This window comes from Balaenoptera physalus (genome assembly GCF_965194825.1).
Source record: "Balaenoptera physalus genome assembly, chromosome: 2".
Taxonomy (NCBI): domain Eukaryota; kingdom Metazoa; phylum Chordata; class Mammalia; order Artiodactyla; family Balaenopteridae; genus Balaenoptera; species Balaenoptera physalus.
The window spans coordinates 17,348,734-17,420,822 of NC_138883.1; the positions used below are offsets into that span (position 1 = coordinate 17,348,734).

The 72,089-nt window shown below is 35.8% G+C and overlaps 1 long non-coding RNA gene across 1 annotated transcript; it reads right to left on the bottom strand.

The window, feature by feature from the left end:
* Positions 1-26,278: 26,278 nt before the first annotated feature.
* On the bottom strand, positions 26,279-56,583 carry LOC309655808. The gene is made up of 2 exons (XR_014261012.1): positions 52,750-56,583; positions 26,279-32,562 (listed from the first exon to the last, which is right to left on the bottom strand). It is a non-coding gene; the product is annotated as an uncharacterized lncRNA (long non-coding RNA).
* Positions 56,584-72,089: the final 15,506 nt, after the last annotated feature.

A 72,089-nucleotide genomic window follows, 5' to 3' on the forward strand; every position in this document is an offset into this window, starting at 1 on the left:
AGATTTTTGGTCAGCCATTTTAGATTTAGAACACCGAGGCTATAATTTATTCAATATTCTTTGGGTATAACTGGCTTACAAAGTACTTGGATCTTCTCAATCTTTCTGCAACAATATAACTCATATCTGTACCATTATCATTTGCAAGGACACTTCACTCACCATTACCAACTATTTTGAATAATTGTATGTGTGGACTCATTTTTGTAAGAAAGAAGTCTAATATAAAGTAAAATACTAGTAAAATCCTTCAAGTGCCTCAAGTTTGAACAAATATTTTATTTTTAATGCCTTACGACTAATTCTTAGAGATGTGCAGTAAATTTCTCACAAATCTCTTAGGAAAAACAAATTGAGTTCTGTTAGGTTGGTGCCCCTATTTTCTGGTACTCTGAATAGCAAAGTTTCACTCAACACTTAAGCGTCTACTGTATAATTTAACTGTTTCCATATTATTGTTGGGAAAGGAGACTGTAGTAGAATACAATTGAAACTCCAGTCAATGCAGTTATCTTGAAAAAATATAAACTAGTAAAGTTGCAAGACTGCCTTTGTAAGCTTAAAAATGGATCTGATAATGTGGATAGCTTTTCTGGAAGACAGGTTCTTATTTAGTCCAGTGAAAGATTTTGTCTACACTCAGTAGCAGCTCAATGACAGATCAAGAAACAGATGTCAGAGATTCTAACCTCCTGTCTCTTATAGGCTCTATTTGGTTCTGTATTTCCTGTTGTCATTAGTTTTGTATTCTGATATTCTCACATTTATCATGAGGAAGCAGAAATATTAGAAGAAAACATATAAATATCACCATGAAATTAGCAATACATAGATAGCAGATAATAGCTTTTGAGGTATGTAACAGAAAAGTCAAAAGCATAATAAAGCGACAGAGGGATTTATCCCACCAGTATAATCACCATCAAGATTACTGAGCCATAAAAATTGCTTGACTAAAAAAAAAATGATTTTTAGTTAGTAATTGTACAACACTCAAACAAAAAATGTCTTACCCCATTCCCAAAAGTCATCTAATTAAAGAAAATTGTATCATTATCATAAGAATAGTTATTGATTGCTTAATTTACTTTGCTTAGCACTTTCTCTATATTATCTCATTTAATTTTTATACCCAGCATATAAAAAAGGAAAAACATCCCTATTCAACAAATGCCAAAGTGTTGAATAGAGAGGTAAAACAACTTGCTTGAAACATCTTAGTAAATGGAAGAGCAAGAGTTAAAACCCAATTCTACCTGACTTCAAATTTCTTGTCCATAGCTATTAAGTGGTATAATTTTCCAGTAGTTTTAGGAGGGGGGCCTTATGACTAAAAATTAAATAAAACAAAACAAAAACAAACAAACAAAAAGTATAGCTTAGTTCTTCACTCCATTTTGCCAGCATATCTCTGGCATTAGAAATTTTGAAAACTTGATGATACTTTCTTACTTACAAAATATTCTGGGGAACAAATGACTGTCAGAACAAGCAGATAAACAGAACATTTAGACTGCACCTACATGGATAAAATAAAGAGCATTACCACTTTATTCGACAAACATAAGAGAACAAAAAGAAACTTGTAGGGTCTAATTTTATTTCATGACATTTTATTTAAACCAGCAGCAATGTGATTGCCTTTCACTTCCTGGTGTGTAGACAGAATATCAAATGCAATGAGCAAATTCTTATAAACTACATAACATATTTGTGGAAAGAATTTGGTAACATGGAAAATATCTAAAGTTATTTTGAGTCTACCCATTTCTAAAGAAAAATAGAGCACACAATCTATTGTTAGAGGTAAGAAGTTCTCTAAATTATAAGGTTTTTGTTCCTCTAGGCCCTTGATAAAACTAAACATATTTTCAACATATTTTTGTAAATAGCAAAAATTGACTTATGCTTGGTCTTGCCTCCTTGCCTAACTTTCCTTGCCGCACATGGACATTGATGTCCAAGGTTTGAGGTGCAGTTTGTGGCTCCACAGGAACCAAGACTACCATGCCCTGAACACCTGGCCTTTCCTGGTTGGCTCTGTAATCCCGTCAGTGAAGGAGGAACACCTAAGCATTTTCAATTTTCCATGTATCAAAAATTGAACTAAAACAATTTTTGGCTCAAGGAGTACAGAAAATTTAGTTTACAGGAACAGATATGCAACCCCACTGCAATGTGCATGTAAAATACCTGAAAGACAGTGAGAGAGAAAGAAAAGATGACCTATACTCCAGACTAGCTATGAATTTGCAATCTGTGAATCTGTGTCAACTCAGGCAAGTGGTTTTCCTTCTGCAGCTTCACTTTCCAATTCTCTAAATTGATAATCAATACCATGAAGGCATTTTACTGTGAAGATTATATACATTTTACACAGAGAGGAACTACCAACGTCTGACACATGGTTCATCTTCTTTTAGACACCAGGACAATAGACATACAAACGAATTACCACTTCCCAGAGATGCTTCTATAAGTACCAAACTTACCTTGAGAATGACTTTCACCTCATGCCCTGAAGGCTTATTGTCCTTGCTTCCTTCTTTCATTCTTTCCTTTCCTCCTTCCTTCCTTCCTTCCTTCTTCCCTTCCTCTCTCCCTCCCCTCCTTCCTTCCATTCTTTCTTTCTTATTTTATTTTATTATTTTTCTGGTATTTTGATGCAGTGTTATGCTGGGATTCATTGCTTCAAATTGTTTTTAGTGGAGGGCTAAAAATAAGGATCCTTATGATAACTCTGGATAATCTTATGAGGACTCCAGTTTTAATGAAATTTGCCCTAGTATTGGGTACTGATTTCAAATAAATAAGAAAGCCTTGCTAGATCAGTTGTATGATGTCTATAGCTAAATTATGCACTAGACCGTTTAAGGGATCAAGTGTTCCTTAATGTAAAATTAAAAAAAATAGTACCAGTAAGTGTGAAACAAGGGTTAATACAATCCCTAAATATCTGCTCAATATTTATATATTTATTACGAAAATAATGAACTGTCTATGAGAGAAGGGAAAAAAAAGAAAGAGAGAGAGAAAGAGCCAAATTCTTTCACAGGTCAGGGTACTAAACTGGCAATTGGCAAAAACATTCAGGATGAGTTGAGGGTTATACTGACAACTGAATGTATTCTGTGAGTTACTATCACGGACACAGTCACCGAACTGTCGTTGCTCCCATTCTTTTTCTGCTCCTGCAGGGAGACTGGTGGATGGGTAACAGCAACTGCTCCCTCAGCTTCTGTTTCAGCCAGCGACCAGCATTTGTTGCTAGTTGAAGCCTGGCAGGGATCTAACAGCTTGAGTGTGATGACCAGCTGGACTGCATGCAAAGCCACTGCCTGAGGGTAAAGGAGGGGAGGCAACGACCGCAATAACAACACAGTAGTGTCAGCTTGTTCATCACAAGCTGCATCACAACAGATGCAGTGGTGATTAAATTTGGGGTGGGGATGCTCAGATAGTCACTTTCAAATTGGCTGTCACATCCAAAAAGAACTGTGTCAAAAGAGCTTCTGCCTGGCAGTCTGTGCTTGGGAGAGGATTTTATTCATTAAGACCCAGAGGCTGAACTGCATGTAGTACCCAGCCCATGGACCCTGAGGATTCCTTGCTTAATCACTTGCCTGTTTTACTGCGGTGAGTACTGCAGGTGACGGTATCTAGAAATTGACAAAGCTTCTCATCCGCTGAGATTACTTCCTGATTTAAAATAAAAAGGCCATTTTTGAATGCGTGCTAACAGTAAATATATTTTTCCTTGCACAGCCCCAGACATTGTCATTGATTATTCTAGAAGGAGAGTGATATTGACAGGATCTATATTAGGACTGTGCCAGAATGCAGGAAAGGAGACAGATTCGGAGCAATGAGGTGACTTCACCACTGAGTAGAAGAAATACTCTTACTCCAGGGGTCTTTAAACTATACCACACTACTTCTTAAATTGGTTCCTTTTTTAGAAACTTACCACCAATGGATGTGGAGGATCCAAAGTAATACCCCAGAGCAATCATTTACAGGAGAAGCTCTAGGATAGCAATTCCTTTTACTCTCTGCTCAGTAAGCGTTGACGATAAGAATACAATAAATACTAAACACTCCCTTCATTATCACTCTCATTCCAATCAGCAGAAATCCAGCACTAGATGACGTTCCACTCCAATTCCTAACGTTTGTGTAGGCTAATATTTGTAATAAATCTGATAATCATCCTTGGTCTGATGATTAATTGCCTGAGAAATAAAGTTCCCCAAGATTCTGAAAGCCAGTAAATCCTAGGTGGAAAAATATCTCATTAATTCTGAACCTGAGTCTGCATTAGACAAAGTCTTGTAGGCTCTCCTTTATAATCCAGACATTTCTGGAACCTCCCCTGGATGTTGAACTGCCCTCCCCTTTCACCTCCTTCTCATCTTTCATGATCTGCACAAACACATACAAATGCACACAAACAACTGATATTAAAAAGTAAGGAAGGGCTCAAGCTGGACCACAAAGTTAACTACTAAGAAATTAAAAATGATGGAAAGCTCTATCCTATGTGAAACACGAAGCATTAATGCCATAGAAAAAATAAAATAATATATATGCATCCAGGGCCAATTATACTAATAGACTCAGTTCTGTGATTTGATGGTACTCAGGAGTAATTTCTGATCCACTTGGTGATTATTGGTACCTGACTCACTTAAAGAACTGGAGTTTTATGCAAAATAGCTTAGAGTTGCATTTACTGAGTTCGCTAGATATTTATTAAACACTTAAATGTGCAGAGTGTAGGATCCCATGAAGGATATGTATAAGATACAGCCCTTGATCAAGACCAGTTCACGATATTTTTGAAAAGAGAAGACTCACACCTAAAACAGTAAATAACAAGGTAAAGCAGAGCATGATCAAGGGTTAAAATGGAATACCATATAAATGAATAGGACATTGCTATTGTGATGAGTTATTTTTTAAAAAGTTTTGTAGAACCCCTTTCCAGGAAAGGAAGGTCAATAAATAGAATATGGCTGGTTTAAAGGTATCCATGAGGACAAAAGAACTGGGAAAACCAAAAGAGTCCAGAAAAATCCAGTCACTATATTTGTACAAAGGAAAAGCCCAGGGGAATGCCTGAGAAATGGTTAAATTTGATAAAGACAAGAGGTTAGACATAGCGTTGTTACAATTGCATTTGGGGTTTGTGGTCAGTGAGGAGAACCATGGGTAATTTCATAGGAGATGGCTAAGGTAGGTGTTTTAAGAAATAAGGCTGTAATCCCATAAACTGGGGGTCTTTTGATGACTGGGGGGACAGATATATTAATAGAATGAAGAATGAAGAGAAGAGGACTGTCCAGGTCACTGCTAGCAATCTTAAGTTGGAAATATCCTCTAAAAGAGGGGCGTCCTTTATCAATACTTCATGTCAAGTAAATTTTATCATTTATTCAATTCTTCAGAGCCGACCAATATTGGGCAAACTACATTTCTAGTGGATTTAGGGCCACAAGACAGGTATCCAGAGTACATGAAATTATAACTATGAATGAAAGGAGAATTCCAAGGCAAAAAGACCACTTCATGAAGAGACCAGCAAATCTTGAAGCACAATTTTATCCATTTCCCAGCAATAGTCAGCTTTGCACAAAATTTTGGATGTAGGTTCTTTCCTGTTAGAAGAGTTAGACATAGTTCAAGACAGAACTAGGTATATGTCTACCTACCCTATAAAAGACATACAAATAATTTCAGGGTGTAGGTAATGAAAATACTCCCACAGAAGCAATGTAGAAAGCAAACTACAGTTTCAATCACAGTGGAGAGAACATGCCTTTGAAATGTTAGATAATTAATTTTATGGGTCAGCTTTATTGAGTTCTCATAATGCTTTGAGTTCTTGCTAGTTTTCTCAGAACCTAAATTGAATGTGGCCTGAATGCAATGTTCATGCTTATAACTTTTTCAGCAATGAGCTGCATTATACACCAGGAGCATTCAGTGTAAACATCAATATATTTTATAAAATATATATCCCCCCATCTCTTTCATCTCAGGTCTAACTCTATACAGGTATTAAAATATTTTTTCTATGTAACCTATACTTTTAATCTACATATCTTTTAAAACAGCACGTTTTTAAAATGTGTCATGGATGAACATCATCAATATCACCTGGGTAACTGGGATTTTTGATTGTCGTTATGGGAAGAGGAGCTACTGGCAGCCGGTGAGTGGAGACCAGTGATGCTTCTGAAGACCCTACAACAAGACACCTTACAGCAGAACACCCTCTCTCCTCCACAAAGAATTATTCAACCCCAAATGTCAATAGTGGTGAAATTGAGAAACCTTGGTATAATCTACACCGCTTAGTACAGAACTAGACATATGTTTGTTGCTAAATATACTATCACCTTTAATTTAAAAGTTCTTATTATAAAAGTGTCCAGAATTCATCCTATACGTTTCTTTGGGTAAACACTGGATCTGCTAAAATTAACAAAAATAGCAAAAATACACAATATGGATTAGAGGCTGATTCTCAATATTACCAGCTTTTCATGCTTATGGCTAAATGTTCCCCAGAGAGAGGATGAGGAGACCTGAGACAGCAGGAAGGCTCATTTACAAGCACACTCACTTCTCCTCAAGGTTACAGTGAGGGGATTAAATGTGAAAGTACCATTTCAAAAGGGATGCCATAGTTCTCAAGAACAACGTCTACTTGCCTCCAGATTAATGAAAAGAACAATGCCTCAGGCTGGTTACTTCCAGGTTTCCTGCTACCTGCACCCCTGCATGAAAATCTGTGTCGTTTAGCACTAACTCTTTTCAATTCACCATGCCCAAAAAGGATACTTAATTCTACTTTGACATATTTTCAAATCTTAGCTTTAAGAAGAGTCCGTTTTCTTAACAAAGAATGAAAGAAGAACAAGGAAGAAGAAAAGAACTCTGAGAGAATGTCACTGTCATATTTCTCCTATGAAACTGCATGAGATATATCAGACAGAAGCACGTTTGAGATATATATATATATATATATATATATATATATATATATATATATATATATACACACACACACATAGATATAGATTAGATTTTGATAGGTATTGATATTTATATGTATCAATATCTATCGATATGAAAAAGAGACTATAACAAAGACAATTCTACTTTTTTAGATATTAAAATTCATAACCAACCTACTTAAAACCCCACTTTTATAAAACAGGCAAAAACATGTACTCATAATGAGTTGAAATGTCCCTATTTTTCTCTTTTGTAGGCAGATGTTTTTAATAAGTCAAGGACTTAGCTTCCCCACTTCTCATCACTTCCTCATTGTCTTAGGTGATCTGCTTTCGGAAAGGCATGTGTTGTGGTAATGTATCATTTTCTTCCACTAACCCCTATGCCAATGTGCCTATGTTTCCTTGTAGCAATTTATCCTTAAGCATCTCTATCAACCAACCTATACTAACTCCACTGGGGAAGGAGCTTTTCTACTGTTATTATGTAAAGTGTTTTATTTATTATGAATCATTTATACGGGGTTTATATTTTGATGTGGCAGAATCTCATTATGAAGCAAATGCATGTAGTGGAATAAGGGTAAACCACATCAGACTAAAAATCAAAATATGGCATGGAGTTGGGAGGAAGTCTGTCACAATTTTTAAAGTTAAGAAGAAACTGTTCAGGCAATTTTCAATTTGAACACCATTGCACAATTGCCACACAATGCAACTCTGCCAAGGTAATATCTTTAGCTTCTTTTGGACCTCTTCTATCCTACAGTCCATTACGAATGGACTGCCACGTCTAGGAGGGACATCCGGATGACCTCTGGACTGTAAGTTACTAAAATGCAGACACCATTTCTGCAAGTGACACATCATCCTAATGCAAATGCCATATTAGACTTTCAAATCTAATGATAACGTGACAAACAAAATCAGTCACAGTCCTGTGAAGTATGCCAAAGTCAATTCCTACCTCTTGTAACTGCTTTATACCTCAATTTGCTCATTGAGCACTTGTAGCATATTCCTTTTGAAAAGCCTTTAATAATGAGGAAACATGATCGTCCAGCCAAGAATGTGAGGCAGACAGGGCACTTTTTAGTGCTTCCACTCATTCTAAATGTCTTGATTGTTAGGGAGTTTGTTCACTCTAACTCAGAGTTTTTCAACTTCAATGCCATTGCCACTTAGTGTCGGATGACTTCTTGTCCCCTGGGTTGTCCTGGGCATTGTGGGGGATTTAGCAGCATCCCTGGCCTCTACCCACGACATACCAACATCAATTCCCCAGTTACAATGATCAAAATATCTGCAGACATTGCCAAATATCTCCTGGGGAATGAAGGCATCCCAGGCTGAGAAGCATTAAAAAAAAAAAAAAAAAAAAAAAAAAAAAAAAGGGTTTCCCTGGTGGCGCAGTGGTTGAGAATCTGCCTGCTAATGCAGGGGACACGGGTTCGAGCCCTGGTCTGGGAAGATCCCACATGCCGCAGAGCAACTGGGCCCGTGAGCCACAACTACTGAGCCTGCGCGTCTGGAGCCTGTGCTCCGCAACAAAAGAGGCCGCGATAATGAGAGGCCCGCGCACCGCGATGAAGAGTGGCCCCCGCTCGCCACAACTAGAGAGAGCCCTCGCACAGAAACGAAGACCCAACACAGCCAAAAATAAATAAATAAATAAATAAATAAGATTAAAAAAAAAAAAAGGGAAAAGAGCATACACACAATTTAGAAAGTCTTTACAAGTTACCTATTCTCTGCATCTCACCTTCCAACCCAAAGTCAGGAAAAAAATATTTCTTTGTTAAGAGTGGGAAAGAATGAGGGAGCAAGAGTGAGGGAGTTTATTACAGGAATTGGCTCATCGTTTCTTAAATAATTCTCTTTTTCCTGGGAAGCACCTTCTCTTTGTCTAGGTGGAAGTTGAGAAAAATAAAATATAGAATTATATCAACACAGGGCTTTAGCAGAATCATATATGCATCATGAAATTCCATCCTCTGTAGGAAGACACAAGTTCGTGTTGAGTTCCTCAGCCTGACTTTGCCACCATATTTACACTTAGAATAGGAAAGGTTTACTATTCGCATTCACCCCATGTCTACTGGTTTCCAAACTTCTGCCCCCTTTACTTTCCTACCCCTTAAAGATTGATAGGAGTCCCTTTGAGATAATAACTCTTCCAGATAGTTGGGAACACACTATTAGACGAGGCAGAAAGACTGGACTTTCCCCACTTAAAAAAAAAAAAAAAAAAACTGTTATTTTTTGTTTCATTTATTTATTCAACAAATATCAAATGCTACTCTATGACAGGCACTGGTTAGGAAATTTCAGAGAAAAGTTTTACTACAAAAAATAACTATAATTTTCATAATAATTTTAAATCATTTTTAATCTGTGATTTTACCTTCATCATATAGAGCAGAAATCATTTCATATCAATATCGATAGCTTATGATAATCACAGAGCATCTTGACTATTTCCTTGCACTAAAACTTTATACTACATTTTACTATAGATGATTCCAATGTGATACATTTGGTTTTACTAGTTTTAACATTCTAAAATATAATCACTTGTATGCTCTAAATTCCTTTTTTTTTTTTTTGAGAAAACTGGGGGAGGGATTGAAGGGGAAAACATGTGCCCAAGTGTATAGGCTGAGCATGTGTTTAAATTGTTTGCAGGAATTTTAATTAACTATACCTTCAATATAGCTGAGGAAGGTTGGCAGCTCTTGTACAGAGGAATATGACAGCATGAATATCTTAAGTCACTTGCCTACATTATCCAGAATTAAATAGCCATATAATCAATTGACTGATGGGAATTCTACTCTGAACACGAGGAGGTAAGTTGCTCCACAAGCTGTTTTTCTCCACCTTCCCTCACAGGCCACGGCCACACTTCACAAACCAGCATTTCAGCCTTCTCACTCTCTCTCAAATATTGTACTTTCCCATGTGTTTTGTTCTGTCACTCCAAAATACCCCTTCTCTGCCTATCCTAATCCTGTCCATCTTAATTTTAATGGCTGCCCTAAAAATGACTTCTTCTGCAAATTCCAGTACCGACCATGTGGAGATCACATTTATATATTCCCATACCAATGTCTTAGCACAAAGTGATACCTGGACTCCTGTCTTGGGCAGAGGCAAATGCTGAAAAGCTGATACAAATAACAATGCCAAGCAGTTCCTGATCCTGAGTATCTGCATCTAATTCCCTGCATACCTTCAGAGTCCATCTAGTATTTATTTTTTGTACATATGGCAGCTTCGTTTCAAACAGGTGTGATGAAGAGGACCATGAAGCTAGTAGATCATAAGAAAGAAACCTTCCTCAGAGAATGCTGATTTTTCTTGCCTCTGACGTCAAGTGACATTGGTTTCTTAACCTCAAGGGAGTGGTTGTTTCTCTGTCTTCACAACATATTTACAAGCTCAGCATACAACATTTAATCAATATGTTTGCCCATTTCATTCCTGTAAGTGTAGACAAATTTCTAATAAGATCCAAGGTAGATTCTGTGCCTCTAGTTTTTCTAAGAATAGCTTTGCTCTGGTAAAATTCTCTGGCATTTCTCCATTCCAGAATTGTCACCGTTAGATTGCTCTGTTCAGTCAAATTTTGTAACTACTTGCCAATTTCACAATTATTAAGTCCTATAATGCTTATGATTAACCAATATATTTGCTAAAATTAAATATGTCCAATCAATATAGGTGACATCTTTAGACATTTACCTTACTACATTAGCAGTGACTTAGCTTACTTAATTAAGTGAAAATTAACAATAGGAAAAAAAATTAATTCAACTTTGGCTTGTCCAGGATTGTAGCACTTGAGTTAAGTTACATAGCTATCAATGATCATCCATTTGAGCAATAGAACTATCAGAAATATTTTGCCCAAAACAACTACATCCTTAAAAGGGAGAAACATGAAATTTTAAGAGAGTTATGAAATTTCAGGAGAAACCTATTATTTTTTCTCAATATTCTTGCATCTTTCCTGGTCTTGAACACATTTATGTCTTAAGTGCTCCATATTGAATGCATATGGGAGTGCTGTAAGTTAATAGTTTTTAAAGTAGATTTTTATTATAATCAAAATCATCTACAGTGATATGTCCAGACCTATTACAGTGGTAAGAAAATTTCTGCCCATATATCTTGTTCTTTAGTTTTCTCCCTTCCTTCCTCCTTCCTTTCTTCCTTCCTTCCTCCCTCCCTCTCTCCCTCTGGTTCTTTCCCTCTCTTTCTTTCTTTCTTGTCTGCCTGCCTACCTTTATTCTATTTTTGTTTCTTTCTTTTTGAAAACATTTGAAACATTAATTTTATATGAATTTAGGTATAATTCTTATAACAGGCTGTGTTTTGTCTTTCAAAGATAGGATTTGGATTTATATTTTCCCAAATTAATACTCCTCCACATTGACACGGAAACCTTTTTAGCCCTCTTATAAAAAAAGATGTGTCATCTATATATTGTGCTAGCAGACATTTATTGAATGGTGATTATGTACCTCAAAATTTTCTTAGTATTTAACATGTATTTCATTCAACAAACTATGTAATATGTACTCTAATTATCCTTGAGAAAATTGGGGTACAGAAAAAAGGACATAACTTGCCCAGATATACATAGTTATCAAGTAGCAGACAGATCTGGAATTCTGGAATGATAGATACGTATGAATTTGAAGTCTTTTTTTTTTTTTTTTTTTTTTTAACTGCTAAGCTCTGAGGTCCAAAAAATTTATGCTTTGCAAGTTCATGCAGATTATGAGTGATTAAACCCCTGTTTAAATACAGATATTCAGATTGCAGAGCTTGTGTTTTGAGGCACCATAATACCCTGTCTCAGAGAAATAGTGTTTGCTAATATAGAATATTACATGTAGGATTTACTGGAAGCTATATCCAATGCCTATCACTTTGGTTATCACACCTGCATTTTTCAGTATAGAAACCAAAGACCCATTTATTTTGTGACCAAGCTTCACTTTGTATTTTGTAGCCAAGCTTAACATCTACTCTCATGTAAAATTATCCTTTGAATAAAATAACTTCCTTATTTTACCCAATATTGGGAGTGTAGGGGGAAAAATTAAGAGACTGAAGCATGATACCTGACATATTTTTCTATAAAAAATATGTGATTCCTTAACATATTTAAATTCCATAAAATATTACAGAAATCATTGTTTTATGCCTTCATGGTTCATGCTCTCTCTCTCTCGCTCATTTTTTTTTCTAGAAAAAATAGCTGTTCTCTTGAGAACAGATGCCAGGACTTTGATCAGTCAAAGCTACAGAAGCTCAGATCAGGCAGTGTCCTTAGTGCTGACTTAGTCCAATCCCACCTCACCTCCTGCCCCTGTGATACTCTCTCCAAGGAATCCCAGCCCAGTGAGACATGCAGAGCAGTGCAAGAAGCCCAGGCAGCCAGAAGGATCTGAAACAAAATCCAAAATCTGCTTCTTTCTAAGTTCGTTACCTTAAGTAAGCTTATTAACTTTTCTCAGGCTCCATTTCCTAATCTATAAAATGGGGATATTAATTCCTACCTACAGGGTTGTTTAGAAGAGCTGATGAGCACAGTATCTGGCAGATGGAGAAGTGCTCAGTTAACACTCTGTTCTCTTCTCCTCCCTTCCTTCCGCTTCATTTAGGTCCTCTATGGTGTGCTGTCTGTATCAGTGCTGCATACAGGGACATGTCCTTCTCCAGTCCTCAGGGAATGTGAATCAACCCCTCATCTGTGTCCTCCTAGCACTGTGTCCGTAACTCCATAATGACACCATATTCTCAGTCATTTGTAGGTTTGTATTTCTCTCTTTCTCCTTTTTTCTTTTTGCTGGACTACGAGCTTCACAAAAAGAAAGAAAGCTTAGTTATTTGTTAGTTGTATCCTGATCATTTACAACAGTTCTAGGCACATAGCAGCCAAAGTGTAAATAGTTGTTGAATGGGAGTGAAATTATTTACCTTTCTGAGTCTTCTGAGTCTTGATTTCCTCATCATTAAAATTATAATAATGGGTCTGGTCCTTTAACCTTACAGGATTGCAGTAAGAATCAAATGAGATATACAATATTACAGTTCATAACACCTATGTGGGCATTCTCATGAAATATCATCTTCTCAAGGAGACCATTCCTAATCGAACTGCTCAACATAGATCTCCCCTTACTGGTGAGACCCACTAGCTCACACTCTTTATATGTCTTCACACCATCTGTCACTCCCTGGAATTATTTCTTTCTTTTGTTTTTTGTTTGGTTACTCTCACAAGAATATAAAAGCTAGGAGGGCATCTGCAGGGTCTTCTTCATTCATCTCTGAATTAGCAGCAACTTGAATAGCACCTGGCACATATAGATGCCTAAAATATTTGTATTCAAAGTATTTAAAAACAATGAATAAATGGAAAATTAGATGAAAGTGTCTTTGAGAGAAAAATTGAGACAAGATAGCTTCTAGTACCTTCATTAAAAACTCATTCATAGCCATTTAAATAGGAATCCAAGATAGTTCTTCTCTTAAGAGTGGGGTTTGTACAAATCAACATGCTACTGCTTAAATCTTGTAAATCCCCTTTCACAAAAAAACTTTAAGAATGTTGGTGAATGCCTTAGCACTTCCACCTGACCAGTGTCACTTTTAAAAGGTTTAATAGCATAGTTTTGAAATCTTATGCTTTAAACTCTGTTTCTCCTTAGAAATGTATATTTTTACAAACATACAGAGCAATGTGCATAATTGGATACTTTGGCCTCTTTGTTTTTCTAAGTGCATTTTTGAAATAATTTAGGAAAGTATAAGAATTTAGCACTGTTTGAGTCTTAGTTCTCCTGATCCCAGAAGAACACCCAGATCAACCAGATGAGATGTATTATAGGTTATTCCATAAAAGACATATGCAAACACATACATACTTAACGACAACATGTATACAAATTAATCAGAAATAAAAAGGTAAAATGACTCAGTACTTATATTCTTAAATTAAATATTATTTTTAAAGTATGGAGTTTACTAATTTTAAGTCTTTCCAAATAATGAATTTTGGATTTACTTCCTTATTTTTTTTTTTTTTATTCAAGCCTACCACTTTCTTCCCAATGAAGAGCAGTTTAAACCACGTATCTCCAATTGAGCTCTCTTTTTACACGGTGGTCTAGCTAGACTTGTCTTCCTAGGACCTCAGTGCTCCTGGCCCTTTCCCTGGATCAGAGCCCCATCCAGATGGTTACTATTACCTGAGACTGTTTTTAAAAGGCATCAGTTACCATGTAAATGGGGATATTCCAGGGATGCTCTCAGAGAGCTGGGCAGATCACGTTCATTACAAAGGAATGCACACACCAAGCTTCTCTTTATTTGTCCCACAGTAGATTGTGGAAAGTTGCTTTAGTCACAGACTGTGGCCTACATGTCCACACTGTGTGAACTCTGACTCTGAACTATGTAGTCCTGCAGGGCCAGTTCCAGGTGTGGTAGTGAATAAGGATCACAGGTTGGTACACAGGGCTAACGGGAAAGGGGGCCTGTCAAGTCTCATGAGAGACATTAACTTTCATGGTAAGGAGGTCCCAGATGTTTCATTTATTTTATCCTCGTCCTTCTACTTCTTTTTGTACTACTACCATTGCTATCACTGCTATTAATACTAATACCATCACCACAATTTTGAGTATCCACATTGCGCAAGATACCGTTCCAGGAAACTTACATGTATTCAGTAGCACATTAATTTCTTTTAAAAACAATCAAGTTAGAGATGATGCAAAGCTGACGGGTAAGGAAACTGAAAGTCATTTACACAGCCAATGAAGCATAGATGTAGACCCAGGATTTAAATCTGGTGAGCTCACATTCAAAGACTGCTGTTATCCCACTTTATATACTTACATTCATATAGAAGGTCAGACAGATGCTGCACTGCTTTGCTTTCTGATTTTGTAATCTTCTGTGATGAATAAAAGATCAGTATTCCAAAATGGATATTTTAGTATCATATTTCCAGGAAATAATTTCCAAGATAATTCTTTAGCTTTCCCACATTTATCAATGTTCATGTTTTTCTTTTATAATGCACCAACTCTATACCTCTGACCCCTCAGGGCAAAAATAAAAATTGTAGAGGAATGAAGAATGAAGTTTATATTGCATTTTCTAGACACTAACTGAAGGGTCTAAAGAGGTTTTTCAGCTTCTTCATGAGCGGAAGGAGGGAAGGTTTCAAAGTCTCCTATTTACTCATGCAAGAAAAAATTAAACGGTGCTTGTCAGCTTTGATCCACCCAAGCCCTGGGAATCTGACCAAAAATCACATAGTCAAGTTCAAAGAGAGTCAGGGGAAAGGAAAGTTTAAGGAGGAAAAATAGTCACAAGTGGTACCTTTTGATAAATTGTTTTCAAATGATTACAGAGATATTGGTAATGCCAAAGGAAAGAAAGAAAGAAAGAAGAAAGAAAGAAAGAAAGAAAGAAAGAAAGAAAGAAAGAAAGAAAGAAAGAAAGAAAGAAAGAAAGAAAGAAAGAGAGAAAGAAAGAAAGAAAGAAAGAAAGAGAAAGAAGGAAAGAGAGGGAAGGAAGGAATGAAGGAAGAAAGAGAGGGAAGGAAGGAAGGCAGAAGAAAGAGGGAAGGAAGGAAGAAAGGAAGGAAAGGAGAGAGAGAGAGAAAAAAAGCAATTTAAAGTAAATGTTTCAAGTTGCACAATGGATGTGATGATTCTGAGATGCACTATCTATGCTTTTGTTCATTACTTATTCAGTTATGAGATTAAGCATTTTACTAGTAACAAACTCAGAGTAAAGTGTTTGGTGGCAATAGATAGCAAGTTAATATAGACAGCTTTATCTCTAGGAAATAGTGTTAAAATGCTACAGGTATGATAAGTCTATGTACCACACATGTTTGTACATAGACTCAACTATGGTAGCTAACTAACAAGGTGACTGAAAGGTGGCAGTCATCATTTGCTTGGAATTTCAAAGTTTGAATCTTGGCATATTTCTCTCCTGCATTAGTTGATGAAGGAATTTACCATCATGATAGTAATGCTTGTTCGTTGAAAGATTACCAACTTGTAAGTGTGGTTTCTTATGAGGTGAGAATTTTGACAGTCTTGAAATTTGTCTTTTATTCTATTGCAGATTCAGTTTCTATGATGGGAAATAATTAAAGTTGATGTATCTACCTAGATCCTCAGGTTTTCTCACACATACAAGCACATACACTAATTTCATTGGAAAGGAATATAGTAGAGATTTTCCCCCTTACTTCGGAAATATAATTTCTTTAATTTTCATGATATTTTATTCTATTGTAACAAATATCTTAAGGTGTGAGGACAGAATAGAGTAGTGAAAAACTAACATAGTTCCAGCTACATTTATAGTCTAATTAAAATTAAGTCTTAAGAACTATGTTTCTGTTTTATTTCTGTCAGGTAAGGATGCAGTCACTCAGTGTACTTAATGTTTTTAAAAACATTAAAGTTGAACTATTGATGAGGATACTGTATCTCATCCCATGGACCGATTTTGTATACGTGTGATTGGAAAAAAGGGGTGTTGAGGGTCAGCTGATTGGATAGCCTGTTGTATCCTTGTCTAATACTACAAAAGCCAAATTTTCCCCTTTAAGTTGAAAGGAATCTTAAGTTTTGTTTTCTAATCTATTACTTTCCCATTGCAAGCATTCCCTCCAAAACATCTGTAACAGATGTGGTGCTTCGAGGACAAAGGTCCACCCTGCCTGAAAAAGTTACAGCGTTTCACCCCCTACGGGGACCCTTAATCACCCTCCCCACAATGTTGCGACGGTTATAAAATTCTTGAGCCCACCTGGGCGATGCCCACCTGGGCAACGGGGCCTGTCCCAAATAAGGAAAGGCATATGCCCTGTCCCACTCCCACCCTATAGAAGGAAGGTATATGTGCCTCAACCAATCAGTGAACGAAATTTTCACCTCGGACCATTTCTTTGTTTTCTGGCTGTAAAAACAGATCAATAGCACAGGTTCGGGCTCAACTCTCCCAGACTACCAGGAAGTCGGCCCGCTGTTCTGGCAGCGAAACTTCCCTCTAATAAGTACTATCTTCTTTACATTCTGCCTTGTGTTTGGAAATTCTTTTCCAACCCGCTTTTGGGCCATGACAACAGAAACATCTCTAAATAGATAACCTAAATAATTTAAGACACTTCATTCTCTCTTCCCCCAAAGAGAAGAGAAAGAGAAGGTGTACCTTTAGGCTTATAGCTCATTACATTTTTGACTCTACCTAACTGGATCCTGTCTCTTTTTTGCAGCTAGAGCTCATTAATGAAAATTGAGAGTCACAGGATGGGCTCTGCCCTTTTTTCTTAAATCAGTCATGAAAAAAATCCATCACCTCTCTTTAGAATGTGACGGATAGTGATCACAATTATTTTTCCATCTTTGTGGTTTCAGCAGAAATTCGAGACAAAAAAATCCTTAGCCTTAATATTGATGGAGGTATAAGGGTCCATATATTGTGGATTTTGTCTTATTGTTCTCCATTTCTAGCAGACTAAATTGTATGGTCAGCTTGGTTCTGTTAACATATTTTTTCCCTGTACAGAAAGCCATGAAATGGTTGGAAACAGATTAATTTATATCAGCCTTTTGAAAGGCAATGAGTGAAGAAGAGAGAAACACTCTAAATGCAGGAAATACTTTCTGGGCCATTGGTCAGGATTTTCCAGTTTTCAGTTATATCAGTTATTGTATAGAAAAGCACTGAGTGTAGGCACATTATAAGCAAGTTTTCGTGTATTTAATGGATCTGAAAACCTCTTGAATTCCATTTATGCACACTTCCATTAGTATTTTAAGATTCTAATTGTGTTCCCACAATGAGTCATTTTATATCAGTCGCTGACAGTTGACAATCAGGTGGCTTAGAAACGAACATTTTTTAACCTCTCAAATTAGGCTTTGTATATTTAATAATTACTAAATGAAAGACACTGACAAAAGTAATTTGATCACAATGTGGATTACCAAAATCTGCTTCTCATTATAAAACATTTCCAGAGGCCATTAGGAGAAATACTGGGGATTTGCAATGCAATAGATAAGCAGTAACAGGCTCAAAGGTCTACATTTTAAAGTTGACTGGAGAATTCCATATTCCCTTTAATATAATATTCTTTAGATCTTTCTGTTCAACATGGATCGACTGAGATGCACAGTTGTGTATACACTTGAAAAACTTTCATTCTTGTTTCCCCCATTTTATGGCACCGTGGCTGACTGGGATGGTTCAGGAGAGCAATGCATGCTTAATAGCTTTCTGAAAGCAGTTCGGTGGAACTTTTAGGTAATGAAATTCCCCCAAGTTCAACCTCATAGGATATGATCACCTCTGACTTCCAAATACTTATTTAAAATGTCATAATCAGTTTCTCAATTATGTCAGTTTAAAATACAGAGCTATACCAACCACAAATCTTGCTTCTAGTAAGTAGACCATCAAGTGTAGTGTCAACAAACTTTCAAAATAGGGATCATAAAAATTACAAGGTTAATGTTGTCTCACTGGGCTTTAAGGCAAATAAATCCAGAAAGATAAAGAAGAGCTTTACCTAGCAATTCCCATGGGGAGAAAGATGAATGTTTTTAAACGCTAATAGAAATGACAAATATTTTATAAACATTATTTGACTAGACAGGTTCTGAGAGAGGGGGACAACTGCAAAGCAGTCATTAAAGTTAAGATATTTAAAGAGACAGGGATCAAATGGAAGTCAGGGTAATTTCAAGCCATCAGACAGTTGTAAATACTTCCTTTTCATCTCCAGTATGCAGTTAATCTCACAGAGAAGATCAAGAAATTGTTGTTGACTAGATAACGGTATGACTTTTCTCCTGCTGGAGTGATTTCCTGGGGGACAAGTTCCATTACTTATACTTCTTTTGTGGTCTCAGCACCTGGCAATGGAGCAGAGAGTGCGTTAACAAGCAAAGTCAGAGAAATATGTCTGATTGAGGTACCTGTGCAGAAGCAAACAAGAGAGGAGAGAAAGTAGGAGATGAAGTTTCATTAAGACCAAAACCATTTACAATATGGAGAACTGAAGAATATGAGGCATCCAGAAATTCTTGTACTTATTCAGGTAAAAGGACAAAGTTTAGCTTTTAGATGATCTAAGCTATGATGCTAAGAGGGATAAAGAGACAATGGAGCTTGTATCCACGGTGAGGACAGTTGTCAGCATGTTGTCCTCCTGAACTCGTTTATATTGTTCTATAGAATTAACACATACAAAATCTATCCTGATGATCTCTGATCCTGAACCCTTAGCTTGTTTGGAGAATTCATTCCTAAGTGCAGATGATAGGGTCACCTGAGAGCAAACATCTGATGTCCAGCTTCATATTCTGGTTTCTCCAATATACTGTTTGACCTGAATAGAATAGTATTAAAGTACACACACGTACTTACACACACACACACACACACACAAAGCTTTACAAATTGTAAAGGTCCATGTAAATGCATGTCACTTCTATTATCATCATTTCATGGACACTCTGTAATATGTAGAGCATGTAAATTAATTTGAGGCTGGTTTGCTAGGAGTGTCTGTTGATTCTAATTGCTGGTAATGTTGCAATTCATTTCTAAGTGAGAACTGCTATTTCCATCATTGTGAGAAAACAACAGCTTCATGTGAATGCTTTCTCAGAATGAAGGTAGGACAGGTGATATGAGACACAGCCGAAAAGCAGGACTATTGCATTATCTACATTTCTTCTTTTAATAAAACATAAAGAGATTAGCTATGCTGTAAAATTGAAGCAATCTCTTTCTGTTTGCAAAGCTATTCTTCAAAAGAATTACAAGAGAATTGTCCCAGTTCTAGTAAAATTACACTTGGGAGCTGCACGGACTCTTCCTCTCCATGCCTCTATTGTTACTATTCCTCTTACTTATGATCTCATTTCTTTTCCCTCCCACTCTGCCCTTCCAGATGTTTTTGGTGACCTCATCACCTTTTCCATCTTTGGATCTAGTATGCACGCCACCATAAAGCCTTTCCTTTTTTCTCTACGGAAAATAAATATTTGTGTATACACGCATCCTAAAAAAACAACGAACTTCATTGTCACCTTCTTTTAAATATTTTCCTCTATCAGCAGAAATGACATTTTATTTTTTTTAATTTAATTATCTGTGTGTCCATGTGTGTTTGTCTGTGTGTGTCTTCAATACCTAACAAAGTTTACTAAATGAAAAACTGTGCAAAGAAAATACTAAGGTTCAGATTTAGGTATACCTGACTATACATCCTAGCTCCAACACTTAAAATACATAACCTAATATTTTAAATGAGGATAGAATATATATTTTGAAAGAGTTTTAGGAAGAGTTAACTGAGGAAAGTTATCCTCAATCCTGAATTGAGTCTTGCATGTATTAAAGTTCAATACATAGAAAATATTTCTGAAAATACTTCTATATGTTTCATGTAATATTTTGCAGCTCAAAAAAACCCCAGAACATGTTCATATATACCTACAAATTAAACTGTGGCTTTTTGTTATTTTAGGTTTCTGTTAGAGGCATTTATTATCACATAACCTTGAAAAATCTGTCCCAATTCTTTTCATCATTAGTGTGATTTAGTGTGACAATTACTGAGTTAATTTTCCATAATTACAAAAAAAAAACCCTCACTGTATCTGTTTTTTTTTTTTCTAATTTACTTTAAAAAATACCACAATCAAAACATAACTCTCTAGCTTGTTTGATTAGGGCTTGGGTGAACTAACTCAATTGGAAAGAGGGAAGAGAATAGGGAAGTGGACCTGACTTTGAGTACAGCTCTTAGTTTAGACTGAGGATTGGAATAGAAGATTAAAACATGGTTGTCTAATATTTAGTCATCATGACCTGTGACTGTCACTGATACTAAAGGCCTCACATACCTTAACTCATTTAGCCCTAACAAACCCCCTGTGCAGTAGACATTATAATTTGTTCCTATTGTTATAAAATTTGTATAAATTAGGATACTGAGGTAAACTTGCCTGAAGTCACACAGCTGGTAAATGACAGAGCTTAAATTTGAATACAGAGAGTCACTAGGACAAACTGCTTCTATGTTATAGTCTTGTAAGTTAATGAATTGACAATTTCACCAAAATAGAAATTGTTCTAGAAATGCAATTAGTAAGTAAATCAATAAATGAATACTAAATCTCTTAAGAACAATAACCGTGGTAACACACATGAGAAAGAGACAGTCTATCAAAAAAAAAAAAAAAAAAAAAGAGAGAAAGAAAGGATGTGGGCTCATATGCCTTGGCAGCTTGCTTCTTTGGAATGCCCATAGAATAAATCATTTTCATATAATTTAAATATTTGTAAAAACCTTAGGAAAGTTGGTAAATAACCCAGGTTCTTGAATGAAGCTAGCATAATCCTTATAGAAACTTGGACAAGATAACAGAAAGACAGAAACACACACACATGCATATACTATCTTTCAAACACAAATCTATAAGGCTCCATTCTCTGTGAGTTGTGATGCAGAAATTCTAAATAATAGACTAGCCAGCAACATTCAAAAGATATTAAATTAATAATACAGGAGTATTATATGCTGGAAAACATGTGAATTTGCCATTTAATACTCTGGAGTGAGAATTATCTCATTTCTTTATTTTTCTAAGTGAAATTAAAGCTGGCTTCATGTTCCACTGAGTGATTCCATCCCCTTGTTCCCCGCCACACACACACACCTATCTCCAGGTGTCAGGTAAATAGCCTAGCAATGACACCTGCTGAGAGAAGGAATGGTCACAATCCTCCCAACTTAGTGGTCGTCATTTTTTCCTCTTGCACTTTCTGTTTTCTTTTTTTTAAACATCTTTATTGGAGTATATTTGCTTTACAACGGTGTGTTAGTTTCTGCTGCATAAAAAAGGGAATCGGCTATGCATAAACATATATCCCCATATCTCCTCCCTCTTGTGTCTCCCTCCCACCATCGCTATCCCACCCCTCTAGGTGGACACAAAGCGCTGAGCTGATCTCCCTGTGCTATGCGGCTGCTTCCCACTAGCTTTAAAGCACAGTAGTCCTGGGCATCTTCTAAATGCTGATGCTTCAGGCAGCTGAGACACACCCTCAGCCACACATAGCCTAAGTTCGGAACACCCCACCGTGGTCCTCAGAATCCCAGTACTTACTGAACACCTGTGTCACCCCTGTCCGTGTTTCTGCTTCTTCCGTGGCCCTTGTGTGGAAAGCAGGTTTGCACCCCTGAAAGAAACCATCTGCCTTCTCTTCTTCCTCTCTCCCCTGTCCATGGTCTAGCCATTCCCTTATTCCTGTTCAACAGCAGCCTCTCTCCTGCATGATCCACAGATCCACTCCATCCTTATTCCTTGCTGATGCCTTTTGTCAAACACCTGTGTAGGTATTTTCTTTAACTAAAACCATGAAATCGGAAGAACTGTTGGGTTGGGTGGGTTGGGGGGAATGAGGAGGCAGAAATGACTGTTTTAGACAACCAGGCTTGTTCCATTTTCCTGGAGGAGGAGAAAGAAAGGGAGAATGTGCTTTTACAGTCTTTCTCCCTACAACAGCAAGAATGCATCAAAAGTTAATAGATTTTCCTTACACACCAGGAATACAGTGGTAGTTTAATATTATTAACGCCATTAATACAGTATATCATATCAGTATGCCAAATATATAATAACCATATGATTATTTAAATAAGTCTTGAATTAAAAAAACTTCCATTTGTGGAAGTCTTTAAAAAAACTACTTAGAACTGAAAATGAGAAAACTCTTCAATTAGAATCCAATATCAGCATCAATGGTAAAATACTGCAGGCAATCCTGATGAATAACAGCAGCAGTTTTTTAAAAGGATATAATGTTTAATAGGCTAGAAGGTAAAAGAAATCGGTATAGGGGTTGGTAATGGCATGGGATGTTGTTTTTCTGGATATTGCACACATAAACAGTCAACAGAGTGGCTTGAAATCCACTGAGAGAGAAATCATCATGGATGTGTGACCTGGGCCATAGAGTTCCTGGCTTAGAAGGGCCTGTGCCTATTGTAGTGTTCTGCTGTCACCATCTTGAAATTCCTGATAAGTTTTGAACACAGGCTCCATATTTTCCCTTTGCCCTGAGCCCACAAATTATGTAGCATGTACTGGACCCCAGTCGGCTGATGGGGATCTGAAAAGCTCTGATGTTCTTCCCCACATGGCAATGGAGCTGCTTGCCCAGGGTGGAGCCACAACAGAGAAATTCGTGAAATCCGGTCCTGACTTCACTGGATGGTGGTCCAGGAAGGACATTTTTTCAACCCCACAGGCAGAGACTCCAGGGTTGCTATTATTAGACCTGGTGCTGAGCTATGGGATCTCAGCAGAGAGTGAAAAATAAAGCTATTTTAAAAATTCTAGAACAATTAACTCTTTAAGTACAAAACAAAGAAACCCACAGTTGGGTCAATAAAAATGAAAACATTCTATATGACAGAAAAATCATGCAAATGAAAGTGAAACATCGTATAGGTATCATATACAAGTACATACAGATGACCAACATATCAACAATGGTAATGTGTATCTAGAGCTTTAATAATATGTATGTATTTATCACAGCAAATGGGACTTCTACACACATTCTGTTGTAGTATAGATCATGGGTTTGGGAACCAGTTAAACAGAGCTCCACCAACTTCTGGCTGTGAGATTTTAACTAAGTTATTCAGTTTATTTGCACCTCAACATCTTATCTGTAAAATGGGGGAAACTATTTTTCCTTCGTATGATGGCTGTTGCGGGGATCAAATTAGATTATAGATACAGCATATTTATCATGGTGGCATAATGAGCACTTGATAAATGCTATCTAATCGCTAATATTATTGTTGTTGTTACTGTTGTTATTATTATTAGTTTTTTTTAAAAAATGATCAGCTAGGTGATGAAAGATGTATTTCAAATATGTAATTGCAGAAGTATTTATATTTTATTTTCTGAAAAGAAATACCCTTTAAAACTTACAGTAAGGAATTAGTTAAATGTATTATGACATATAAATAGTGGGAAAAGTTATAAGCATTGAAAATTATCTTGAAATAATATACTCTTCAGGTATACACAGTAGCCAAATTACTATATATAAACCACAACCTCTATATATTTTATCTTTAATTTTTAAAAACATTTTTATACAAGTTTTAAAGGTTACTGTCCATTTTAATATTACAAATTATTGGCTCTACTCCCAGTGCTGTACAATACATCCTTGAGCCTATCTTACACCCAATAGTTTGTACCTCCCACTCCCCCACTCCTGTATTGCTACTCCAACCTCCACTGATAACTAGTTTGTTCTCTAGATCTGTGATTCTACTTCTTTTTTCGTTATTTTATATCTCTATATATTTTTATTCATTGATTTATTTTTTAATACATTTATTTATTTTTTATTTATTTTATTTTATTTTTGGCTGCATTGGGTCTTCGTTACTGTATGCGGGCCCTTCTCCGGTTGCGACGAGTGGGGCCTATTCTTCGTTGGGGTGTGTGGGCTTCTCATTATGGTGGCTTCTCTTGCTGTGGAGCATGAGCTCCAGGCATGTGGGCTTCAGTAGTTGTGGCATATGGGCTCAGCAGTTGTGGCTCACAGGCTTTAGAGCATAGGCTCAGTACTTGTGGCTCATGGGCTTACTTGCTCCGTGGCATGTGGGATCCTCCCAGACCAGGGATCGAACCCATGTCCCCTGCATTGGCAGGTGGACTCTTAACCACTGAGCCACCAGGGAAGCCCTCTCTATATATTTTAAATATGCATAGAAGAAAAAGTAAGAAGTTATTAAATAAATTATCAAACATAATTTTTCCCACTGGTGAGACATATGATTTTTATTTTATGCTTTTTACTTTCTGCTTTTTAAAAAGTTTCAACTGTGAGATCAAAAAAGTTCTGGATGAAAATGAAAATATTTTTGAAACAGCATCCCACATTGGCATATTGTGTGTAGGTGTGAGCACATCACACACACACACTCATACACACATACATAACTGTAGATTTATTTAGGAAAAAAAATGTCCTCATATGAAAATAATATTCAGAGATTATTGAAATTAGGATTATTGGAACAGTGAATAGCCCTAGAAAGCCTTTAAAATATTCTCCACAAGAGAAAGTATAATTACAAGAAGCTAAAATTATCATCTATTATATTTAAACTCAGTAGATCACATAGGAAGTACATTACTCTAAAATAATATAGATATCATTTTTGAAATTATCACTGATTTTAAAGACAAGTGTCTGCATTATGTTTTAGTTAAACATGCTGCCATTTTTTTCATGAGAGACATTATTCATTTGACCTTAAAATGTATATACTAGTTATTATTAAAATGTGGAATGTGAAACAGTCACACAGACAGTGAAGCACTGGAGAAACTTTCAAAGCGGAAGAAATATAAACAGAGGTAGCAGACTATTGCAGATATCATAAGTAGGTGATATTAAAAAGAAAATGTGTGAGTTTATTGAGAATTTCTGTTTCTCACAGAAGGCTTTCCATATTTCCTGTCCTTGTCTTCTATGTCAAAAGTTATAGGAGAGCCAGCCAGTCAATGTAGTTTTGTGTTTAAGAGTGTCATTGTTGAAGTCCGTTATTAATTTAAATTCTGTCCTTCTACTTAGTATCTCGGTAACTTTAGGCATGTTATGCAAACTCATTTACCTTGTCTTCATTTTTCTTAATTACTTTTTTATTGTAAAGACCTTTGTTTTTTAGAGCAGTTCTTTGTTTACAACAAAATTGAGAGGAATATACAGATTTCTCATGTAACACCCTCCGCCACCCATGCACAGCATTCCCCATTTTCAACATCAGTATCGAGGATGTTCCCAAGTATGAACCTGAAATGACACATCATCATCACCCCAAATCCATGGTTTACCTTAGGGTTCGTTCTTGGTGTTGTACATTCTTTGGGTTTGGCAATTGTACAATGGCACGCATCCATCATTATAATATTGTTTAGAGTCTTTTCACTGCTCTAAAAATCCTCTATGGTCTACCTGTTCATCCCTCCGGCCCCCCATCCCTAGCATCACTGATCTTTTTACTGTCTCCATAGTTTTGCCTTTCCAGAGTGTCATGTAATTGGAACCATACAGTATGTTGCCTTTTCAGATTGGCTACTTTCACTGAGTAATAGGCATTTAAGGTCCCTCCATGTCTTTTCATGGCTTAATAGCACAATTAGTTTTAGTGCTGAATAATATTCCATTGTCTGGATGTACCACAGTTTATTCATCCATTCACATACTGAAGGACATCTTGGTTGCTTCCAAGTTTTGACAGGTATGAATAAAGCTGCTATAAACATTCGTGTGCAGGATTTTGTGTAGACATCAGTTTTCAACTTCTTTGGGTAAATACCAAGGAGCAGGATTGCTGGATCATCTGATAAGGGTATGTTTAATTCAGTAAGAAACCTCCAAACTTCTTCCAATCTGGCTGTACCATTTTGCATTGCCACCAGTGATGAATGAAAGTTCCTGTTGCTCTACATCCTTGCCAACATTTAGCATTGTCAGTGTTCCAGATTTTGGCGATTCTAATAGGTGTGTACTGGTATCCCATTATTGTTTTATTTTGCATGTCCCTAATGACATGTGATTGTCTTTGTTTTTTAAACTTAAGACACAAAAAATCTACTTCACTCCAATAGAATAATGCTTTAAATAACATGGTGTATAAAAAAAACGTGTAACACAATATCTTTTGCAGTGGTAATTATGATAATGTTGATATGTTGGATATGATGAAAAAGAGAAAAGTATTGAGAAAAGAATTATCCATTAAGTGTGAACCACAGTAATGATCTCAAAGGTGTCCATTATTTCAGCCAAAAAAAACTATCATTTTTTTCTTACTAAGGATTAATAAACCTTAATAAATTAAATACATATGTATGACAGCAACTCTGTGTAAAATGTAACTATCAGCTAACAGCAACAATGCTAATAATATCTGCAAAGTTCTGGACATGTCAATTCTTAGAAAACCAAGTGTGTTGGCAACATTGTAATCATGACAGTGTAATTTTCTCTATCCATCCTGACGTCTCTATTGCAATCCTGTGGCAAACACTGTCCAGGATCTTTCAATGTTAAGATTTAAATTTGTGTCAGTGTTGGCAAATTGACTACTCTGGAAAGATCAAGCAGAGAATATGATTTGACTCTCTGTAACAATTTCTTAAACACTAGCTGGGAATAGCTCATCTCTCTTGGATTTTTCTATTCTAGTCATTAATAAGAGTGTGATCTCAATTATAACAAAGATATAATCATGACAGTTGAGAGACTGTCTCATAACAATTGTCGCTGTGAAAAAGTAGGTCACATTTCCTCAGCCAAGGTTGACCCATTAAAATATAATTTATTTATTGCAGTAAACATAAAACAACTATGTATCACTTTCAGAAAATAAAATCCCTCCCTTTCAAATCCCTTGCCCTTTGATTAAGAGAATCCAGGCATTCTTAGAAGATATCAAAAGGTCATGCAACAATAATAAAAATGCAGTTTTCATCACATGTCCTAATTTATCATTATAAAAAGATGAAAGTGATGTATGATCAGAAATGCAAGCTTCTACAAGGATACAATGTGTTCTTTTTCATGGAAAACTGGTGGTTTCACTTTTTTCTAGATTTATTTCCCAAGTAGATCTTTTCCTTTTTATTCCTTCCATATTATACGCTTTGTGAGATTTTGGAATTCTGTAACAACCAGTAATAAAACTTACAATACAAGATAAGAGGCATTCTGATACATTGTACTCTTTTATGTTAATTAAGAATGACCATTAATCACATGAGGTTTTATCAACCTTTGATGTGCAGGAGATTCACAATTTGAAGAGCCAAGAAACTTTCCTAAACCTGAGTGATTTTCAAAGTACAATTGAGTCTCATTATAGCTTATTATTATCCACAGATTCAGATAATTAAGGTCAAATTATGTCATTTAACTCACAAAACTGATATTTGTAAAAGTTTTTTTGACAGTCAGAGCTCTATGTTAAAGATGATATGATCTCTCTCTCAGAGACTACCTTCCTGTTTTCAAAGCTACTATTGTCAACAATTTTGGAGAGGCACATTATTAATAAAGTGGATCACCACAGAGAGGAAACTTTATTTTTCTGTTACATTGCTTTCTAGGAAGGCAGAATGGAAAGGTCAATAATAGTATATATTGTTAAGTGTTTCTCTTATTTCTGAATCTCAGTTTACAAATTTACCTAAATACATTATCCAGTTACCAAAATGAAATAATTTTATCTGTATATACTCACATAGAAAGATGAAACTAGATTGTTAAGAATAATAAAGCAAGTAGCAAAACACTATTATCTTGTGACCTGCGTGTGTGTTATAAGTATCAGAAAGAATTGCAACAACCCGACAAATTGTCAATCTACAATATTTGTCTTTAGAGAATAAATTTAGGATTGGAGGATGCACATTTATAATCCCTTATTTTATACACTTTAACATCCATAATGGAATTTTAGATGAACACGAATTTCTCTTTTAAAAAAATAAATAGTAAGTTAATCTAAGATCTAATTACTGTTAATATTATTTTTACACTCAAGTATAGCATGATGTGAGGACTACAAATATCTATTTTTTTTATTCTGAGAGAATAGAAGATGATGACTTTCATCCTGTTTTGCACATAGAGGTTCTGAAGAAATATTTCTAGGATTGAATGATGAATAGGTGACGGAATATTAAACAGGAACCAAGGTTCATGCAGAGAAAATACTTGAAAGTACCGCTGTGATGAGTAAATCTTGAATTGCACAAAATATGCAATATAAAGTGGCAGGGGGCAGAGGAATTAGAGAAAGTGGTTAGAGAGGAGACATAGTTATTGGAACTTAAAACACCGGGCTGTGTTTTTGGTGTTTTAACATGTGTACATTGCCACAATTAAAAGGATTGTTGAGCCTCAATCAAGGCAGACTAAAGACGTACAAGATTGAATTCATAGTGAAGCAGGTTGGAACATTATTGCACATTACTCCAACAGTATTTATCAGACCAGGCACAAACAAGAAGGAAGGACATGGAGGGTTGATCTGGGGTGAAGAAGCAATACACAATAGGACAGCTGTGCAATAGTGGCTTAAAGGTAGGAGAGGCCCAAAATAGTAAGTGTTTCTTTGAAACCAGATTTTCAAATACATACTCATTTTTATTATGAGTGCTTGTATGTTTGTGTTGCAAGTATCTCTGGGTGGAGGAGGCAGATTTGCATTTATCAGAGCCCCAAATCCTTCTAGCTCCTGGACTGAAATGGAATTCTGTCTTAAAGTCCAGAAGAAAATGTCATATTCTCCCCAAAATGCCAACTGATTCATACACCCAAATTCCAGATAATCTCTGGTTAAGAGGGCTGATTCTAAATTTCAAGCATTAGGGCTTTACAAATTTCCTCTTTTAATATTTTTTCCTCATTCATGTGTGTCCCTCCAAAAATAGAAGCATGCCCAGACATTTTTTTTCTCTCTGTCTCTGTTTCTCTCTCTTTCTCACCCAAACTAAGATTTTTGGTATATGCTCTATTTTAATCTATGTTATCCACACTTACACAGCTAATATTACTTCACATTGCTCCTTCTCTGGAATTCAACTTAGGAAGCCCCATAATCACAGTTAACTGCCCTCCCCTGACCTCTTCACAAGACTCTGCGTTACCTAACCCACCTCCCCACATAGGAAACCACAGGTGTGAGAAATGAGGTGTCTTGTTGCTTGGTGCTTGTATTTTTTCTCTTTCTAGAGCTCTTACATTTTGAGTGCTTAATGGCTATAACCCAGCAGGAACCACATAAACACCAACACAGAGCATTTAAATCAATCTCAGAGAACAAGGCTCCCAGCTGTAACTTTTCTAAACTTAAAATATATTCTTAAAGGCTACAAAAAATCCACTGCATTTCCTATATAGTTTTATGAGTGTCACAGAAGTTAAGTGTCTCCTGACTCGGCTGGTGGGTAAATCCTCTAGGCCAGTGCCAAAATCTTGTAATACAGCAGATGGCAGATGCAACAGACAATCACATACAATGAGGGATCCAGCCTGGTTCCCTAACCTTTCATCACCAGAAATCATTTTCATTGTTTAACTCTGCATCTGCAGCCGATTTACATGGGAGAATTAACTCACTGAATGTTTATGATGTGTTGAGCTAGAGCAAGACACAAGCTGCTCCGATTTTTCTCAGATGACCATTCCAACTACTACACAAAATCCATTACTTTTAGGTTGCGGTGATATTATTGTTATTATTTGGGGTTTTTATTTCCTAATGCGCTATGAAATATGACTCTTCAAGTTTGAACCCCTAAACATAAAGGCATTTTATCTAACTCCCTCTGAACTTGTGATCTTACAGCTGTTGGGTAAATCCACTGTAGCCTGTAGCACAATAATCCCAGTGTATCCTGAAGGCTTGGGCTCAATTTTCATTCTTCCTGTATGAACACTAACAGGGACCGTAACCACCAAGTGAATTCTATTGTGCTACCCTGGGAGAAGTTCTCACTTGGAGCGCATAGCTGGCAGGGGAATCACGCACTTGGAGAAATGGATTGAGAGTCTCCGTTCCCGACTTCGCTACTGACCCCATAAGCAACCTCAGGCAAATCACTTAAATTAGTTTCTTCCAGCTTTCCTTTTGTGAAATGAAAGCATAATTATTTATTATTTCTGTCACAGGCTGGGGACAAGTGAGGTGCATTCATTTTACCAAACGATCTAGCAATACCAAGTTCACTCTGGTGGGGAAATGCTTTATTACGCTATGTTCATTGAGCTACAGCAGGAATTAATCTCCTTTAGCAGGGTTCAGATGGATGGGGAAATAGAGTGTTAGAGAAATATAGCCATTCTTTAAAACAAGTGATTCCCTGGGCCTAAACTGCTGACAGCATCTAAGTCCCTAGGACCAATAGTGGCCATCCATTAAAACTATGGAGATCAAGGCCTAACCTACAGGACCCCAGAACAAGAGATTGAAAGAGTCTAACAAGTAAATAATTTTGCATGTTGTAAATCCAAACCCCCATTATGTAGACATAACCCCACACCCTGTGTTTCTTTTTAATATTCAAAAAGTATACAAATTTGTGTTACAGGCTAATAAAGGATCCCAAAGTGAACACATCATTGAACAATAACCAAGTCAATAATAGAAATAATCAACACCCTTAAAAAGGCCCTCTTGTGCAATCTCACAATCAATACTAATACCTTTATTCCATTCCAAAATATAAATGGCTAATAAATTGTATCTTATAGCGTGTACTTTTTATTTACTACTGTTGCTCTGTGTTTGTGGCATTCATCCATTTTATTTTAGGTAGCAACAAATATTAATTTTTGTTATTTAGATTTCCATTAAGTGGATATATGAGAATTTATATAACCATTTTACTTCTAATGGACATCTAATTTTTAAAAATATTTGGAGCTATTATGTATAGTATTGCCATGCACAATTTTAAGCACATCTTTGAGGATGCACATGCTGTTAGGTACATATACATTTATCAAAGTAGGTCATAATGTATTTGTATATGCAACTTTAATATATGCTAACAAATAGATTTCTTAAGGAGTGCCAACTTACACTCCTATCAACCATGTATGAGTCACAATTTCTATCTTTACCAAAACACGTTATTCCCAATATTTAATTTTTATTGTGGTTAAAACACTTAACTTGAGATCTAGCCTCAATAAATTTTTAATTGCACAATACAGTATTATTAGCTATAGGTACAGAATTGTATAACAGATCTTTAGAACTTATTCATCTTGTCTAACTGAAAACTTAAATTACTACCCATTTCTCTCCTTTCCAGATCCTGGCAACCACCATTCTACTCTGTTTCTATGAGTTTGACTCTTTTAGATATCTCAAATCAATGAGATCATGCAGTATTTGTTCTTCTGTGATTGGCTTATTTCACTTAGCATCATGTTCTCCAGGTTGTTACTAATGGCAGGATTTCCTTCTTTTTTAAGGCTGAATATTATTCCATTGTATGGATTTATCAACTTTTCTTTATTCATTTATTCATCAATGGACTTTTAGGTTATTTCCATATCTTAGCTGTTGTGAATAATGCTGCAATTAACATGGGAGTACAGATAGCACTTCAAGATTCTGATTTCAATTCTTAGGGATATATACCCAGAACTGAGATTTTTGGAATATATGGTTATTCTATTTTTAAGTTTTTGAGGATCTGCCATACTGTTTTCCATAGCTGCAGTACCATTTTACATTCCCACCAACAATGTACAAGAGTTTTAATTATTCCACATTCTTGCCACATCAACACTTCCTATCTTTCAGGCATAATTTCATCAAATATATCTTCAATCCCTTTCTCTCCCTCTTCTCCTTCTGAGAGCCCTATAATGGAAATGTTGGTATGCTTGATGTTATTCCAAAGATCTTATAAACTGTTTTCACTTTTTTAAATTTGTTTTTCTCTTTGCTGTTCTGATTGGGTGATTTCCATCATTCTATCTTCCAAATCAGTTATGTGTTCTTTTGTATCACCTAGTCTGCTATGTATTCCTTGTAGTGTGTTTTTTATTTCAATTATTGAATTCTTCATTTATGATTAGGTCTTTTATATACTTTTTAGTTCCTTGTTGAAATTCTCACAGTGTTCATCTATTCTCTTCCCTAGTTCAGTTAACATTTTTATTACTAATGTTTTGAATTCTTTATCTGGTAAATTGTTTCTGTTTTATTATTTATTTTTCACAGGATTTTTCTTGCTCTTTTAATTGAGACCAATTCCTCTGCCTTCTCATTTTGCTTAGCTTTCTCTATCTCTATGAATGTAGGTGAAATAGTTACCTGTTGTGGTCTTGAAGAGGTGTCCTTATGTGGCAGTGTCCCTATACAGACAGCTTGTGCTCAGTGCCTTTGTAGAGAGCTAAATTTGACGTGGACCCAAGTCATGTACTTCTTCAGAGTGTGCTGGGCGCTATCACCTTGGTAGGATGTGGGGCTGGAGCCAGGTGTGAAGTGGGGCTTTCCCTCTGCTCAGTGGTCATCAACACCCTACTGGGGGCAGGATGGGAACCCAAGTTGCTGGGGAAGAAGCCCTGAGGTTCGGTCCTGAGCTGGCTCTGTTCTCTTTAAATGTGTGCTTTCCCCTCTCGCAGAACTGGGACACTTGCCCCAGAGGGGAGCAGCATTGAAGCAGGAGGGGCTGTGTAGGCTCTTGGTTCATGAAAGGGCACAGACTGTGGCGGGCTGGCCACAGACAGAGGTCTGAACTGCCTCCAATGTGCCACCTGTGCTGGCACCAGTAATTGCTACCCTCACCCCATTCAGATGCAACCTTGGGCCTGAGTCCTCTTTGTCCCTCAAAGCTGATCACTCCCCCCAGCCTCCAGTGCCCCCCACCCAGGTGAGGGGCTGCACCGTAGGTCAGGCAGGGTCTGCATGAGTATTAGTGCAATAGCTGTGGTGACAGACCACTGTCAAATTTCCAGGCTGCTTCTGAAATGCTGCTTGAATATGCATCAACAATGGCCGCCCCCACCCCACCCAGATGCTCTGCCTTGGGTCCAGATCACCTCTGCATTTCACAGCTGAGCTTCTTCCCAGTTGTGGCAGCACTAGGTCCAGTGTAAAGCTGTAGTGTGGAGTAAGTGAAGCTGGAGCATTTGCTTCTTTCAAGCTGGGGCGCATGTGGGAGGTTGTGGGGAAGCAGGAAGCCACTGGAGTAGTCTTCTGCTCTACCTCAGGGGCAAGCAAGCAGGTGCACAATCCTCATGAGTAGATTCCAGGCTTCTCACAGACTCCTTGTTAGTCCCAGAAGCCCTCCAACCAGCCAAGTTGGCTCACCTTCCCTGTGTAGGACCCCACGGCTGGGGCTCCCAATAAGTGGCTCAAACTGCCCATTCCACAGGCTGAAACTCTGCCTGTGTACTATCCCTTTTCTTCGATGTCCCTCCCAGGGGCAAAGGTCCCAATCTGATCATTTTTCTTCCTTTCCTACCTTATTCCTTGTGTATGCTTCTTATAGCCTCAGGTGTACAGGAGTCTTTCTGCCAGTCTCCATTTAGTTTTCAGGGAGAATTGTTCCCCATTTGGATGTATTTTTGATGTGTTCATGAGAGGAGGTGAGTTCCATGTCCTCCTACTCCACCACCCTGACCAATCTTCCTGTTATCTTTTATTCTTTTGATAATAACCATCCTAAGTGGTGTGAGGTGATTATCTCATTGTGATTTTAATTATCATTTCCAATCACTAATGGCTAGTTTATGGCTCTTTTATTACCATTGCACATGTTTTCTTCTATATCACTCACTAATATCTCTCTAATATTTATTATTTCTTTTTTGCCTCTTTTTTGGAATCATTTTAATGTGTTTTTCTAGCTCTTTGAAGTGGAATCTTGATTTTCAACCTTTTGTTATTGATTTTTTTAAATGTATTTAAAACCATAAAGTTGTAGCTAAGAAAATTTTAATTAATGTATATAAAGTTTGAAATATTGCCTTATTTTCACTAATAAAATTAAGATACTTTGACAATTCAGGTTTTTTTTTTAAACCTTTAACTTGTTAGATTATTTTTAAGTTCACAACAAAATTGAGAGCAAGGTACAGAGATTTTCACCTGCACCACACATGTACAGCCTCTCCTATTGTCAACATCACTCACCAGAATGGTGCATTTGTTACCAAGGATGGAACTACATTGACACATCATACTCACCCAAAGTCCAAAGTTTACCTTAGGGTTCACATCTGGTGTTATACATACCATGGGTTTGGAAAAATGAGTAATGACATGTATCCATCATTACAATATCTTACAGAGTATTTTCACTGCCTGAAAAATCCTCTATGCTCACTTCCTGTTCATTACCCCTCATCCCCAGCTCAACCTCTGGCAACTACTAATTTTTTTTTCTACTGTCTTCATAGTTTTACTTTACCAGAATGTCATATAGTTGGAATCTTTCAGTATCTAGTCTTTTCAAATTGGCTACTTTCACTTAGTAATTAATATGCATTTAAGTTTCCTCCATGTCTTTTCATGGCTTAATAGCTCATTTCTTTTTAGCAGTGAATAATATTCCATTGTCTGGATGTACCACAGTTAATTTACCCAATTGCCTACTAGAGGACATCTTGGATTCTTCCAAGTTTTGGCCATTAAGAATAAATAAAGCTATGAATAAAGCTACTATAAACATGCATTTTATCAAGTTTTTGTGTGAACATAAGTTTTCAACTCCTTTGGATGAATGCCAAGAAGCACAATTGCTTGATTGTATGTTAAGAGTATGTTTAGTTTTGTAAGAAATCACCAAACTGGTTGTACCATTTTACATTCCCACTAGCAATGTAGGAGAGTTCTTGGTGCTCCACGTTCTTGCCACTATTTGGTGTTGTCAGTGTTTCAGATTTTGGCCATATTAATAAGTATGCAATAATATCTCATTGTTTTAATTTTCATTTCCCTGATGACATACGATGTGAAACATTTCTTAATATGCTTATTTGCAATCTGTACATTTTCTTTTGGTGAGGTGTCTGTTAAGGTTGTTGGTTCATTTTTTAATCATTTGTTTGTTTTTCTTATTTTTGAGTTTTAAGGGTTTTTTTGTATATTTGCATAATAGTCCCTTATCAGATGTGTATCTTGCAAATATTTTCTCCCAGTTTGTGGTTGTTGTCTTATTCTCTTGACTTTGTCTTTTGCAGAGCAGTTTGCAATTTTAATAAAGTCCAGCTTATCAATTAATTATGTAATGGCTCAAGTCCCTGGTCTTGTATTCAAAAAAGTATCATCATAAGCAAGGTCATCTAAGTTTTCTCCTATATTATCTTCTAGGGGTTTTATAGTTTTGCATCTTACATTTAGATCTGTGATCCACTTTGAATTGATTTTTGTGAAGGATGTAAAGTCTGTGTTTAGAGTCATTTTTTTAATGTGATGTACAGTTGTTACAGCAATATTCGTTGAAGAAACTATCTTTGCTCTACTGTATTGCCTTTCATCCTTTGTCAAAGATAAGTTGATTATATGTATGTGGATCTATCTCTGGGTGCTCTATTCTGTTCCATTAATCTATGTAGTGTTTCACTAATACCACACTGTCTTGACTACTACAGCTTTATAGTAAATCTTGAAGTTGGGTAGAATCAGTCCTTCAACTTTGTTGTTCCTCAATAACTGTCAGCTATTCTGGGTATTTTACCTCTTTATATAAACTTTAGAATCATTTTGTTGATATCCATAAAATATCTTGCTGGGATTTTATTTGGGATTGCATTTAACCCGTAGATCAGGTTGTAAAGACCTGACATGTTGATAATATTGAGTTTTCCTATGCCATGATTTGAATATTTGAGTCCCCCTTCAGATATGTGTTGAAATCCTAACCACTGAATGTAATAGTATTAGTATATCGGGGCTTTGGGATGTGATTAGGTCATGAGAGTGGAGACCTCATGAATGAAATTAGTGCTTTTGTAAGAGAGATACCACAGAGCTCCTTACCCTTCTGACATGTGAGGATACAAGGAGAAGTCTTTTACCCTGAAGAGGGCCCTCACCTTACCAAGCTAGCACCCTGATCTCAAGCATCCATCTTCCAGAGCTGTGACAAATACATTTCTGTTGTTTACAGCCCACATAATCTGTGGCATTTTATTACAGCATCCCTACAAGACTAAGAATACTTATTCATAAACATGGAGTATATTTCCATTTATTTAGTTATTTAATTTTGCATCAGAGTTTTGTAGTTTTCCTCACATAGATCTTGTATATATTTTGTAATATTTATATCTAAGAGTTTCATTTTTGGGGGGAGGTAATATAAATAATTTGTGTTTAAATTTCATTTGTTCATCTTTGGTATATAGGAAAGCAATTGACTTTTGTATATTAATCTTGCATCCTGCAACCTTGCTATAATTGCTTATTTATTAATTCCAAGAGGTTCTTTTTTTTTTTGGTAGATTGAAATATTGCCTTTTAAAAATTATCAATCAGAGCAAAGAATTTTATAATTTCCTGTTTAGGCTTTGAGTTGTTTAGAACTGACATCCTTTTCTTACTTGTAAATATTTAAGAATTTTCTATGTATCTTATTGATATTTAGCTTAATTCCACTCAGATTAAAGGACATTCTCTTTATGATTTCAATATTTTCAATTTGACAAGAATTGCCTTATAGCTGAAGTAAATCTTCATTTTGATAAATGGCCTCTTGTATTTTCAAGGTTTATATACTCTAAAATATTTATAGTATTAGTATGTGTCTAGTCATATTTTTAAATTATGGTGCTCCACTCTTCCATATCCTTACTGATTTTGTCTTCTTGTTCTATTAATAAGGCAATTATATTAAAATATCTCACTAAAATTGTGGATTTTTTTGTTTTATTTTTAATTTTGTTAATTTTTAAAAGATATCTACTTTGAGGTTATAATATAAGATGTAAACACATTTGGAAATACTATATCTTTCTGATGAATTGAATTTCTTGTCATTATTATTTTTTTTTCACACACACACACTATATTTTATTTTTACAAGAGATAAATAGACTGACACCAAGCATTGTACATGGATGACCACAACAAAAGCAACAATGATTGCAATTACCAAACATGAAACACACTCATACCATGTCATAATATTGACATTCAGTCCAGTAATCCTCCACTGTAACAGCTCCTTTACTTTGCAGTGAAAATTGATTTGTATATTCTTTGCCTCTGAGTCCTTGTGGGATTTTTTTTTTTTTAATTCAGACAGAAAGTCACAAAAATTATACTCATCCTCATCAGTTCACTCAGCCCCATGTAATTATTATTTTTTTTCATCTTGATCTTTTGTTAGCACTTTTATGAGTTCATCAGTTTTTCATTAGAGTTCTGAAAATGCTTATTCATTCAGTTCAGCAGTACAGTCAGTTACCAGAAACCTGTACTTGTCAGAGTCTTTTCCATGAATTTCTTGAAGATGAAACCCTTTTATAGGAACATATTTGCAAAATCATCAGAGTACACCCAGAACTGTCTGTAAATGACAAAAGACTTAAAAATGACCACAGTTAAAGATCTGATGAAAGTTCATAATAATGCAGTTGACAAGAAAATTAGTTATTTCTGAGATATACATTTTAAAGTAATAACTAGGATTATTACTTATAACATTATACCAGAACATATAAGATTTTTAGAAATTTCATGTAATGTCTGAAACATTTATATTAACATATTTCCATACAAATAACCCAATGAAAGTTTAGTATTAGTTGTTTTTTTTTTTTTTTTTCATTCATTATTGAATATATTGCTCTATCTCTAGTAATATATTTGGCCTTAAAGTTTTGTTGCTTTATTTAATTTGATCTAGTTATCTGACCTATAACTGGATTAGTTATAATCATATAGTGTTTTTTTGTTTGTTTGTTGTGCTTCCTTCTGTATATAAGATACAACTTTTTCCATGACTCTGCTTTCAGATGTTTTTTATCATTACAAATAATGTTGATTATTTTTGGAATTAATTTTATGTATAATCTGACAATCATTTTATTTTAATTGCAATACTTAATCTGCTTATCTTAAATTTTATTTGAGATTAATATAATCCCTGATATTTGCTGTCTCCTCTATGATGTATATGTTTCTCTCCTTTCTTAATTTTTATATTTATTTTATTATTTAATTTTCCCTGCTCTATTTGTTTATTCTTTATTTCACTATTATCTTTAATACTGCAACATCCTTGATTTACTAAACTCTAATATAATTTTATACTTTTACCATTTTCCAAAGAATTCAATGACATTACAGAACTTGAAATATGTTAACTCTACTGCAAACTTTAATGTCTACTTTAAAGCCCACAAAGATATGACCATTGTTGTTCTGCTTTTGTTTGTGCTTTTTTATAGTTTTATATAAGTTTTTGTTTAGATTTACCCAACAGCTATCCTTTCTGCTGCTCTTCATTCCTCTCTGTACCTTTGTCCTTACTCTGTGCTTTTTCACAGTTTACCAAATGTCTTGTTTTTTTTCTTTTTTATATTTTACAATATTTGTTTCTCAGTGATTGAAACTGGATATTTTCTTTTGATCTATCTTCAGGTTCACTAATTTTCTCTTGAGTTTTTTTAATCTGCTGTAAAACTAACATTAAATTCATAATTTTATGTATTATTTTGTTCAGTTATTGAACTTACACTTGATTCATTTTTATAATTTCCAAATTGTGTTGAATAATTCCTGTAAATGTATTTATTGAACATATTCATAATGAATATTTTAATGTTCATATCAGACAATGCCAATATCTGTAGTTCCTATAGTTCCATTCTAATGTCTGTTTCTCATTTTTTTTTCTACTATATATTGTCTTAATTTTTACGTGTCTGATTACTTCTGGTTGAATGTTGGTTAGTGTAAATAGAAATTGTGCTATGTTTTTCCATAGAGGACTTACTTACACTTACTTCAGTCAAGCAGTTAAAGGCAGAGGAAATTGACATTTTTCCAATTAGAGACCAATATGATTCATTGCTAGACTATAGCTCTTGTGAGGCTACTCTGTTTCTAGTTTACTCTTAACAGCTAGACCATATCCATTTTGTGCCCCAGCAAAAGCCCTGGGATGTTTTGTAGCTATTACCCTGTTTTCCACAGTGTTTGAGCTTCAAGTTTTAACTCCCCAATACCAAGATGACAAAACCTCCGTTCAGGTGCTAAGCCTGCCAGCTGCCACTTTTAAATCAACAAACGTTTCTAGGAGAGTCATAGTGTCAAATACTGCATTCACCACTATAGATTTTTTTTCTTTTACTGGCTCTCAGAGTCACATATTTTCAGGGTATTGGTAGTTTTTGGATGCCTTCAAAGTAATTATTAACATTTTCCCCAGTGTTTATAGTGCTTAAGAGAAGAACTGATCCAAAATAAGCCAGTTTCTTATTTCTAAAAGAAGAATTAACCTTTTTAGATTTTATAAAAAGTTTTGTTTACTTAGTCACTTTAGTCAAAATGATCAAAACAGTTGAGTATAGTACATAATAAATGGGGAAAACACAATTTGTATAGTATTCCCTATCCAGGTTAATAAAATAAAGATAGAAAAATGTTATCATTATGAAAAAATATTATGGGGAAGAGATAGAAATGTCTTTACTCCAAAAACTAGAACATTCCCTAAAGGCAGTGTCTTCCATCCAATCTTAAAGCAAAGAGAGAAATGGCATTTCCAGTGTGTTATGGGTTGAATTTTGTCCCCCAAATAGATATATTGAAGACCTAATCCTGGGTACCTGTGACTGTGATCTTATTTAGATTAAGGTCTTACATATGTAATTATAGTTATCATGGTGGGCCCTAATTCAATGTTACTAGTGTCATTATAAGAAGAGGAAAATGCTATGTGGAGATATAGACACATAGGGAAGACAACTTTGTGAAGATGGATGTAGAGTTTGGAGTTATGCTGCCACAAGCCAAGGAACACTTGTGGCTACCAGAAACTAAAAAAGGGAAGGAATCTTCCTTGGAGACTTTGGAGGGAACATGGCCCTACCAACTTTGGACTGCTAGTATCTGGAACTGTGAGAGGATAACTTTTTTGGTTTGTTTTAAAACACCTAGTCGTGGTACTCTGTATGGCAACTTTAGGCAATGAATGCACAGCCACTCTACAGGACTGTTTATCTGAGAGCATGCATTGAAAATTGTAAGTTTACTTGTACATTGCATGGATTTGAGAAAAACAAAATAGTTATAGAAAAAAGCAGAGGTGAAACAAGTACATAGGTGAATATTCTATACTTGAAATTCTGAATTTTGAACAACTGCAATAAAGAATTAGAAAAGAGATAATAAGAATTATTGTGTAAAATAATTTGTAAAATACTAAAGTAGATTCAGAAAAATATGTAAATCTCAGACTCACTTCTGGCTGAAAGCTTCTTTAGCCATGCTGTAGGTAGGTATGGTTTGTTGAAACTAAAATATGTGTTTAAGTTAACAGCTTAACAACTTACATATGGCTTATTCTATCATGTAGATTTTGTAATTTTAGTGGTTTTCTCTATATTTTCAATTGTCAGTGCTTCCACTGAGCCAGATGGACCAGATTGACAATTGTAGCCAGGATTCTGGTGCTCAGAATAAATAGAGCACTCAAGAAGAAGCCTACAGGATGGGGCCAGAATAAGTACTCTAACATTATTGATATGCTACATGTTGCAAGTCGAAACTCTGAACTGCTTGAAATAGTCTGTGGAATAGAACAGAGTTAAAAAATAAACAAATGCATTAAAAAATGTTTAGACTTTACAGAAAGTTGGGGGCCATGCAGCGATTTAAAAATTTTTAAAATATCCAAATCATTCTGTTTTGCTCTTCAAATATATTGGAAAAAAATTCTGTAAAATGAGTAGATATTTTTCATAGCTAAAGGGCACACTCAGATTTCAACATTAAAAATGCTTTCTGAGGTAGCAAGTGTTTCTTTTTTTTTTTTTTTAACCCTATTTGATTTGATTTTTTTCTTCCTTTCCTTCCATTTGTTTTATTTCATAACCTTCTTTCTTTTTCTTTATTTCTTCTTTTATATATTTTTTCCAAGTTCAGCTTAGATGGTCAATCCTCCCTTGATTTAGTCTTTATAAAATATAGTGAGACCTTAGTAGATGTTATATTAAGTTGACCATAGTCAACAAAAAATGAAATGATACCTCTGTGAAGAATCAGATAAATTATTTTCATACACTGACTCACAAATAGAAATATTATATATATAAATAAATGAATTTTAATCACAAATGTTTTTACTGACAATTCCTTAACCTTCTCTTATTTGATTATGTTAGGATATACGATTCCTTGCTATATTTAGCTTCTAATGCTTCTGTTTAATAAAAAATAATAATAATTATAGTCTTAAGTTGTAATAATGCTGCAGTTGCTACTATTTTAAGAAGTTGGAATTTCGAGAGAAGAGATTTTTAAACAGAGTTAAATTATAAAAATATACCAGAGTACTGATATTTCCTTATTTCCATAACCTGAACAATAAATTGCTCCTAAGCGCATAAGACTTGAATCACCTTTTTATAAAATAATGACTAAATAAAAAGGACATATCTATAGACACACTGATTGGCCACCCCAAGAAACCCACAGGAAAAGAGTGTAGATCACAAAGGCAAACCATGATAATTTATGTCCAAACATTGCCCAGTGGAGATGAAGCTTACCTATAATTTAATTGCTAACATGGAGAGAGAAGATAATGTTTTAGCCAAAAGTTCTTGAGTATTTGTGGTCTAACAAGGGAAGCCATCACTCTTGTAAGAAAGATGTATCATGATACCTTCATTTGATGCCGTTAAAAAACAAATTCATACAACTGCCCTTTTCCCCTTATTTTAACTCCATGTTTGGCAAGAAACATTCCAATTTGCCTCCATACGAAGCTTGACTTCAGAAGGCAGAATATGATGAGGAGGCTGACAAAAGTATTCTAGGCACGGGAACAATTTTTTTTTCCCATAGAAATTTTTACAAATACTTATAAACACAAAATTTACAGTCTTAATGTCTGTACAAAAATCACAACATAAAATGATATTAATAATCTAGACAATAAAGCACATGAAGGTTGTAAAGTTTTACAAATAGTAGGAATTCAATAAATTTTATAATAAAACGAATTTACTGATGATTTGAAGTATTTGATATCTTCCTTGTTGAACCAAGTGCAAAAGTGATTTCTGGGGAAAGTAAAGTATTTTTTTTATGGGGAAAAATAAGATGAAAGTAACAACTTTGAGCACCAATCATCTACTAGACCATTGTGCTCGGTATTTTATACAGATTTTTACACATAAATCTAACCTCACCCAAGGTATTGATATCGATTTTTTACAGATTAAATATAAACTAACTGAAACTTGAGGATATTAAGGAATCCACAAGGGTAATAAGTTACAGATCCAGGGTTCAAAAAGAAATCAGACCAACTGTAAAGCCTATGTGTTTTCCACCGTATCTCACTTCTGGCTGTATTAAAGCTGTGATCTGTAAAATATGGTATGCAAATCCTAAGGGGCATGTTAAAATTTTCCAAATGGTGTGTGGGCATAGATAATTTTGAGAATGTTCCTTTCAGATCCTTAATTTCATTATGTTCCCATTTTTCCCCCTAAAGTTGAGAATATACGTGTGTTTCCAGTGTCTTGATGGTTCTCTTATCCTGATTCCCATTTCACAATAGCTCTTCTTACAATTTATAAAAGTATAATTCTTACTGACATCAAATCTTACTAATGTACGTTGCCTTAGAGTGTGCAGGTCTCTGGTCTCCAAGCAGTTCAAATATAGTTGTTGAGGAATTCACCAGTAATAGAGGCACAATGAAACCATAGTACGCCTTGTGTCTTTCCTGTCTAATAAATACTTCTGTTATTGGTGAGGAACGTCATTAGAAATGGAATATTTTCCACAAATTATAATGCCATAAATTCACATATATCATATGTTGGGCGATAGAGTGAGAACTTTCCTAGCTATTCAAAAAGTAAACGGTTTGGTTCCATAGGGAAAACTTAGGGAAAACTTGTGAAGACCAACTAAATAGAGCATTGGCTAAATGTATTAAAGACAATAACTGTATATTTATTCAGGAGACCAAATCACAGGAAGGGTATTCCTAATATCCAAAAGGTTTTGAAAGTAAGCCTAGAAATACCTCTCTGGTCTGCTCTCTGCATGGTTGTCTTTCTTACTGAGAATGGAGGGACTCTCCTCTCATTTACTCATTCAATGTATTCTGCAAATGCATCTGAAAATATGCTTAAATCATGTAATAAGATTAAAGCCTAATACCAAGGATATTGTATTGATAAATGAGATTGAAGTGAATATTAGTTGATGTTCCCAAATACTTTTCTTTTACAGCTTTATTGGAGTATAATTGCTTTACAATGGTGTGTTAGTTTCTGCTTTATAACAAAGTGAATCAGCTATATGTATACATATATCCCCATATCCCCTCCCTCTTGTGTCTCCCTCCCACCGTCCCTATCCCACCTTTCTAGATGGTCACAAAGCACCGAGCTGATCTCCCTGTGCTATGTGGCTGCTTCCCACTAGCTATCTATTTTACATTTGGTAGTGTATATATGTCATGCCACTCTCTCACTTCGTCCCAGCTTACCCTTCTCCATCCCCATGTTCTCAAGTCCATTCTGTACGTCTCCATCTTTATTCCTGTCCTGCCCCTAGGTTCTTCAGAAGCATCTTTTTTTAGATTCCTTATATATGTGTTAGAATATGGTATTTGTTTTTTCCTTTCTGACTTTCTTCACTCTGTATGACAGACTCTAGGTCCATCCACCTACTAAAAATAACTCAATTTCGTTTCTTTTTATGGCTGAGTAATATTCCATTGTATATATGTGCCACATCTTCTTTACCCATTCATCTGTTGATGGACACTTAGGTTGCTTCAATGTCCTGGCTACTGTAAATAGAGCTGCAATGAATATTGTGGTACATGACTCTTTTTGAATTATGGTTCTCTCAGGGTATATGACCAGTAGTGGGATTGCTGGGTCATACGGTAGTTCTATTTTTAGTTTTCTAAGTAACCTCCATACTGTTTTCCATAGTGGCTGTATCAATTTACATTCTCACTGACAGCACAAGAGGGTTCCCTTTTCTCCACACCATCTCCCGCATTTATTTTTTGTAGATATTTTGATGATGGCCATTCTGACTGGTGTGAGATGATGACTCATTGTAGTTTTGATTTGCATTTCTCTAATGATTAGTGATGTTGAGGATCCTTTCATGTGTTTGTTGGCAATCTGTATATCTTCTTTGGAGAAATGTCTATTTAGGTCTTCTGCCCACTTTTGGATTGGGATGTTTGTTTTTTTGATATTGAGCTGCATGAGCTGCTTGCAAATTTTGGAGATTAATCCTTTGTCAATTGCTTCATTTGCAAATATTTTCTCCCATTCTGAGGGTTGTCTTTTTGTCTTGTTTATGGTTTCCTTTACTGTGCAAAAGCTTTTAAGTTTCATTAGGTCCCATTTGTTTATTTTTTTTTTTAATTTATTTCCATTTCTCTAGGAGGTGGGTCAAAAAGGATCTTGCTGTGATTTATGTCATACAGTGTTCTGCTTATGTTTTCCTCTAAGAGTTTTATATGTCAGGCATTACATTTAGGTCTTTAATCCATTTTGAGTTTATTTTTGTGTATGGTGTTAGGAAGTGTTCTAATTTCATTCTTTTACATGTAGCTGTCCAGTTTTCCCAGCACCATTTATTGAGGAGGCTGTCTTTTCTCCATTGTGCATTCTTGTTTCCTTTAGCAAATAAAAGGTGACCGTATGTGTGTGGGTTTATCTCTGGGCTTACTATCCTGTTCCATTGATCTATATTTCTGTTTTTGTGCCGGTACCATTCTGTGATGATTACTGTAGCTTTGTAGTATAGTCTGAAGTCCAGGAGCCTGATTCCTCCAGCTCCGTTTTACTTTCTCAAGATTGCTTTAGCTATTTGGGGTCTTTTGTGTTTCCATACAAATTGTGAATTTTTTGTTCTAGTTCTGTGAAAACTGCCATTGGTAGTTTGATAGGATTGCATTGAATCTGTACATAGCTTTGGGTAGTATAGTCATTTTCACAATGTTGATTCTTCCAATCCAAGAACATGGTTTATCTCTCCATGTGTTTGTATCATCGTTAATTTCTTTCATCAGTTTCTTATAGTTTTCTGCATACAGGTTTTTGTCTCCTTAGGTAGGTTTATCCCTAGGTATTTTATTCTTTTTGTTTCAATGGTAAATGGGAGTGTTTCCTTAATTTCTCTTTCAGAATTTTCATCATTAATATATAGGAATGCAAGAGCTTTCTGTGCATTAATTTTGTATCCTGTTACTTTAGCAAATTCATTGCTTAACTCTAGTAGTTTTCCGGTAGCAACTTTAGGATTCTTTATGTATAGTATCATGTCATCTGCAAATAGTGACAGTTTTACTTCTTCTTTTCCAATTTGGATTCCTTTTTCTTCTTTTTCTTCTCTGATTGATGTGACTAAAACTTCCAAAACTATGTTGAACAGTATTGGTGAGAGTGGGCAACCTTGTATTTTTCCTGATCTTAGAGGAAATGGTTTCAATTTTTCACCATTGAGAACAATGTTTGCCATATATGGCCTTTATTATACAGAAGTAACTTCTCTCTATGCCTACTTTATGGAGAGTTTTTATCATAAATCGGTGTTGAATTCTGTTGAAAGCTTTTTCTGCATCTATTGAGATGATCATATGGTTTTTCTCCTTCAGTTTGTTAATATGGTTTATCACATTGATTGGTTTGCATACATTGAAGAATTCTTGCATTCCTGGGATAAACCCCAGTTGATCATGGTGTATGATCCTTTTAATGTGCTGTTAGATTCTGTTTGCTAGTATTTTGTTGAGGATTTTTGCATCTCTGTTCATCAGTAATATTGGCCTGTAGTTTTCTTTGTGACATCGCTGTCTGTTTTTGGTATCAGAGTGATGGTGGCCTTGTAGAATGAGTTTGGGAGTGTTCCTCCCTTTGCCATATTTTGGAAGAGTGTGAGAAGGATAGGTGTTAGCTCTTTTCTAAATGTTTGAGAGAATTCGCCTGTTTTTTCAAGAGTTTGAGAAGGATAGGTGTTAGCTCTTCTCTAAATGTTTGATAGAATTCACCTGTGAATCCATCTGGTCCTGGGATTTTGTTTGTTGGAAGATTTTAAACCACAGTTTTAATTTCAGTGCTGGTGATTGGTCTGTTTATATTTTCTATTCCTTCCTGTCTCAGTCTTGGAAGGTTGTGCTTTTCTAAGAATGTGTCCATTTCTTCCAGGTTGTCCCTTTTATTGGCATATAGTTGCTTGTAATAATCTCTCATGATTCTTTGTATTTCTGCAGAGGCAGTTGTTACTTCTCCTTTTTCATTTCTAATTCTATTGATTTGAGTCTTGATGAGTTTTTTCCTTGATGAGTCTGGCTAGTGGTTTATCAATTTTTTTTTAATCTTCTCAAAGAACAAGCTTTCAGTTTTATTGAGCTTTGTTATCATTTCCTTCATTTCTTTTTCATTTATTTCTGATCTGATCTTTATGATTTGTTTCCTTCTGGTAACTTTGGGTTTTTTTGTTGTTCTTCTTCTTCTTTCTCTATTTGCTTTAGGTGTAAGGTTAAGGTGTTTATTTGAGATGTTTCTTGTTTCTTGAGGTAGGATTTTATTGCTATAAACTTCCGTCTTAGAAGTGCTTTTGCTGCATCCCATAGGTTTTGGGTTGTCATTTTTTCACTGTCATTTGTTTCTAGGTATTTTCTGATTTCCTCTTTGATTTCTTCAGTGATCTTTTTGTTAGTTAGTAGTGTGTTGTTTAACCTCAATGTGTTTCTATTTTTTTACAGATTTTTTCCTCTAATTGGTATCTACTCTCAAAGTGTTGTGGTCAGAAAAGATTCTTGATATGATTTCAATTATCCTAAATTTCCCAACGCTTGATTTGTGACCCAAGATATGACCTATCCTGGAGAATGTTCCATGAGCACTCGAGAAGAAAGTGTATTCTGTTGTTTTTGGATGGAATGTCCTATAAATATCAACTAAGTCCATCTTGTTTAATGTGTCATTTAAAGCTGTGTTTCCTTATTTATTTTCATTTTGGATGATCTCTTTCCATTGGTGAAAGTCGGGTGTTAAAATCCCCTACTATGAGTGTGTTACAGTCGATTTCCCCTTTTATGGCTGTTAGCTTTGGCCTTATGTATTGAGGTGCTCCTATGTTGGGTGCATATATATATATACAATTGTTATATCTTCTTCCTGTTTTTATCACTCGACCAGTATGTAGTGTCCTTCCTTGTTTCTTGTAATAGTCTTTATTTTAAAATCTATTTTGTTTGATATGAGAATTGCTACTCTAGTTTTCTTTTGATTTCCATTTGCATGGAATATCTTTTTCCATCCCCTCACTTTCCGTCTGCACATATCCCTAGGTCTGAAGTGTGTCTCTTTTAGACAGCATATATATGGGTCTTGTTTTTGTATTAATTCAGCCAGTCTATGTCTTTTGGTTGGAGCAATTTATCCATTTACATTTTAGGTAATTATCGATATATATGTTCCTATTACCATTTTCTTAATTGTTTTGTGTTTGTTACTGTAGGTCTTTTTCTTCTCTTGTATTTCCTGCCTAGAGAAGTTCCTTTAGCATTTGTTTTAAAGCTGGTTTGGTGGTGCTGAATTCTCTTAGCTTTTGCTTGTCTGTAAAGGTTTTAATTTCCTCCATCGAATCTGAATGTGATCCTTGCTGGCTAGAATAATCTTAGTTGTAGATTTTTCCCTTTCATCACTGTAAATATGTCCTGCCACTCCCTTCTGGCTTGCAGAATTTCTGCTGAAAAATCAGCTGTTAACCTTATGGGGATTCCATTGTATGTTATTTCTTGTTTTTCCCTTGTTGCTTTTGATATATTTTCTTTGTATTTAATTTTTGATAGTTTGATTAATATGTGTCTTGGCGTGTTTCACCTTGGATTTATCCTGTATGGGACTCTCTGTGCTTCCTGAAATTGATTTCCTATTTCTTTTCCCATATTAGGGAAGTTTTCAACTATAATCTCTTCAAATATTTTCTCAGTCCCTTTCTTTTTCTCTTCTTCTTCTGGGAGCACTATAATTCGAATCTTGGTGTGTTTAATGTTGTCCCAGAGGTCTCTAAGACTATCTTCAATTCTTTTCTTTCTTTTTTCTTTATTCTGCTCTGAGGTAGTTATTTCCACTATTTTATCTTCCAGCTCACTTATCCGTTCTTCTGCCTCAGTTATTCTGCTACTGATTCCTTCTAGAGTATTTTTAATTTCATTTATTGTGTTGTTCATCATTGTTTGTTTGCTCTTTCCTTCTTCTAGGTCCTTGTTAAACGTTTCTTGTATTTTCTCCATTCTGTTTCCAAGATTTTGGATCATCTTTACTATCCTTACTCTGAACTCTTTTTCAGGTAGACTGCCTATTTCCTCTTCCTTTGTTTGGTCTGGTGGGTTTTTAGCTTGCTCCTTCATCTGCTATGTGTTTCTCTGTCTTCTCATTTTGCTTAACTTACTGTGTTTGGGGTCTCCTTTTCTCAGGCTGCAGGTTCGTAGTTCCTGTTGTTTTTGGTGTCTGCCCCCAGTTGCTATGGTTGGTTCAGTGGGTTGTGCAGGTTTCCTTGTGGAGGGGACTGGTGCATGTGTTCTGGTGGATGAGGCTGGATCTTGTGTTTATGGTGGGCAGGACCATGTGTAGTGGTGTGTTTTTGGGTGTCTGTGCCCTTATTATGATTTTAGGCAGCCTCTCTGCTAATGGGTGGGGCTGTGTTCCTGTCTTGCTAGTTGTTTGGCATAGGATGTACAGCACTGTAGCTTGCTGGTCGTTGAGTGGAGCTGGGTCTTAGCATTGAGATGGAGATCTCTGGAAGAGTTTTTGCCATTTGATATTACATGGAGCCGAGAGGTCTCTGGTGGACCAATGTCCTGAACGTGGCTTTCCCACCTCAGAGGCAGAGGCCTAACACCCGGCTGGAGCATCAAGACCCTTCAGTCACACAGCTCAGAGGAAAAGTGAGACAAAAAGAATGAGAAAATAAAATAAAATAAATTATTAAAATAAAGAAAAAAGTTATTAAACATAAAAAAAAATTAAAAAGTAATTTTAAAAAATGGAAGAAAGAATAAAGAGAACAACCAAACCATAAAACAAATCCACCAATGATAACATGTGCTAAAAACTATGCTAAAAAGACAAAACAAAAGAAACAAACAAAAACAAACGGACAGACAGAACCCTAGGATAAATGGTAAAAGCAAAGCTATACAGACAAAATCACGCAAAGGTACATACACATACACATTCACAAAAAGAGAAAAAGGAAAACAATATCTATATCTATATATATATATATATATATATAAAAGGAAGAGAGCAACCAAATCAATAACCAAATCTACCAATGATAATAAGTTCTAAATACTAAACTATGATAAACATAAAACCAGAAACAAGTTAGACACAGACAGCAAACCCCAAGTCTACAGTTGTTCCCAATATCCACCGCCTAAATTTTGGGGCGATTCATTGTCCATTCAAGTATTCCAGAGATGCAGGGTACATCAAGTTGATTGTGGAGATTTAATCCTCTGCTCCTGAGGCTGTTGGGAGAAATTTCCCTTTCTCTTCTTTGTTCACTCAGCTCCTGGGGTTCAGCTTTGGATTTGGATCCGCCTCTACATGTAGGTGGCCTGAGAGCATATGTTCTTCACTCAGACAGGACGGGGTTAAAATAGCAGCAGATTAGGGGGCTCTGGCTCACTCAGGCCAGGGGTAGAGATGGGTACGGATGCAGGGTGAGCCTGTGGCAGCAGAAGCTGCCATGACATTGCACCAGCCTGAGGCGCGCCGTGTATTCTCCCGGGGAAGTAGTCCCTGGATCACGGGACCCTGGCAGTGGTGGGCTGCACAGGCTCCCGGGAGGGGAGGTGTGGAGAGTGACCTGTGCTCGCACACAGGCTTCTTGGTGGCGGCAGCAGCAGCCTTAGCGTCTCACGCCCGTCTCTGGGGTCCGTGCTGATGGCCGCGGCTCACGCCCGTCTCTGGAGCTCGTTTAGGCGGCACTCTGAATCCCCTCTCCTCGCGCACCAGGAAACAAAGAGGCAAGAAAAAGTCTCTTGCCTCTTCGGCAGCTCCAGACTTTTCCCCGGGCTCCCTCCCGGCTAGCTGTGGTGCTCTAGCCCCTTCAGGCTGTGTTCACGCCGCCAACCCCAGTCCTCTCCCTTCGATCCGACCGAAGCCTGAGCCTCAGCTCCCAGCCCCGCCCGTCCTGGCGGGTGAGCAGACAAGCCTCTCGGGCTGGTGAGTGCTGCTCAGCGCCGAGCCTCTGTGCGGGAGTCTCTCCGCTTTGCCCTCCGCACCCCTGTGGCTGCACTCTCCTCCGCGGCTCCGAAGCTTCCCCCCTCCGCCACCCGCAGTCTCTGCCCGCAAAGGGGCTTCCTAGTGTGTGGACACCTTTCCTCCTTAACAGCTCCCTCCCACTGGTGCAGGTGCCGTCCCTATTCTTTTGTCTCTGTTTTTTCTTTTTTCTTTTGCCCTAGCCAAGTATGTGGGGAGTTTCTTGCCTTTTTGGGAGTTCTGAGGTCTTCTGCCAGCATTCAGTAGATGTTCTGTAGGAGCTGTTCCACATGTAGATGTATTTCTGATGTATTTGTGGGGAGGAAGGTGATCTCCATGTCTTACTCCTCTGCCATCTTGAAGGTCTCCTGTGTCCAATTTTTAAACACCTGAAAGCAAATCATTCTCTAGTTTAGCTTTAATGTTGACAGGGAATGGCAGAAACTTCTTCACATTAGAGAGTTCAACCACTGGGAAAAAAAGGCTGAATGAAATATTTTTCAGTATCAAAGACCAAAGAGATCTTACAGTTTCTTATAAAGGATAATCAACCATGTTTCTTTCTTAGCTCTTGCCTAACTATAAAATATGCTTCTCCGTTCATTTAAGAAACAAAAGAAGGATTGTAATTTGCTACACAAAATCAAATATAATTTAATGTCAGTGAACTAACTAATTACAGTATTTACTATTTCAAGTTGCACTTTACCACCATGGCTAGCTGGGCTTAATTGAATCTCTCTAACAGAGATGGGCTCAGTAGTCTGAAATCCTACTGATTCCAAAGTCAGGCTAGGGGCCAATACTACTTGTTTTCTGCTATACTTATATATTTTAAGTAGTATTAAAGTTGAGGCACAAAAATGAAGTTAATAAAACGCCATGAAAACAACACGGATTTGAAGTGGTGTTTTAGGACAAGGGTTGCTTTGATATTGATCATGTCATTTCTTGCTAAAAACCTTCTCCATAATATCCTCCTTTCAATGGCCATGACTAAGCATGCCCACATTCCCATGCTGTCCTCAGCCCTGATGAAGGACAACAGCTGACCTATGTTCCCTTTGATCCAAGCCCAAATCAGCCTGGTTGGTGATAGTAGAAGATTGAGACCCCATGGGCTAATTGTTGTGGTAAGAGCAAGATTATTGAAAGGAAGCTAGAGTTGGGCTTCAACAATTTGAAAACTTCTTGGAGTTTTGTTTATTTATTTATTTGTTTCTTTGTTCGTTTTCAGCTTATGCCTCTATGTTTTGTATTTAGGGGCCATTGATAGCTTCTCCTGGCTTTCATAGATTCTATCCAGGGGCTCTATAAACTCCCTGATGGCAATTAGGCTGACTTTCATATCCACATAAATAAAATAGAAATAAATGCTAAACATATCATTTGAGGATTATTTGGTTAGTTTCAAAGACAGAATAAGTATGTTCAAATTTTACATTAGTGGTTATTTCATTTCTGTCCTAAAAGCACAGTCATGTGCTTGGAGACCATAGGGATCACTTAGGTCACATAGTCTCTGGGACAAGCTCAGTTTGGGTCATTAGAAGTAGTCTGGCTGGTAAAGCCCAAGATTTTTCACTGGATGGTGCACTTATGCCAGCAGTAACTCTTGTCTTCAGATTTCCCCTGCTTACCTATGAGAAACTGTTATGAAGCTACCTTTAGGAACAACTTGTTTCAGGGAGATAGATAGCACCAAATAAATTTCTCTGCAAGCTGGAATTGAATAGCTAAGAAACTGAGGGAAGGAGCAGTAGCGCTAAATGCTTAGATCAGAGATTTGCAAACTACAACCTATTTTCTGTGTAAAACCCATGAACTCAGGTTTGTAAAAAGCAAAACACACACTCAGCACAGCAAGACAGACCCCCCACAAAACAGTAACAAAGAATATGCTTGCAGGTGGCCTGTGAAGCCTAAAATATTTACTATCTGGTCATTTACAATAAAGTTTGCCAACCCTTGACCTAAAGGAACCAGTAATAATCAGCATTGTATATTGCAAGCGGAAAGAAACCACATCTGGATAATCTAAGAGAATTATTACAAAGACCATGTAGCTGATAGGTACTCTGGGAGCTTTGTAGACCAGGCTTGAAAGCTCCAGGTTAGAGGAATTTTTAATCATGTAGTAGAACTTGTCCATGAAAACTTGTCCACTGTTGCTATTGTAAGGCACCAGACACCACAGCCTGTCCCACCAATTCTATCATCTGCCAACACTGTCCCTGGAACTGCAATTGGAAACAGACAGTGCCGGAAACAGGATATAGGGGACATTGCTCCTCCTGTCCTCACCAAAATAGATTGCCGACAGTCCCTGCTCTTTCACATAATTAGTTTCTGCTGGATTTGCATGATTAGTGGAGCCTTGCTCATATTTCTGTGTCTTAAATATAAGGGATGCCAGGAAAATGGTAAATACTATATTTGTTAGCTATTGTTGTTATTGTGGTTCATATTATCCCAGCTATCAGGCACAATAAAGTGATTTGGTACCTTAGTAAGACCATAGGCAACCCAACAATTTAATAGAACAGAGGCCATTAATAGTAGGCAAAAGCAAACTGGTAGAGAAAGGAAAATGGATTAAATGTGTAGAAAGAAACACAGGTGCCATGAGAAATTATCCCCCAAGAGAGGGCTGCTTGATGATATTTTAGTTCCCTTTCTAGTTGTCACAAAGCTTAACTGAATTAGGGTTTCTGTTGGATTTCCATGAGACTCTCACTAATTTTCTAGGTAGACACATTTTTATATAAACTCATGTGAAGAGGATATATTTACAACCTGATGAATTCTAACTGGAAAGTCGTCTCTGTTTCTCCGCACCCACTCCTCATATTATTTAGTAATCTTACAGTTACAAGTAACAGAAACACACCTCAAACTAACTAAAAAGGGATTTTAGGTGTCTCATGATACCCAAATATAGGAATGATATGATCCTTAGGATTTTGTGTACCTGTTACTAGTCTTGACTTCTCCCTGTACTTCCTTTTAATTGGTTTGCTCAGTACAGACAGACTTTAAACAAAAACAAACAAACAAACAAAAAGACATGTGGAAGTCATAACAAATGACCCTCTGGGCTTTAACTTTCACATTTTTAGCCACAGAAAAGAAAGATAAGTATGTTTAATCCATCTGAAGTCGAAAATCTTGGTGAAATAACTCACTGACCTAACTTGTAAGGTCTGTCTCAGGTCAAGATGGAAGCTTCTATCTGTAGCCTAAGTTGGGTACTTTTTCTTACATACATATATAAAGGCACAAAATATAGCTTATACTTCTAGGAATACATAATATAATAGCAAAGTTATATGTAGTCATAACACAATGGTAAGTGCTGTAATAAAGTGATAAGCTGATGCATTGCTTAGCACATCCAGTAAGAAACAGGAGATTCAGAATTAAGATTTCTTCTTTAACTAGGTACCATACTCTTCTCAGAAGTCATGTAAGTCATGTAAGGTACAAATAAACCAGATATCTCTTTGTAATTAATATGAGGATATTTAACTTGAGATTTATAAGGCAAACACATACATGTAATTTGAGAACAGTTGATTCCACAATATAGAATGACCACCCAGCAGCCTATTGCCATTCATTTAACTAAAATATAATGATATAATTATATGAAGGACTCAGAAAAGAACTTTTTATTCTCTTTCTCCAAGAATGTGTAAAAACCGTAATCCAAATGTCACTGAAAGAATGGTCTCTGGGCTGATACTTTTCCAGATTTATTTTAAGTTGTCTAGCATTTTTGTTCCTTATCTGCACAGCTGTGTCTACTGACTTAATCATGGTATTGAAAGGGACATTCATTCTTTCATAATTTGGCAAATGGAACATCTTTAGGATTAGAGTCAAATGCAACAAGAGATTCTGTATTGGAAAGCAGTTTTGGAAAACTTGTATTCTCTGCATGACATTAAGTATCCATTCTGGCAACAGCAACTCATGGGGTTCTCTGTTTAACCATTCCATGGCTACATGAAGCTTTAGAGAAAGAAGAAGGGAGCCACTGATCCAATAATCAATCTGGGTGGGTGTCTCAGAAGAGATGGCATTTGAACCATCCGTGAAAGAAAATTCAGACTTACATAGTGATATATAAGCAGTTACTGAAATAGATGCCAATTTCTTAGCCAGTGCTACACTCTTTCAACAATTAACTGAATTAACAATTAGCTGAACTAGTTGACACTGATCTGTACTTAGGGGCAATAACAATCTATCAAAATCTTGAATTATGTAGTAACTTTTCTGAGGTATAGGAAAACCCTTCATTATAGTTCTTAACTTGGCTCTTGATTGAGGTTTTAATTCAAATTCTGTAGATTACCTTTGATCTAACAATTTTACAATGTAATTTTTTTCTGATAAATTCCCAGAGAAACATAGCTCATTTAGATGGACAGGAGAAGGGGCAGAAGAAATAGAAGAAACTAAGTGGGCTGCGTAGGTTAAGCAGAGTAGGAAGAGAGACAGAGGTACAAAGTGATATCTGACTTAGAAGGTTACAGAGTCTTTGAGACTCTCTTGGAATTATGAGAACTCAGCATATCAGTTCAGGAAGCTGACATCTGAGTGTTTGGTGCTTTGTCTCCTAATTTTTCTAGAGTGCAAAAAGTTAGAATTATATTACAACTCTATATAGGAAACAGGAGTTCTTCTTGGAAGACTTTGCTGTTTTGACATAGATAAACCATTGCCCAATAAGAAAGAGGCTGTTTCTTTTGTTCAACATATGTCTGTTTGTACATAGTATCTCAAGCTCCCTGATGAAGCAGAAGCTAAAAATGGGTGATATGATCAATGACCCAACCAATGTTGAATCCAAAACACAAATAAAGCAAAATGACCCTCTTTCACAAAATGATAAGACAGGGAGTTCCCTTATAAAAATTTTGTATGGGAATGGAGACTTAACTAAGCCTATGCTTCCATTCACTCCCTTTCTTTATACATCAACAGAAACAGAAGACCATCCAGGACAAAGCAAAAACATATGAAACAATACCTTGTAATTAATATAAGGATTTTTTATATATAGACAAAGGTGTAATGACATTATACAAAGACTATTTCTAATTGTCTGACACAAAATCCTATTTCGTTACAAATCTTAGAATAACAAAATCAGACTTCCCTGGTGGTGCAGTGGTTAAGAATCCATCTGCCAATTCAGGGGACAAGGGTTAGATCCCTGGTCCAGGAAGATCCCACATGCCGTGGAGCAACTAAGCCCGTGCGCCACAACTACTGAGACCGTGCTCTAGAGCCTGTGAGCCACAACTACTGAGCCTGTGTGCCACAACAACTGAAGCCCGCGTGCCACAACTACTGAAGCCCGTGCACCTAGAGCCCGTGCTCCACAACAAGAGAAGCCACCACAATGAGAAACCCGAGCACCACACGAAGAGTAGCCCCCGCTCACCCCGTAACTAGAGAAAGCCTGTGCGTAGCAACGAAGACCCAATGCAGCAAAACATAAAATAAATAAATTTATTAAAAAAAAATAACAAAATAGCTCAGCAATGAGATGCAAAGAATTTAGTCAGATCTCAAATCCTCGTTGATCCATAAGAGGGTCTTTTTTTTTTATTCTCACAGGTTGGAGAATTGGGCAAAATACTCTTTTCATCAATATACACATGGTTTATTGTTTATTTTGTTTCACTCAGTGTCTAGGCAAGGCCACCCGTGAGATAAGACAGAATTGGAAAGTTATAAAAATAGTGTAATCTGTGGGTTCCTGGAAAAATAACTCATGGCTATAATTTTTCAATTTATCCCCTCCATTACCCTGCTTGGTGCCTTCTCCAAAGTAAGCATTTGTTTCTTGGATTAAGAAAGTTACAACAGAGTCAAAAAGTTTAATACACACACTACAATTCAAATGATCAAGTTATTATCTATAAATATAACTATAAACATACACAGACACACACATATATATATACACATATATACACACACACACATATATATACACATACACACACACACACACACACACACACACACACACACACATATATATATATATATATATATATATATATATATATAGGGGTGGGGGGAATGGGAGAGATACCATTTAAGGGTATATACTTGCAACTAGTAGATAAATAAGTTCTGGAGATCTAATATTCAGTATAGTGATTACAGACAACAAAACTGTATTATAAACATTAAACTTCCTAAGAGACTAGATCTTAAACATTGCCACAACAAGAAGAAATGATAATTATGTGACACAATAGAAGTATTAGCTAACATTACACTAGCAATCATATTGCAATAGAGATGTATCAAATTAATGTGTTGTACATCTTAAACTTGCACATTGTTATATGTTGATTATGTCTCAAAAGAAAAAAAAAGATCCTGTAACTAAATTGGTTTATCTCCAAAGTTCTCATCCATAGGTTAATGGGGGCAAAATAATAAAATGTACAATCTAATTTAACTTCTATATGATAATTTAAATCTCCCCTATATATTATGTCCAAAGTCTTTTATTTTAAAATATTCTGTTGCTCAGATAATAATAAAACATCATTAAGTGCTCCCTGCCCCAATAATTCCTTTGCCATGTTAATACCACACTGTTAATACTAAATAAATGCTTGGTGACTAAAGACATGAAAACAAAATTTTCTTTGAAATTTTTTCTGCTGCTTACCCTATGGTTACTAACAGTACCAGATAACATTTTAGATATTCAATAATGTTAACATCAATAAATAAATGAATGTTCTAGCGTTTTAAAAATCTGAACATTAATAAGTGGTTTTATATGCACACCTACAAAAGGCATACACACTGATGTCTTTATCAAATTTCTCCTTGGCAGAGAAAATCCTCTCAAAGATGAAGATGAAATCCTATGTGCTTTCTATAACCAGCATGATTGAAAGTTTCTGGCTAGTAGACTTTGTGCTTCACTCACTATCCTGATTAAATAAAAAATAGAAAACTGAAATAAAATATGGCCCGCAATACTTGGGAACTGTTCAGGAAATATGTAAATGTATCATTTGATTTCATTTCTCAGCCTTCAGCATAATGAGCATGGTTGTATTGCCTTGTCCATCTGGCCCCATTCTCATGGACCTCTTCCCACACCATGGAGGCACTGGACTGTGACTTATTGAGGAGAATTGTATTTTCAATACAGCTATAATCAGTTGTGATCCATCCTTGTATGAACGATGCTATAAAATTATATTATAACGCATGCTTTATTAAGCACAATAGCCATCATCAAGTGTAAATTCAAAACATTTTGCATTATGAATTATTAGGCTTCCAGGTTGGGCCCACTTTAAAAAAGCCTTGCAAAGCTTGTAGTCTGATCCATATTAAACTGAATAATCCAGCCTATTAGGAGTTGCCAATTTATTCTGGAAAATCAAGAAAACAATTTTGCTAATGTCATTTCTAATATGCTTGGAATGTTGCCTGAATTAAAGTGTATTGGGACTAGTCAGCCTCACAAATTTTGGCATTTGCCCTTTCTTCCTGGATTTTACCAGCTCTAAACTGACAAACTAGTCTAAGAAAAATGTACATTTTGGAACAGGTAGAGGTGTTAGTAGCCATTGGCTTTCCCCACCTTTGCTTTGAAGATTGAAACAAAGTTGTGATAACTTTTTTTTGAATTCTGGCTTCATAATTTTTTCCAGCTTTATTGATGATAACTTTTCTAATGAACATTGATTTATTCTTTTGAATTGTCCACAGACTGAAATCTAACACAGTCACAGGGAGAGAATAAATAAGCAAATTTTTTATCTTCCTATCTATAGACCTTTGAGAACTCATTTACTTTCATATTTTTAACTACCTCAACTCATAGAAACATTTCATGTCTAATCTCAGCTGACATCTCTCTCCTGACCACCTGGCCTGAAGAAACAACTCCCTAATAAAATGTTCACTTGGATAATCCCTTCAAAATGGAGCTTATCGTCTTTCTCCAAATGTTCAGACAATCCAGCGTGCATAGAAAACAAGGTCTTTGTTCAGTTGAAATTCAGAGGGCTCCAGAGCCGAATAGGATGAGGGCAGGTGAGAGGGGATAATGGGAGATGGCCCGGAGGTATGGCAGATCACTGAGAAAGCTTGTAATATGAGCCTGAGTGGTGGCATATACTGGGGTTTCTATTTCTGTTTTATCCTTGTGCCTTGACCTGCCTGGACACCAGCTTCTATCCAACACACTGAATCTGGTTTACTATGCCTCCTAATGGGTACCTTAATCTATCCCAACTATTGAATCTGGTCTTTAGGGTCTTCAGTTTGTCCTTTATCAGGAGTATCACTCTGCCACATGGCACCACTGATAACATCTGAGCTCAGTTATATAATGAGTGTCCTAAGGAAAAAGTTCATCCCATCTAACCCCTGAAAATGAACTGGATGTTTTGCCCCTCTATGCAATTCCTACTTTCTTCCTTTTATGTCCAGGTGTCGAAACAAATGAATAATGGGTAGTAGCCATGTTTCTATGTGCATCAGCCACTTGATTTCTGAAAGCATTCTTCTCTTGGATAATATTATTTAAGAGGGTCTAGTTTATATTCATCTTGAACCCAAGTGCCATTCTCAGAGGGAAAACAAAATAGTATCCATTACCTGAATACTCAGCATGCCTTGCTGTTCCTCCTCTCAACACCACTGCTGATCTGATCCCTTAAATCCAAGGGAAGGAAGGAGAACATCAATCAGGCCAATCAAAAGGGTCAATCTCAGAAGAAAGATAAGAATGCTTAAGTGGATTCTGAGAATAGAATCTTGTTGTCTTCCTGAAGTACTTCTACTTTGGAGAGACAGATGTTAGAGAAAGCCATAGACCCATCCCATAATTAGAGAGGGAACAGTTAAGGGCATTATCTCAGAAGAAACTGGTCTTTTACTTTGAGATTTGTATTCTTTCTAAAACCCTCCAAACCATACCCAACACCAACTCTCACTTGCCACAAGAGTGTTTTTTAAAAAAAAAAAAAGAAATCGAATTATGTCACCCCAGCTTAAAATGTTTTACTGGTTCTTCACCCTCCTCAGGATAAATCCAGTGATGTACCTTTGTGTATAAACATTCTGTGCTTTGTCAGCTACCCCTGTTCCAATCCAGCCTTCACACTCAGTACTCCCAATTCACACATTCCTTTTTCATTTTTAACCCAGACTATGCGTAGCAGTTTGAAAATGTAATACAGATTTGTAATCTGTATTTGTATCTTTTCTCACATGGTGCTCTTTCTCCAGAATACAATTTCTCTGATTTTCTTATGGCAACTTCATCTTTCTAAAACACTGTCTCCTCTAGGAAGCCTCACTAGAATTGTCGTAGGCTGGGGAAGAAGTTTATTCAACATTTCTCATAGCACTCTGATTCCCCCATCATAGTACTTATTATCTTTTACTGTACACTCTTTTGCATGTTTGTATTTCATTAGAGTGTGAGTAGAGAATGTGTTTTCTACATCTTTCTGTCTCAAGGCGTAGCACACTTAGGATGTAATAAACTGGGTTGAATGAATTGGTGTCTATTAATGTCCAGATATCCACAGCAATTCTCCCATCTCTAAATTGTACATAGGAAAGAGGCCCAGGCTGTCTGGTAAAAACCTAGGCTCCTGGCCTAATTTAGATACCATCTTTATTCTTTCTTCATTTTTTATGGTCTTCTTTTCCTATATAAATTTTAGTGGGTAGGGGCTACATTTACACAAATGTCAAATGCAATTTTGTGTGTGTGTGTGTGACCTTACCATCCAGTACAGAATCTGGAATGCAATAACCACCAAGTAATTCAACAAATCACGACTGAGCAACATGCAGGCACTAAAAACCATGTTAATGATGGAGAAAGTTAGAAGAAGAAGAAGAAAATAGGGAAGATGATATGTAAGACACTGATATTCCTGATGCCTTTTCTCTTGCAGTAGACTTTCTCATCTTTGACTGTCCACCACTAATATTTTTTCCAAAATATTCTTCTTTCCTCATCCACCCTCCTCACATAATCAGAATTACAATTGCCATTCCATAAAAGTGGCAAATGATCAATACATTGAAAATAAGGTGGTTGAGAAAAAGAATAGCCTTTCTCATAGTAAGTCAAAATGTTACTAATTTTAAGTACTTTTTGTGAGTTGATGGTGGATAATTCTAAGATCTGCATGTTCTTTCCACTTGCTATAAAATGTATTTCCAAAATTCAACCTAGGAGGCCCTGAGTCATTCTTAACTCTGAAGCAGAGATTTTTGTTTGGTTTGGGTTTTTTTGTTAAAATAGAGAATGAAATAATAATTTTGGCCACATAGCATCACTTGAACAAACCACCCTAGTTGGAAGATAACTTGATTTTAACACATCTGCATTTTAATATTCAGATCTGTGTTCTAACCAGGAAAAAGTCTTTTTCTTTAAGTATACATTCACAAAATTATTTGATAAAATGAGCATATTGTTTCTGGTATCCTAATTTCCATGATGATTCATAAAACCTATCTCTTATTGGCTTTGCCATATGCCATGACAAATGTGTATTGGTTTACCTGGGTAAGTATAAGGACATGTGAATCTGATAATATGAGATACCACTGTCTTTAAAACATGAGAAATTTCAAAGATAGTAAAAAGCATGCCAAGCTTAAATCTCAAATGGAAGAATCCTGAGAAGATTCAAATATTTTCATGAACTGATGGAAAACGTTCTCTGTCTGTATTTTTGCTGCTCTCCTATAACTAGTTTCAAACCTAAATAAGTATCCATTTATCTTCAGATGAAAACAGAATGAAAAAAGAAAATTAACAGATAACCCTAAACTTCATTGTAGTCAGTATTTCAACTTTCTTCTAAGAACAATCTCTTACTCTAAGGCAGATAAAAAGAAAGAAAGGGAACAGTTTATAATATAGCCTAAAATAAAGTAGACTCAACATATATATAAAGGTTACTCCACGATCCAAGACACTTTATATGCATAAAAGAATCATTGGTAGGAGATTCTTCAATTTTCAAATAACACATTAGCCTCATTCACTCATTTATTTGTTCTTTAAAATTTATATACATTGACTGTGTTTGTGTGTGTATTAGCCAAAAGATAATAGAAAAATTCAATATTCTTTCAGTCAGTAATTAAAACCTTCACTTTATTTTTTAGAATATAATAACAGAATATTAAAATATAGTAGAGGTTTTATAAATCATCCTCCTTTTTGTACGTGACTCAATTATAGTCCAGGAATATGAATTTTTATATGCAAGATTATACATCTATTTAGCATTTGATGTGGGTCAAAATTCAGGCTACATGACTTGCAAGCCAGTATGTCACTATATTACCTTCCTTTTAAATTAATAAGAACCACAACAGGTAAACGGTCTCCCCTGTTTATACATACAGTGCTCATTAAGTCATTTACTGAAGACTACACATTTTAGTAGCAGGTAGACAGCTGTACGTATATAAGAAAGAATGGCTAATCAGTAAAGAAGCAGTCCTGGTGAACTTCAAACACTTACAAAACTTCCAAAGTTGTCTAATCAAAACTTTTTCAACATATATAGCATCCTTCACATCTAGACTTCTATCTGCTTATTCTCTGGTTCAATACACTTTTTCTCATCCCTCATATTATGTTCATGAAGTCGATTTTATTCAATAATAACTGGAGCATACATTAGAATCATGGATGAAAAATAGCACCATAATATTTTTAACAAAATCTTTTTTGAAGCATAGCATACATACCAAAAAGTGCAGCAACCATAAGCATATAGACTTTTATTAATTTTCAGAAAGCAAACACGGTCATGTAAACAGCACCCTGATCAAGATACCGTCATATTTTTACACCTGTAAACATATTCTATTTATATTTAACTTTGTAAGTTGAACTGCATTTCATGATCACATCAGAGTGTTCTTGAAGAGAATTGACAAAGCCCTAAATTGTGTGAATAATCAAGCCTGCATTCAGCTTCTGATTACTAACTATATCATTCAAAAGCTTTCATTTGAGGCTGAACAACAACGAAAACATGGATTAAAATCCATTATGAACCTACTTTTTTCACATTTCCACTCCCTCCTTCAATAAATAATTATATTAGGTAATCACAATCCTATCAAGTTCCTATCCAGAAATATTTATTTAGAGCCTGGACATATGTGGTGCTGTGCTAGTAACTATAATTTTATAGTACACATTTGACTCTTGACCTCTTTATTATAATTTCTTAACTCTGCAGACCTCAGATAATCAAAATATTGGATATTATCTGAAAGTTATTAATTAGATACTGATTGCCTTTTCAGAAGAGTCATCACCAAAATTTTTACTATGTCTAGTTTTCAATTAAATTTATTTCAGTAAGTTCATGTCTCTCTGCCTTCTGAACTACCTTAAGATTCACTATTAATAACAAGTTGATTAATTCCCTACCCATGCTAGAGAAAAGATCTTCCTCTGTACCATTCATCTCTTCTACCCATGAAGTAGAAGTAAAGTTTTATGATATTCAGATGATCTCCATGATTCAGAAGGTATCGCTGGATTATGACAATTAATGCCACAGGGCACACATGTAGAGGAACTACACTGAAGCTGCATGCATACACCTCCAGAACATCTTGTTTAAATAACAAGTTTTACTTAGAGAGGCAGCTAAGCTGATCGCCCTCACAAAAGGGAAATTTCCCTTTTATCAGTATTGTCAGTTTTTTGCAGTGCATTTATTTATTCATGCATCTGTCATATATATGTCTGGATTATAGGGGGGTCTTAATTAAGGTTTAATGAACCATCATACTACCATTCTGCTTTGCAGAGAAAGTGAGTCTTGCTTACCCTCTCCCTCAATGATAACTCCAAGTAAAAGTACCAAGATACCCATGGCTTTCATGATCTACTTGTTGAATGATACTGCTTACCCAAATTGTAACTGTATTTCGCCCAGGTTTTTATTCTATGCTATGCATTATCATATTGATTATTTTATTTCCCCATTACAAAATCTTGGAGATGAAGGTTAAGGTGTATTTGAAGTATCTGATGTAAATATCACTCTGATTGAGTGTGCCAGCTGTTTCCCAGTCCTAGGACTTTGCAGATGTGGAAATATTTCCCTGGAAACCAATTAGCCCCTTTAACTCAAAAGCCTAAAACTTTTTCTGATACCATTCTTATGCTCCCAAAGAACTGTGAATATCTGTATACATTATAAGCATTATTTCAATTAAGAAAAAAATTAGAAATATTTAGACACGTCACATTGACAGCAGGAAACGTATCCTGCCTACACTCAACAGGCCAGTGTTTAATACATTGTCATCTGTTTTTAATACACTTGTTCAACTCTCAGGCTATACAAGAGGACTCCTTTATCTGAATCGATCTCTCTCCTTCCATAGACTGATCTCAATACTTTTCTACTTTATGTCTGTTGATGTGTGTCAATCCCCCTTCACTAGATTGAAAGCTCTCTAGTGATAGAGATTTCAGCCAATTCATGTAGAAATCCCCTTCTCTATGACGTCCATCTATAATCAACAGGTGTTCATTCAATTAATGCTGCATCTATATTCTTTCACCCTTACATTTTATTTCAGGTCGAGTGGGCAGATATATATCTTCTACTGAAAATGATGAATATAGAGTAAGAATGGTTCCAGAGGAAATGAAAGTTATAGAAAATAATATTTTATTTCCAGGACTACATGGATAGTGTGGGATAATACTGAATATTTTAAAATTATCAAATGGATTAAATTTTGTTTGACACTAAGATGGTAAGACATTATTAATACTAGTGTTTTAATTTAACTTATTAAGTAATAGATTTTTAAAGGGTTAAGACTGAAAGTTATGTTTCAATCTCAATATCTCATTAGGGGGCAGTCTAAAGGAAAATAGGATTAAAGGATCACCATACATTGTCTAAAATTCAAACTTTAAGTCACAATGGTAAGCAAGGTTAGTGGTCAGTGTCAAGAATATAACAGTGTTTGTTAATGGCATTCAGCACCTCTGATGCATTTATATTCTTCAAAAGAAGATGAATGAGTGATGCAGAAACAAACAAACAAACAAACAAAAACTAGCCACAGAGTCACTGTGAAAATAATCTATTACTACTGTCAATATAAAGTCAGGTCACTGTGTAAAACAGCATATCAACTTTAAAACTAAAATTGGCCTTATTTTGTATGGAATGCCCAACAAATGTCCAGGAATTGATATGAGTAAATGAAAGGTCAGGAAGCACTAAGCCATTGCAACCGAATCTCCTCCACCGTAATTTTCAAGACTTCTTCACTAATTCCAAAGTGACTTTATAGTATTATCTTTTATCACCAAAAAGTATGTTTCTGTCTTGCTAGGAAAAAAAAAATAGTATGTTAAGCCCATTTATTAAATGACTTTCACTTTAAAACTAATGATATGTCACTTTCAGAAAAATTATAATAACAAATCATTATATAATTAGAGGTTAGGAGGTATGAAATCAGGTATTTATTTTGTTGCTTTCTTGATGAAGTAATTATACATAGGCTGTAAAAAAAGCAAATCAAAATTACAAAATATTTATAGTGCATAGAATGTTTTATAAGTGTATTATAAAACAGCACAGTGCACTGAAAAATATCACATTTTTTTCGAAACTTCTTTCCAATTATGAATATTATGAGGATCTGTACTGTCTTCTCCCTTACATTCAGTTACTATGTCATGGAGGGGATATATTAAAAGAACGAAATGTAAAAATTTACATGAGACTGTGGACTGCAACTTCTTCCACATAAAACAATTATAATTTAAAAATTCATTGACTTACAATTCTATCATTTTGGAGAACTTATATGCAAAAAACAACTTGGGCCACAAAAAAAGCTAAACAACATAGATAAAATAATAAGATACAAGTCCTCAAATACACAGCTGAGCCCTGGGGACAAAAAACTCAAACACGAGAGTTACCAGAAACAATGAGTCTTAAGCTGCTCTGTGATTGATTGCTGTCTTCAGTAATCAGGGAGTTTGAAGTACTAGGGCCATGTACACATAGGATATCAGGCTTGGGTCTCAAGACGATGGATGGTAAAATAAAATCTCTGAGAATTCATGGCTATGAATTTAGTGTACATGAGCCGTCTATGAAATTCATATAAAATACTCCTGGACTAATCACTATGTAGTGTTACTTTGCAGCAGTAAAAATATGTAAAATGCCTTTGAAACAGTACAACTTCTGAGGAGCAGATGGAAGGTCTAAGATGCAAGAAAGAATGGTGGTCAAAAAAAGTGGTAAATATGTAGTTAATTATGGAGGAATATTAATGGTACAGAAGAAGAACACTTCGTTAGGCTAAAAAAAGTTTCAAATATACAATAAGTAATTATTAATTGGGAGAACAAGAAATAGTTGCTAAAATGTTCTCAGTTTCTGGTACTATACAAGAGAAAGTAAAGATAATTTTGGCTTTGATAAGTTAAATATGCCTTTCATAAGCCATAGAGGAGTGAAAAACAGAATGATAAAAATAATCAAGTTAGAAAGGAAACACAACAGAAAACAGGTGGGACTCATAACATAAGATCATAAAATAGCTAGCTAGTGGGAATTTGTGGTATAGCACAGGGAGCTCAGGTCTGTGCCCTGTGATGACCTAGACTGGTGGGATGGGGGGGATGGGAGGGAGGTCCAAGAGGGACGGGATATTTGTATACATATAGCTGATTCACTTTGTTGTACAGCAGAAATTAACACAACATTATAAAGCAATTATACTCTGGTAAAAAAATAAAATAAAAAAATTAAATATATCATTAATTCCATTAAATGTAAATGAGCAACATATATATATATACACATAACAAAGACTGAGATAATCAACTGCATTTTAAAAAATCAACTATTACAAGCTATTCACAAGAAACATAGTCTAAAGCCTACCTCAAGAAACAGGAAACATCTCGAATAAACAACCTAACCTTGCACCTAAAGCAATTAGAGAAAGAAGAACAAAAAAACCCCAAAGCCAGCAGAAGGAAAGAAATTATAAAGATCAGGTCAGAAATAAATGAAAAAGAAATGAAGGAAACAATAGCAAAAATCAATGAAACTAAAAGCTGGTTCTTTGAGAAGATAAACAAAATTGATAAACCATTAGCCAGACTCATCAAGAGAAAAAGGGAGAAGACTCAGATCGATAGAATTAGAAATGAAAGAGGAGAAGTAACCACTGACACTGCAGAAATACAAAAGATCATGAGAGATTACTACAAGCAACTCTATGCCAATAAAATGGACAACCTGGAAGAAATGGACAGATTCTTAGAAATGCACAAACTGCCGAGACTGAACCAGGATGAAATAGAAAATATGAACAGACCAATCACAAGCACTGAAATTGAAACTGTGATTAAAAACCTTCCAACAAACAAAAGCCCAGGACCAGATGGCTTCACAGGTGAATTCTATCAAACATTTAGAGAAGAGCTAACACCTATCCTTCTCAAACTCTTCCAAAATATTGCAGAGGGAGGGACACTCCCAAACTCATTCTACGAGGCCACCATCACCCTGATACCAAAACCAGACAAAGATGTCACAAAGAAAGAAAACTACAGGCCAATATCACTGATGAACATAGATGCAAAAATCCTCAACAAAATACTAGCAAACAGAATCCAACAGCACATTAAAAGGATCATACACCATGATCAAGTGGGGTTTATCCCAGGAATGCAAGGATTCTTCAATATACGCAAATCAATCAATGTGATACATCATATTAACAAACTGAAGGAGAAAAACCATATGATCATCTCAATAGATGCAGAGAAAGCTTTCGACAAAATTCAACACCCATTTATGATAAAAGCCCTGCAGAAAGTAGGCATAGAGGGAACTTTCCTCAACATAATAAAGGCCATATATGACAAACCCACAGCCAACATTGTCCTCAATGGTGAAAAACTGAAACCATTTCCACTAAGATCAGGAACAAGACAAGGTTGCCCACTCTCACCACTATTATTCAACATAGTTTTGGAAGTGTTAGCCACAGCAATCAGAGAAGACAAAGAAATAAAAGGAATCCAAATCGGAAAAGAAGAAGTAAAGCTGTCACTATTTGCAGATGACATGATACTATACATAGAGAATCCTAAAGATGCTACCAGAAAACTCCTAGAGCTAATCAATGAATTTGGTAGAGTAGCAGGATACAAAATTAATGCACAGAAATCTCTTGCATTTCTATACACTAATGATGAAAAATCTGAAAGTGAAATTAAGAAAACACTCCCATTTACCATTGCAACAAAAAGAATAAAATATCTAGGAATAAACCTACCTAAGGAGACAAAAGACCTGTATGCAGAAAATTATAAGACACTGATGAAAGAAATTAAAGATGATACAAATAGATGGAGAGATATACCATGTTCCTGGATTGGAAGAATCAACATTGTGAAAATGACTCTACTACCCAAAGCAATCTACAGATTCAATGCAATCCCTATCAAACTACCACGGGCATTTTTCACAGAACTAGAACAAAAAATTTCACAATTTGTATGGAAACACAAAAGACCCCGAATAGCCAAAGCAATCTTGAGAACGAAAAATGGAGCTGGGGGAATCAGGCTCCCTGACTTCAGACTATATTACAAAGCTTCAGTAATCAAGACAGTTTGGTACTGGCACAAAAACAGAAATATAGATCAATGGAACAGGATAGAAAGCCCAGAGATAAACCCACACACATATGGGCACCTTATTTTTGATAAAGGAGGCAAGCATATACAGTGGAGAAAAGACAGCCTCTTCAATAAGTGGTGCTGGGAAAATTGGACAGGTACATGTAAAAGTATGAAATTAGAACACTCCCTGACACCATGCACAAAAATAAACTCAAAATGGATTAAAGACCTAAGTGTAAGGGCAGACACTATCAAACTCTTAGAGGAAAACATAGGCAGAACACTCTATGACATACATCACAGCAAGATTCTTTTTGACCCAGCTCCCAGAGAAATGGAAATAAGAACACAAATAAACAAATGGGACCTAACGAAACTTAAAAGCTTTTGCACAGCAAAGGAAACCATAAACAAGACCAAAAGACAACCATCAGAATGGGAGAAAATATTTGCAAATGAAGCAACTGACAAAGGATTAATCTCCAAGATTTACAAGCAGCTCATGCAGCTCAATAACAAAAAAACGAACAACCCAATCCAAAAATGGGCCGAAGACCTAAATAGACATTTCTCCAAAGAAGATATACAGATGGCCTACAGACACATGAAAGAATGCTCAACATCATTAATCATTAGAGAAATGCAAATCAAAACTACAATGAGATATCATCTCACACCAGTCAGAATGGCCATCATCAAAAAATCTAGAAACAATAAATGCTGGAGAGGGTGTGGAGGAAAGGGAACACTCTTGCACTGTTGGTGGGAATGTAAATTGATACAGCCACTATGGAGAACAGTATGGAGGTTCCTTAAAAAACTACAAATAGAACTACCATACGACCCAGCAATCCCACTACTGGGCATATACCCTGAGAAAACCATAGGTCAAAAAGAGTCATGTACCAAAATGTTCATTGCAGCTCTATTTACAATAGCCAGGACATGGAAGCAATCTAAATGTCCATCGACAGATGAATGGATAAAGAAGATGTGGCACATATATACAATGGAATATTACTCAGCCATAAAAAGAAATGAAATGGAGGTATTTGTAATGAGGTGGATGGAGTTAGAGTCTGTCATACAGAGTGAAGTAAGTCAGAAAGAGAAAAACAAATACAGTATGCTAACACATATATACGGAATCTAAGGGAAAAAAAAAAAAAAAAAAAAAGGCCATGAAGAACCTAGTGGCAAGACGGGAATAAAGACACAGACCTACTAGAGAATGGACTTGAGGATATGGGGAGGGGGTGGGGTGAGATGTGACAGGGTAAGAGAGTGTCATGGACATATATACACTACCAAATGTAAAATAGATAACTAGTGGGAAGCAGCCGCATAGCACAGGGAGATCAGCTCGGTGCTTTGTGACCACCTAGAGGGATGGGATGGGGAGGGTGGGAGGGAGGGAGATGCAAGAGGGAAGAGAAATGGGAACATATTGTATATGTATAACTGATTCACTTTGTTATAAAGCAGAAGCTAACACACCATTGTAAGGCAATTATACTTCAATAAAGATGTTAAAAAAAAAAAAAAAAAAAGAAACATAGTCTAACCTTAAATATACAGAAAAGTTAAAAGTAAAAAGATAATGAAAGATAAAAAACACACTTTACAATATAGAAAATATTTAAAACTAAATCAAAATGAAAATACATAAATTTATGGGATGTATTAATAGCTACAGCAGGATAAGAGAGAGAGAGAGACATGTCATTGTTTATACTACAAATAATAAATACAGCAAATTGAAAGTTCGATATCTCCAATGATATTTCCTGTATTAAAGGACCCCAGCACATTTTTGGCTGGCATAGCCTAAAATCAAATTCAAAGTTCTATTTGTTATATGCTAATTTGAAAACACAGTCTCACCAGGCCTCTTAAGTAAAGCTTCAGATATTAACCAGAAAAATAAAAAAAGAAAATTGGACTATAAGAAATAAAAGTTGCATATAGTTGAGAATGTAGTTGCATGACAGAGAATCTGAACCCTAAAGCCAAGCTAAGTGATGCTGGCCAGAAGATGCAGCCTGTCCATCTCTGCCTGATGAGACTCTCCCTGCCTCGCCTAAATGACCTTTTACTGGGAAGTCAAATGTCCTCAGGTCACTTCCCCATTGCCTCCAGACATATAACAAGAGCTAAATCTCAGTTGAGGTGGAAAGTAAGATCTCAAAGTCTAACTTCAAAGAAGAAAGCTTAACAACTGGAACAATTACAAAATTTTACTAATTTATGTTGGCAAATATATGGAGAAAATATATGGGAATATATTCTGAGGCTGCCAGACCAGGAATAATGAATCACGTCTGATCAGACTGAATGTATCAATAACAATGCATTTCCAGAGAAGGTTTTAGGTACCAGCTCAAACAACTGGGATTGGCTCTAACTGGTTACTTGGTTGATTACTGTCTCTTGATCTCAAAGATGTCCTATGCTGAGTAAAGATGAACAGGAAAAATTTTTTTAGGATACTAGGGAAAGAAGGTGGTTGGAGAGTATTTAACAAATAACAAATAATAAAGTGGTATGACAAATAACCACTTTCCAGTCTATGAAATTATCCAGCATGAGCAACATCTAATTTGACCTTTATCTTTAATTGACCTATCACTTTTGATAGTTTTGAGTATTTCTTTTTTTGAAACATTTCTCTTGTAGTTTCCATGATGGAATGGGTTGAAGAGTGTATATAAGAGGTAAAGATAGCAAATAAAAACAATTTCAAGAAGTGTGGTTCTGGATGAGGTTGTGAACACTGGCTAACAGAGAGATGTATGTTTGTGTTCAGTACAAATCTTCAAATTCTGTATGGATGAAGAAATAGCATTTGACATTTAGAATATACTCAATAATTATGGATTAAATTAATGAAAAAAGTTAACAGAAGTAGTGCTTTTTCACAGGTTGTAAAGAATCATAATTGGTAAAAATGATTTGACTCCTTCATATTAAGCTTTGATATTTAATTAAAAGGAATTGGCTCTAACTGGTTAGTTGGTTGATTACAAGTAACCAAGTAAAGTAAAGGAGTGTAATATTCTCCAATTTCCTAGTGTCCAGTCTAATCTTGGGGTTTGGTTCATTTCATTCATGGAGCTCATTGATATTAGTATATTATAACAAACTATCTGGAGAGGTCATCTCTACTGAAGAAT